Source organism: Phaseolus vulgaris, chromosome 1 (genome assembly GCF_000499845.2).
Source record: "Phaseolus vulgaris cultivar G19833 chromosome 1, P. vulgaris v2.0, whole genome shotgun sequence".
In the NCBI taxonomy this organism is placed as follows: domain Eukaryota; kingdom Viridiplantae; phylum Streptophyta; class Magnoliopsida; order Fabales; family Fabaceae; genus Phaseolus; species Phaseolus vulgaris.
The window spans coordinates 13,520,755-13,572,106 of record NC_023759.2 but is presented as its reverse complement, the minus strand read 5'-3'; the positions used below and the strand labels follow the sequence as shown (position 1 = coordinate 13,572,106).

General features: G+C 33.1%; 3 protein-coding genes across 3 annotated transcripts; 1 reads left to right on the top strand and 2 right to left on the bottom strand.

Annotated features, from left to right (window-relative positions):
* Nucleotides 1-20,696: 20,696 nt before the first annotated feature.
* Nucleotides 20,697-24,499, bottom strand: LOC137813634 (zinc finger protein CONSTANS-LIKE 15-like). The gene is made up of 4 exons (XM_068615985.1): nucleotides 23,630-24,499; nucleotides 22,453-22,593; nucleotides 21,290-21,549; nucleotides 20,697-20,978 (listed from the first exon to the last, which is right to left on the bottom strand). The coding sequence occupies exons 1-4, from the start codon at nucleotides 24,236-24,238 to the stop codon at nucleotides 20,879-20,881; spliced, it is 1,110 nt and encodes a 369-aa protein (XP_068472086.1). The 5' UTR covers nucleotides 24,239-24,499; the 3' UTR covers nucleotides 20,697-20,878.
* Nucleotides 24,500-28,965: 4,466 nt separating this feature from the next.
* On the bottom strand, nucleotides 28,966-33,467 carry LOC137815545 (uncharacterized). Its single transcript, XM_068618661.1, has 6 exons — nucleotides 33,074-33,467; nucleotides 30,398-32,746; nucleotides 29,957-30,129; nucleotides 29,663-29,869; nucleotides 29,333-29,593; nucleotides 28,966-29,232 (listed from the first exon to the last, which is right to left on the bottom strand). The coding sequence occupies exons 1-6, from the start codon at nucleotides 33,465-33,467 to the stop codon at nucleotides 28,966-28,968; spliced, it is 3,651 nt and encodes a 1,216-aa protein (XP_068474762.1).
* Nucleotides 33,468-42,951: 9,484 nt separating this feature from the next.
* LOC137813633 (uncharacterized) lies at nucleotides 42,952-45,532 on the top strand. The gene is made up of 5 exons (XM_068615984.1): nucleotides 42,952-43,300; nucleotides 44,306-44,404; nucleotides 44,507-44,615; nucleotides 44,699-44,899; nucleotides 45,206-45,532. The coding sequence occupies exons 1-4, from the start codon at nucleotides 43,119-43,121 to the stop codon at nucleotides 44,789-44,791; spliced, it is 483 nt and encodes a 160-aa protein (XP_068472085.1). The 5' UTR covers nucleotides 42,952-43,118; the 3' UTR covers nucleotides 44,792-44,899; nucleotides 45,206-45,532.
* The last annotated feature ends 5,820 nt before the right edge of the window (nucleotides 45,533-51,352 follow it).

Here is a 51,352-nt window from a genome sequence, read left to right as displayed (position 1 = left end):
CTTTTTGAGTTGTCTTACCAGCACTTGGGTCGAGCTCATGGCCCGCCCTTTGGGTCTAGGTTGGCCCAAAAATCAAGTTGACCAAACAAAAGTGCTTGGACCGAGGTCCCGAGCACTCTTGTCCAGTACATATGTAATTGTTTACTCTTTTCTATAATTACTTGACATTTATACAATTTTTATTTGATAATCTATTTTAATATTTATACAATTGTTATTTGATAATCTATTTTAATATTTATACAATTTTTTCCTTGATATTTGATATTGAAGAAAAAAGAATGTGTGTCCTTTTATATTAAATCATTGATATTTTCATGTCTCTTAAGTTATGATTTTTTATTTTTTATAAAAAATATTTAATTGACAGTTGAGATAGTAAAGGAATAGGTACTATTGGGAACCCACTAAAGTTCACAAAGATGGCAAGTTCACTTCAAGCTTCATAGGTGCAACACAAGATTTAAATAAACTAAGCTTCCAAGATTGGTGTTCATGGTTGGTCTTAGGTTCTTTCTAGGTTGAATATGGTTTGGCTGGCCATGGGAAGGTTGTGAAATCTTTCTAAATTGATCTAGGTTATTTCTTGTTTCAAGTTAAGTTTAGGATAGGTTCTTAAAAGATTATTGGGGAAATAATAAGGTGTAACGATTATGGAAATTATTGGTTAGAAGGGTGGTGGATCTTGGTTATCTTTCTTGGACTTTTTGGTTACCTAATGGAAGGGAATTTTGGTTACCTATTAAGAAAGAGATAGAACAAGGTTTTATGAATTTTGGAGGTGATTTGGTTGGTTAAGGTTAAAAGGTTGTGACCTACATAACTAGGAGAAGGTGGGTGATGTTTCTTAGTTTTCTTGGAGAACCACAAGGGGGGTGCTAGTGGTATGGGAAGGTTGGTCGTGTGGTTTCCTTAGGGTTTATAGTGGTTATTGGTAAGCTTGATTGATGGAGTGACTAAAGATGTAAGCTTAGCAAGAAGACATAAAGAACAAGAAATGGAATGCAAAAGATAGATGATATGCATAAGATATGAATGGAAAAGGGATAAGGTATAGTAGTGAATACTTTATCAAGTGTATACAACCCAAAGGTTGGTTATGATCTTTGGTGGGTCTCTTGAAACTCTTTGTGGTGCTTCAAGAAGGTAAGAGAAGTATATGTCACTTAGACAAGTCAATTAAGAAAATAACACTCTCACTCAAAAGGTCACAAGGCTTTGGAAAGCTTATATGAGTTGTATTTCTCAAATGTGTATTCTATAGGTTCATAAAGGTTCCTATTACTAAGGTCCTGGTTGAGAGCATCAAAACCTTATTTATAAATATGAGATTTGAATTCCTACTTCAGGTGTTAAAACATCTCCTTGTTCCTATTCTACCCTAAAATAAATTATTTTATAAATTATATATTATTGCATGATTTTTTTCAAGTTAGTTTTGTCATGGGAAAATTTCTATTAATATTTTTAAACTTTTCTTCTAAAGTAATATTTTTAGGATCACATTCGCTATGAATGTGAATACATTATACTTGTTACTACCTAATGAAGATGAGACACAAATTTTATAAAATTATATAATCAAATTCATACACATCTCATTTCTAAACTGCAACACACATTTTTTTTTATCATGTATTTATGATATTATGCTCATTTACAATATTTTGTCCAGTTTTCGCATAAGATAAATATTAAACATGAATTTTCTTTTTCTTTCTAACAACCACACATATATTTAAGAGTTTAATGATGCTATAAAATATATTAACCAATAAAAAAAAATGTTCTTATGAATATTTAAAATAATTACTGTGAAAATGAATAATTTTAATATATATATATAGAATTTTTATGTTAATCCCGAATAACTTATTTTCTTCATAATTTAATGTATATTATAGATGCATAAAAAATGATATTTTAATCAGTTGAAAAAAATAAATTTATATTTTACAAAAAGATGTGCACTACAAGCATGCAAAGTGTTTCACATTAATTCCTTGTTATCGACAAAGTCATTCCTTTTGGTCCATGAGAAACCTTTGCTTCAAAATACTGAATTAGTTACTTTGAGAGGGGGAGATAATTGTTTACGCAATGCTCTCGACTCAAGTCATGTTAAAATTAAATGATATAATAAATAATTTTGTAATTGTATGAAGATATGCACAATTTAATTAATTTTATATTTATGAGTATATTAAACTATTGCTGTAAGTTAATTTTATATAAAAGATAAATAAAATAAAAAAATAGTTTTTAAAATAATTTCTAATTTAATTATTATAATAACTAATTATTTTTGTCTTTAAAAGTTTCATGATTTTTTTTAGTGTTATCTTTTAATATATATATATATAGGCTATAGATTAATGTGTTTTTGTATATATATAATTATTCATGTATTAGAGTTAGTATTAGAGTTAGTGGAGTGAGGAATATGGTTTTGGAGACATTTGAATTTAACAGATAAATGTAGTTAATATCGCCAAAACTATCAAAATACGCTTTGGTATAACAAAGAAAAAGATTTTGGTGGAGATTCAAAGCTTTTCCTATTATGTAGATTTTACGCCAGTGCACAGTTTTCGAGGTCACAGACAATCGGCGAAAAATCATCATTTTTATTTCCTTTTCAACGTCGGAATAATATTAAATTGAGTGGTCCTTCAATTTAATTCAATTGGTTTATGAATAGAGATTAGCAGCAATTTTTTTCCCAAAATTAAAGATGCAAGCAAACCGCTATACTTAAACAAATATATACATCAAACTAGACTAGCCCACCGCTTCAAATATTTTTTAGATACATGCATGGAAGATTGCCAGCAAATATCTCTTCCCAATCCAATTCTCACATTATATATATATATATATATATGAATGTATATGTATATGAATATATATGTATATTGTATATGTAAAAGTAATGTTTGGTTGTGTTCCCAAATAACCAAAACACGAAGTCCTTCCACTGTTCTTAGTTCTTTTTTATTCTTTCAATTTTATTTTCTTCTATATTTCGTCTTTTATAGAGTTTGATTATATTTTGTCATTGTTCATGAACCAAGGATCATATCTGTTTGAATTAGATTTTCAAATAGAATTTCTAGAGTTTTGAAGTAATCCAACTATTGGTTTGGAGACAAATTTTTCGAGGTAATTGAAAATTATATTTGAGTTGTTGGAAAGGTTAAAAAAATTTTGGTATAAATTGAGAATTTAGTTTGAAAATTTTGTATGTCATCAAGTGAGCGAGGAGAGACAATCACCCTTAAGAACTTTATGCTTCTAAGATTATGCAATGTATTGATGGACCTCTCTTGAGTGAGAGAGAAACCTCCACAATGATCCTTCAATTTAGTATTGAGATTATCTAAGAAGTGTCATGAGGTAAAGACATGTCTTATCAATAAGCTCCCAAGACTCTACAAAAAAAGACATGAATGTAAAGGAGTATAGATAAAAGATGGAGTTATAATTAATGAGTATTAAGAATAAGGAAGAACAAAGCACCACTATATATAGGTTCACAAATAGGTTGCGCCTTGAGATAAGAGATAGAGTTAAGCTTCTACCTTATAGAGATTTGAATGATTTGGTACAACTTTGTATCAAGGTAGAACAACAAATTTTATGAAAATCCTCTATCAGGAAAGAACGTGTTCACTCTAGTTCTTATCTCAAAAGAGATTAAACACATGAGGAAACTTACTTGAGAGATGAACAAATAATATAACCTCCTAAGAACCAAGAGAAAGTGAGAGAAAAAAAAAGTCTTATACCTACACATGTACTAGTGAGATCAAATGTTTCAAGTGCCTAGGTAGAGGTCACAAGTCTTGTGAATACCCCAAAAAGTGGACCATGATCTTGTGAGGCCAAGATTGGTATAGTAGTCAAGATGAGGCTAGCTCTCATTCTTCCTCTATGGAAGAAGAAAAGCCCAACCAATATGATTTCCATGTTGAGGCTACTTAGCCTTGTACTGGAAAACTTCTTGTTAGGAGATTCATCCGCAATCAACCTAGTATGTTAAAGAAAAAACATTTTTTAAACAAAAATGTCAAATTTCTAACATGTTTTGTTATTTCACTGTGGATAGTCAGTAATGCTACAACTATTGCAGTACTAGGTTAATTTAATGTTGCATCTCATTCCATTTTCCTATCCAAAAACTTATAAACTTCAAATCAAGATGGTAATATGGATGAGTCAACAAGTGAAAGTGAAGTTTTCCATAGTGTTGAACAAGATGCTTTGATGTCTCCAAATCTATGTGGAAAGATTGAAGACTCTGCTGATGTGTGTGTGTGTGTTGTCTAGTAGTTTTTAACTTGTTAATTCACTCTTTAAAATGATCCAAACTCATTTGAATCCTTATCTCTTTTGAAAGAAATATTTTCTTAAAGCTGAGAAATTTTTATTCATTTGTTTTTCAAATCAACTAGTTGAAAAAGCTGTTACTCAAGGGTTTGAGGCTAAGGCAAGTTTTTCAACTTGTTGAATTGTCGAAACAACCTGTTGTTTGAAACTTAGTGTTTTTCAAAATGATTTGGAAAAGTTGTGCTTATTTTGTCTTTGTTGTCAAACAGAAACAACCGGTTATTTCGATAAAACAATTGTTTTTATGAAAACCTTAACAAAAAAATTATTTCAATTGATTGTTTTGGAAAATAACTTGTTGTTTTCATAATAGAATTATGTTAAGTGTTTAAAATTGTTTTAAATACTTCCAACTACTTCTGGTTTTTTATCTAACAACTTTGACCACTTGATTGAGGTTATATAAAGGTTGTTTAACATTCTTTTGAACTGACTAAGAAATAGAGATTGCTTAAAAACATTTTTCAAGAATTCAAAAGCTTTGGATCATCTCAAGTGTGTGGACTATAGCTTTGTATACCCAGATGTATTCTATTATCTTGTATAGGGCAGTTTCAGAAGCGTTTATGGAAACTTTGGTGTTGTCAAAGAGTGGTGTGTGTTCTTGAGGGGTTCAAGATCATCACTCTTGGTGTGTGTTTTGTAATATAAGTTTGATTACATAGTGAATTCTCAGTGGTTAGTTGAGGACTGGATGTAGCTTTTGGTTAAGAGTGAACCAGTATTAACCTCTTGTGTGATTCTCTCTATCTCTTCTCTTATAAACTATTTTAACTTGGTTTTATATTCTGCTGGTATAAACAACCGGTTGTTTCGTGAAAACAACAGGTTGATTTTATGAAAAGAACCTTAAAACTGAAATTTTATTGAGTTGAACAGAAAATCAATTGGTTGATTTTTCAAAGTTTTTCACTCTACTTCTTGCGAAAATCTTGTGAAATCAATTCAACACCCCCCCCCCCTCCTCTTGTTTAGGCCACTAATTCTAACATAGGACATTATAAAAATAATGTTTTATGTAATCTAATCCTTATGAAAGTTTGTCCTATTTTGTTAGGATGATTGTGACAACTCAATAATAAAGTTATTCATGATGATCGTACTAACAAAATCACTTTCACTTTCACATTCTCAAGTGTTGAAGGACCAAGTACAAACCCATCTAAAAATCGGAAAAGAAATAAAAGAGATTGAGAAAGAAAATAGTCTTGCTATCCTACGACAAAAAGGTTAAGATGATAATACATAAACAAGAAAATTTTAAGAGATAAGAAAGGTTAAAGAAAGAAAAGAAAAATCTTTTTCAAAATATTTCAAATAAACCTTGTGTTGAGTTGCCTAAATAATACATGCAACCCAAAGAAACATGGAAACACTATAAGGGAGAAATATAGAAAATCAAGTCAAAAATAAATAAAAACACTTGTAATAACATGTACATATGTCTTAACATTGATACAAGGTGAATGAACTTTAAGAGTCAATTCTTTTTCAATTATACCATTGAAGGAATTTTCTTTCTTGGGATGCTTATAGATATGCAACTTTCCTTATTTTTGTTTGGTGTTTATTATAGGACGGTATTCAACCCTATAGGGAAGCAAGAACCATGAACACCAAAATATTGTTGTCACTGAGACAATGAAAATTTGGGATAGATCCTTCTCAAGAGGGAAAGGATGATGAAAAATCATCAACCACAACATTTACAAAATAAAAATACGGAAGACTTAGAGCCCCAACCAAAAGCATGGATGAAGATTAGGCCTCCATCAACCCTTATTGGGTCTAAGATCATCTTTGAAGAGGTAAACTATAATGTGTAATAAATTGTACAAGGTAGGAATAAACATACTTGTAATTGGGCCATCTAGTTTAGGACATTTGGATCTTGTATTTGGGCCTAGTAGACTACGTACTTGTACTTGTATTTAGGCATTGTAGTGTAGGTGGGTAGACTAGGGTTAGAGTCTTGCTAGGCGTTCAATTGGACTCACTTAAGCCCATGAGAAACCATATGACATATATCATCTAGAAGAGGTGTATGCTTTCTTCATTTTGAGCACATCTTCAAATGTGAAAATCATGAGTAGACAAGTATTATTTAATCCACTCTTTGTGTCGCCTTTTTAGGAGCACATGAGTGATTGAAATTTGAATTCTCCTCATTTTTCCTCTTCCTTTTAGGCGTCCACCACTCTTATAAATAGCATTCTCCTTTCTTTGTATTTTTAACTTGGGATGATTATTGATATAATACAAAATTTGCGTCTCGAACTTGTTCTTGGGCTCTTGAGGCTAGTATCCAAAAACTTAGAAACCGAATATTTTTCTTGAGAATTGGTCGAACCTATCTCATAGCATACACTCTTCCACCACTTCTCGTCATTAGATCACCTTCTCCATCAAACTTCCACCACCTTCCATCAAAGTTCTATTGATTGAAAGCTTCTCTCCTTGTCCTTCTCCATCAATATATCTAATCTCACACAAATCATATATGATCACACGTAAATAAGTCATTATAAAAAATTGAACACATTTATATTTAGTTATCTATTTAAATATTGAGAAATTTATTATCTAAATTAAAAACAATGACATTAATAAAATTTAATTAAATAAAAAATATATATCATGGCCATAATTATTGGTTAAAATAGATGAATAAACTAATCAAAATTTAATCTAGTTTACAGCTAATCAATTAAATATTTAATTGATTGAATTTATAGTTAATTAAACGATATTTAATGAAAATTTGAGTTGAGTCATGATACTACTATATATAAAATGTTTAATGTCACAATTATAACACCAAAAATAGTTGAGAAACTTTTACTCAAAGTTAAAAGGTTGTCAAAATTCTCATCTATTATCGACTAACCTTTAATCCTTTTCCAAGATTCTTCAAAATTATAGTTAAGTATAAACACCATATTTTTTATGTTTGGTGGTTAAGAAATGATACAACCCAAATAGCTACGAACATGACCAAGGAAGCAAAAGACAAAGCACATGATGAACAGTTATCTAAACGACCAATTCATAACCTCACCAAGGATCACATGGACCTCACCAGAGGAGCTGAGCATAAACCATCACACCAACTATTCTTCCTTTTGGTCTTCTTATAAGATACAAATATGTTGTAAATAATTTTGGCTCTCTTTAGGGGTCGAAATAGCAAATATAGGCTAGAATAAGATACCTTTAGCATAATAGGGGGTGTGGGTAGCATTTTAGCTTGTTCCTAACCCTTTTGGAATGCATTTTGACCTAGTTTCTAGAAGGACGAGCCTAGGATGCGGGTTTGACTTAATCAAATCCTAAGGCTGCCCATTTTTTCCCTTTTCCCATCCTACCCCTTTAGCTTGTTCTCCAAGACTCCTTCACCTATAAATAGAAGGCTTACCTAGTGTATTTTACAAGTTGAAATTAATAGAAGAAAAGTTATTTTGCATAAATTGTGTGAGGTGTTAGTGAGGTTAGAATTCCTCTTAGCATTTAGGTTTTATCTTGTGAGTATTGAGAGCTCTCAAGTGGCGGCTATCTTCACTTATTTAGGAGGTCAATCGCACTCCAAGTGGCGTGTTCCACTTCTCAAATCCATCACATAAGCTTTCTCTTTCCTTCATCTATTCTTCCATTGTCATTCCATTTTTACTCTTTGTATCATGTTCTTGTTTGGTTTTCTTTGTTTCCATTCGGTAATTCTATTTTGGTTTCTTTTCCTTGTTCTTTAATTTCGCACCTTCTAGCATCATTTTCACCTTATAATTGTCTTTTCCTTTTGCCTTTGTGAAATGAACCTTCACATCTACTTAACCACTTGGTTAAGTTAATGTCCAGTGGGAATTTTCCTAAGGTTTTCACTCTAAGAAAGTGTCACACCATAAAATGAACAATCCTAAAATGAACTCACATCAAGAAAGACTAGCCAAATTTTGAAAAATGTCATGGATAATCATTTAATTTATTATGCCTTATGTGATATATATATATATATATAAAAGATAATCATTGTTAAAGTTTTTAAAAGATTAAAATTGTATACACTTGAACTTTATATCCTAATCTATTTGTTTGTTGTTTTGTGCAAGGTCCACTTATACAACAAGTAAAAAAGAAGAGGAGTTGTTAGGAACGGATGTGATGGTGTGTGCCTTCATTCCAAATTGATTTCTTGAGTTGTTGATTGATTGGATGGAAGTTTGATGGAAGAAATGGAACAAGGATGGCTCCAATGGAGTTATGGATTCCTTGAAGGTGCATGAGGAGTAGAGAAAGTGATTGGTTGGGCCATATCACTTTGAAAGGTGAAGGAGAAGACCAAAGGTGTCTAACCTATAGAGGTTTAGACAAGAGAGTGAAAAAGCTAACAACTTGGCAGCATAACACTCATAAAATTGATCTTATTAATTTGTGAGCCAAGCACCTCAATTTATAAGAGAGAGAGTTGAACATTTTGGAGCCAAAATTTGAAAATTCAAAACAAAACTCCTCAATGAGAAGGTGCCATGTGGACCCATGCTTTCCATGTTTAGCTCACACCTTCCATGCTAAATCATCTCCACTCCTAGGTTGCCATGTGGACGTCCATGTGCTCCATGCCAAGGTAATTTTCATCCTCTAATATACCCTAGACATTTTAACCTTACTATTGGCCCAAATACAAGCCCAAAAATCTATGCTACTTGGCCCAAATATTTGGTCCAATTATTTTATACTACTAGGCCCAATACATGGCCTATAAAATCCTAAAAAACTTTATACAATTTATTTAAGCTAAATCTTGGCCCAAAAATAATGTCAACCGAAACTCAGTCTTCTTGTTTTCTTCAGACCAAAGCTCTAGTTTATGTTTTCATGAGTTGGAGGTCTTCTTGGATATTTTGTACATTCCTTCACCCTAGATTTGTTCTCTTGATTGGACCTAAAAAAATAAACAAAATCCCAATTAGATCCATATTTGCAAATAAATCCATAAATAACCTTTAGGTCTTCATCCTCCTTATTATGTTGTTGTATGTGGCTGGGGGCTTTGCCATCAAGATGTATAACGATAAATGTACTTCAGTGTAAGAATGGTATACATAAATAGTTATGGGTAAAACATAAATGGTTATGACTAAATAACAGTACAATACTATTTTGTTTTTAAAGTAGTTACATAGAAAGTATGACAGGTACAAATCTCTTTTTCCTACTTCATATGTTATTGGTCTCCTAATTGGTGTTATTTAGACTTAAATTTCTTTTTGTGTCTATTTTTTAATTCTACCTTGAGTCATTTGTTGTGTTAATTGACATGTGTTGACATTAGATTTTATATTGCTCAACACTGAAATTGTGGCAGCTAAAGAAAAGCAACTTAGTATTTCATTATTTTACTTTTTTTTATTATGTTTTGTTTTCTAAATAATTGGAACGTTTTCAAAACAAATAGGACATGAAATGCAATAATAAATATAATGTATTTCAAGGTGTACATTTGATATTAAAAAAATTTAAATGCTTCAATAGATTTTGTTAGGAAATTTTACCAAAATGGTGTAGTTTTTTTTTTAGATTTACGTAAATGGGCAGATTCAGAAAAAATTACAGGAATGAGCATTTTTTGGTCAAAGTTACCAATGGTGTAGGCAACATAAATTAAATTCATTAACCCCTCTACTTTTCTTTTTTTAATTAAAGTTTCCAACCTGATTGAATACTGGATTGACAACTTCAGTTTAAATAAAATTGAATACTGGATTGACAACTTCAGTTTAAATAAAATTGAATACTGGATTGGCAACTTCAATGTATTTTATCTCAAATGAAATTTCCAATTATGTTGGCAAGTTTAGCTGATTTTTTTAAATAATTAATATTTTTTAAAATTAAAAGATGTATATAATAATAATTTAAAAATTATTTAAATTTACATGAAGTGAATAAAAATAAGAATATTGAGAAAATTTGTATTTTTATAGATAATTAATATTAAAAAATTAAACTAAATTTTGTTTTCACAAAAAACAAAGTTACCTAAAATTAAGTTGGATTTAAAATAGGTTGTGTAATAAATGTAAAATATTTAGTACTTTTTAAATATTATTAAAATTAAAAATATTTTTGTTGTTTTTAAAAATTTGAAATTATGTTTGTGAAATAACGTTTATAGTTGATAAAATTATAAATAAAAAGGGTAGCGTTTAAATAATATTTATAAAATGATATTATACATTATTAGAAAATAGAAATATAGGAAAAGTTGTCATCTATGAGAAGATGTGCCACATGGTGGTCTTCTTCGTTGTCTTCGTGGTCGTCCTTGTGGCTGTTGTTCGGACCGAAGGGTAGGAGGGGGCGGAGGTGGAATGTCATCATCAGTGCCTTCAATTTCATTGTCATCACTCTGATTTGCGGACACTTGTGAAGGCATTGTTGGTCGACAATACTGCATATATGACATTGGATTGTAGGCAGATGGGGGGTCATGGTAGAGGTTGCAAAAGGATTTGACGGGCCAACAAACAATTGTTGTTGAGATGGAAATGTTGAGTGGTTGAAAGGTGGTTGATGGAATGACATGTGAGATTGATCCCTATATCCGAACAACTGGGTCGGTTGAACACCTGGTGGACGAAAAGATTGTTGTTCAAATGATTGAACTTGAGAAGAAGACCCGACATGATGTTGATAGTGTGGTTGTGTAGTCTCATGTGGCATATCATACTGTTTTGAAAATATGTGTTAATTTTGGATGAGTGAATGAAGAATAATAAATAATTTTGTAATTGAACTTACATCATCATTAGACGATGACGGTATAGGCGTGATGTAGCGGATAATATGGTTGATGTACCATTGCATGTATGTTGAGTTGTCATGCAAATGGCCATTTCCGTTAAACTGATTTCCGTGAATTAGATGATTATGACAGTCATTCCACATAGTTATCCATGTGGCATGATATTGTGGCCAGTATCGATCAGTTTGTCCTCTCATATCCTCTTTGTGAAGTTGATCAAGGTTGAATGGATCACTTGGAATGCTCTGTCGAAATCCAAATTGACGCATAACCCTATCAACCTAATGAAATTCAACAGTTGCAAAACATATGAGAGGAACTACAGCCCGTGCAGTTGGGGAAACCTCAATAGTGATCAAGCGCCTAACGTATTCCACTCGATATGGAGTCCAAAGAAATTGTAAATAAATGTTTGAAACATCAGTAATATGAAATATTTAGTTAAAATGATATGTTAGTTTATATATTTGTCACAACCTCTTTAGCTTTAATGCCATCAAATATTGCTCGTATTTGTGGAACAGTGGTTCCTCCTATGTGCGTCCTATGCATCCTCCGAGTCCACCTAACGTAAGCAAAGAAATATTAAGAACTTTGTTTTCTTATCTCGAAAATTAATACAAAAATAACATACCTTTTACCGAGTGGGAAACCAACTCCTTGTTGAACTTCTTCATCGGTCAATGGTTGAAGTTGTGGAGAAATGCATGTTAGGCGTTCTCATGCCCAACACTGTAAAAGCAGCGTGCAACCTCCAATATTATCTTGATTAAAGTCTATTCCGTGATCGAGCGCACGATACAGAGAAGCCAATACAGTTGACCCGCAACTGTAATTCCTTACGTTGTTCAAGTCAGCCAACAATAATAGATACATTAAATGTACCTTACTACCTGAAGAATCAGGCATCAATAGACTTCCAATAAGTGTTAATATGTGGGCTCGAGCATGTTGAGCAATAACATCATCGGTTGCATTATGTGGCAGTTCCTGAAAAATGTTGTTAAGCCAAGACAACTTAATTGCATTTCCTTTTACCGCTGTTGAGGGTGGTATAAATCCGAGCAACTGGTCAAAGAAAGATACTAAATCACCACTAGTAATCCCGGTGACAACCTGTCCATCAATAGGTAAACCCAATATTAATTCCACATCTTCCAAAGTAACAGTTGTTTCACAGAGAGGAAAGTGAAAGGTATGAGTATTTGTTTTCCATCTTTCCACTAATGTTGTAATTAGTACATGGTTGAAGTCAATGTGCTTAAATTTTAACAAATGTCCAAAACCAGAATGATTAATTAACCGTTTGACTCGTTGGTCAAGTATATCCTCATGCTTTAGTACCCAACTTGAATGTCTTCTGGGTCTCAATAATCTTTCATTACCTTCTCATACGTATTTAGTAACATGTTTCTCTTGGAGTCGCAATATAGACATATTCGCGGGAAGACGATGAGATGCCATAAAATTCTAATAAAATGATTCCTGAAAATACAACCAATTTTTAGAGTACCTTTATAGATAATTCCTATTAAAATGATATTATCAATTAACATTAATTTTCTTAAATTAAAGATAACGAAAAGATATTTACACATACTAATTAAAAAGTACTGAGTATAACATATTATAAAAATATTGATTGAAAGTAATATATTATGTACAAACAATAAAAATATAAGAAAAATAAAATAAAAATATATTTTTTAGCAATTGTTTATCAATATTTAATATCAATTAATTATATTAACTTGCCTTTTTTTATAAGTTGATAATGATTAAATTTCATGTTTTAAAGTATCATTTTTAAATTCCTTTAACAGAGTATAAGTATTAAATATTGTTTGTGTGTGGATAACTATTAAAATATAAGTATTCAAAGTGGTAAAATATAATTAAATTTAATGAAAAATTAATGGTTATCTGTATATTTTACTCTCTCAGTTTTCTTTAATTTTTTGTTTGTTTTAACTCTCCAATAAAAGATTAACAGATTTTGTTTCTTTTTGCTTTTGCACTTTCGTTTTTGGTCTATACTGAAGAAGAAACCGTGAACTGAATAGACAGGCAGTGGTCTTTCGCTAACAAACAACAGTGCATGTTCTTTTCTCCTCACCTTCCATGCAATTCTAACATAACACTCATGATAAGTCTTCCGCGACTTCATTCACTTTTGTTCCCTCTCACCACAAACCATGGCTATCACCACCTCCTTAACACTCTTCTTCTTCATTCTACACTTCTTCGTACATCTCCAGGCCGTACACTTCTGATGTTACAGTATGGTTGATGTTTTAAAGGCTAGAACCAAAGGAAAGGGTAAAATATAACCTATATTACATGTACCTTTTTTGTGATTTAATTCATTCAACCATATTCTTTTCTACGCATGGATAACATGTGGAGAATAGCATGGATAACACTTTTGCCCATTGGCTCTTTCTCTGCTCCATCAGAGATTCTTATTCTATTTCTTATTATTTATAAAATACTTCTACTGATTGACTATAATGAAGACATTGTATGAAAATAAAAAATATTAGTTGAGTTTTGTTAATGTTTTTAAAACAAATTTCAAGTAGTTAACTTTGTTTATAAATTTAAAGATATTAGTACATTAGAACTAAATTATTATAACTAAATTCTTTTACACGTAATTTTCCCTCATATATATAGAACTAAATTTTAGTCAAAACCAAGATATAATTTTCTTCTGGAATGAACAAGGGTTCATGAGTAATGCCACCATGTAATACAAAAATATATACAGATCCATCCACAGAAAATACAAAAACAATTTATGAGAGCTAAAATATACTGATAATTTTTGTTAGCATGTGCTTGCTACTACAATTAATTAAATAATTAAAATATTAGAGAGAACTTACCTTTGTGATTGAATGCCACCCTTAAGCACTCTGGAACAATGGCAAAGATGGATAGTGTTTTGAATTCAAACTTCATTTTCAAAAAGAATCTCTGCCATGAAAAACGAATCTCTGCCATGAAAACTATAGCCATGACGTAAAGTTGGACACAAAATAAAGTATTGTTTGGTGGTGCACGAAATTGCAAATGAAGTTGTCAATGGTGTGTGAACTTTTTTCATTTGGTGCCTATCCAAAGTTGCCAACCATGAAGGCAACTTTTAATATAAGTTGTCAATGGTGAATGCAACTTCTTTCAAAGTTGTCAATGGTGAAGTCATCTTCTTTGTTATGAAATTAGAAAAAATAAAAATAAACCAAGTGTAGCATGGAGTGATGGTTTTCTGTCACAATTACATGAGGACTTGACTTATGAATAAAAAATATTGTAATCATACAGAACATTTGTTATATAATGGAACAACAATGCAACTCTCTAGCCTTGCATTCCTTCTTTGTTCTACACTTTTTCTTCTCTTAATTTCTGCATCCAAGTAAAAAAAATTGAGGACAAGGTTTGTGAGATATATTATTTTCTCCTTCTAGTATAAAGTTCAAAGAAAGTTGTAAAGGTAATGTAAATTTTCCGTAACATTCTTGTTTATCATTTTTTTTTTAAATGCAGATGGACACGTGGAATGTCGGTGGAACGTCACTAAGTCAGCATGAAGAACCAATAATTACAGACATCGTGGACGACATAAGTGAAGATGGAGATAACTACGACTTTGATTTGGATGATGAAGATCAGTTCAACAGATCTTCACAATATATTTCGTCTGGCAGTCAATCCGGACATAACATCAATTGTGAACTCAATGAACACATGTCTTTCATGTCAAAGGAGGCGACATTGAATGCCATAAAACGATACCACATAGACAACGGTTACAAATTTTTTGTCGTGGAATCAAAGCCATACAGATATGTGGCTCGGTGCATACATCATGATGTAGGGTGCGAATGGAGATTATGTGCATCTTTTAGTAAAATCCGAAGTCAATGGGAGATAAAAAAAATTGATGCACAACATACTTGTTTGTCAACAAATCTTACGGCAGACCATGTTAATTTGGATTCAACCCATATTGCGTCCATGGTGTTGACTTCAGTCAAAGTAAACCCTTCCGTCCCAATTAAAAGCTTAATTGCATAAATAAAAAATCTGCATGGCTATACTATCACGTATAGAAAAGCTTGGTTGGGAAAACAGAAAGCTTTTGCTTTGGCATTTGGCGATTGGGAACAGTCCTACAATGATCTTCCTAGATGGTTGGAAGTAGTAAAAGAAAGCAATCCAGGGACAATTGTACAGTATATTACTTCTCCTTGTATGGTTGATGGTGTTCAAGACAATTCTTGTTTTTTTTTTTTTATCAGCAATGAATAAATAAAATTAAAGGGGATACTTCAGGGGTATCCCAACCCATATACAGTAACCAGAAGTGGACTTCCTATATCATCCACAAGCGAAACTCTCCTTTATGGTTGGAGCAGAACAACCTTAAAGTGAGAAAAACCTACCCAAAAAAATAACCAACATCGGAAAGACAATTCTTGTTACACGTTGGATCGGGTGTTTTGGTCTTTCAAGCCTTGTATCAATGGTTTCAATTTTTGCAAGTCCATTGTACAAGTTAATGGGACATTTCTAACCGGAAGATACCATGGAACATTGTTGACCGCAACCGCTCAAGATGGGAATCGAAACATATTTCCATTAGCGTTTGCGATTGTTGAAGGCGAGACTCGGGAGGCTTTAATTTGGTTCTTCCAATTATTACGACAATATGTGACACCTCAGCCGAATTTGTGCATGATTTCTGATAGAGGAACTGGTATAATTTCAGCATTACAATCCGAAGAAGTTGGATGGGAAGGAGACAGCCTCATTTTTTGTGTATTGCATACGCCATATCGCATCGAATTTCAACAAAAAGTTCAAAAATGTTGAGCTAAAACGGCAATTGATTAACATGGGTAATGACATTCCTTACCTTCTCTCACAGATAATTATGACATTTTACCATTTAACTAATTTCATTTACTTCTTTATGACAACTTATGAAATGAAACAACCCATAGTACAGACAAAGTTATCAGTTATGCGATCTGATTTCAAGCAAGCATTTTCCTAGATAGATCGCATACCATTAGAGAAATGGACTCAAGCATATGATGGGGGAAAGAGGTATGGTCATATGACCACAAATCTAGCGGAATGCATTAACTTCGTGCTTAAGGGAGCTCGTTCTTTTTGGTTAAGGCAACTTTTGAAAAAATAAAAACATGGTTTGTTGAACGAGTCTATCGTTATTATTCAGAAGATATCACAACCTTACTTAGAAAAATTCAACAAGATTCGTCTATGTGTTTTGTGGAAAAGTTTAATGCAGAAAATTCTGAATTTGATGTCCAAGAATTAGCCATCCCCCAACATGGTCGGCGATCTCAATCATATACAGTTAGATTAAATGATTGGTGGTGTGATTTTGACCACTTCCAAACTCTTCGACTTCCCTGTCGTCATGTTATTGTCGTTTGTTCCTCTTGTCATTTACAAATGACGATATTCATTGATCAAGTTTACAACCTCCACACGATTAGAAAGGCATATCAAGTTGAATTCCACCCCGTTCGAAACGAGGATTATTGGTCTACTTATACCGGGCCAAATTTCATACCAGAACCCCACATGCGACGTAAAAACTCGGGACGACCAATTACAACTTGTTTGCATAATGAAATGGATCAATCAATTCAGAACAAGACAAAAAAATGTTCTTACTGTCGCAATGAAGGTCACAACAGAGGAAATTGTCCATTTAGACAGTAGAGTCATCCTTTGTAATGTTATTCTCATCAAATATTTTAATATCATCTTCTTTTAATGACTTATATTGAATAATTTATTTTATTTTTAATACACTTATTTTACATAAATACATGTATATTATTACTTTTTACATATTATATAATTTATACTTTCATATATTATATAATCTAAAAATTTATACATAAATTATATCACATTTTTATAAGTGTATTTTTAACTTTAACAATATTTAAAAAATACTAAATATTTTTAATTTATCAAACAAATCATTTTTAATCCAATTTATTTAAAATTATTGTAAAAAATATTCATTTTAATTATTCAACTTTATATATCATTTTCTTAAATAAAAAAAATTAAATTTTGGTATTATTTATAAAATACTTTTTTAATTATATATTTTTATTTTTAAAAATATTAATTATCATTTGTTTAAAAAAATAAAATCAAGTGAACTTGGCAATTGAATTGACAACTTTAATTGAGATAAAATACATTGAAGTTGTCAATCCAGTGTTTAATTTTATTTAAACTGAAGTTGTCAATCCGGTTTGAAATTTTAATTAAAAGAAGAAAAGTAGGAGGGTTAAGGAATTTAATTTATGTTGCCTACACCATTGGCAACTTTGACCAAAAAATGCTCATTCTTGTAATATTTTTTGAATCTGCCCATTTACGTAAATCTCAAAAAAAACTACACGATTTTGGTAAAATTTCCGATGTTGTTATTTATTGGTGAGATATTTAAACTTTTGTTCTATACAATTCCTTTAAGATAGGGTAAGCTATGCTCTAAGTGATACTTTGCTGCCTTATTTCAAAAGCTATTTATTTAAGAGTGTAATGTGTTCAAATGAGATAGCTAGAACTTTTCACTTCTTCATTCCTACATATATGTATATATGTTTATAGTTTTTTATAATGTTGAGTGTTATCATATTAACAACTGTTGACTACATCTTTTCATGGTCAACATTAAAACACATTATTCTCTTTTATCATCTCTCATTCTATTTTTTTAATATTTAGAAGTTGTGTCAAATTTAATATTTAATCATTTTAATTGTGATTCTCAAATATAAATTTTATTCATTGTAACTTTTTAAATTTGTTATTATATGTAGGAATTGATTTATCAGTCATGTTGCTTTTACAGGTCTAATTACATATATCAAAACAATGTAATTTTGTAAATATTTTTTATTGTTATTTAAAAACTAAAAATATAGTTGTATTTCTATAAAAAAAAAAAAAAAAAGTCTTATGCATTGCACGGGTTAGTAGTATACGTAAATGGTTATGGGTAAAACAAAAATACAATCTACTTTACTATAAGTCTACCCAAGTTAGTTTTGTAAAATGCTGTTGATTTAGGTTTTGAGGCTTATGAACAAACTTATTTACTAACAAAAAAATTAAAAGTATTTTTATTTAATAGTTAAATTGTACTTTCCCTTTATAGGAACTAAATCCATATTAAAAGTTGCATTAACTACTTTTAGAGTGAAAAAAAAAACATTTTTAGGTTTGTCAACTGCTATTTTAGTCAACCATAAGTAAAATAATTTAAAGAAACAAAATTGATAGATATGTGGATCATTTTATGGATTAACTTGTGTTAACAAATTTGTTTTTCAATACTTGAATAATTGAAAATGTCAACACTTTGCACAAGCATGATGTTAAAAGCAAAATGTTTCAATAGTACACATAATAAGTGCAAACTGCAGGATCCAGGCAAATGTTTTGTTCCAATGGTGGCTATTAGTGTTTGCTCTCATACTAGCCATTGATCTACCATTGCAAAGATCCACCATCATAAGTTTTTTGCAAGCAATACATTCAATGGTTTAAAAATTTGGTTCTTGGAACAAATTTGTGGTTGAATTAATTAAATCATCATGTTGTACTGAGTTTTCTCTACCTTGTACTTGACAATACTTTGCATGAATTCTCCTATAGGGAAATTCTTTTTGCACCTCCATGCCTTATTCGTCACTTTTATAGAAGAAGAGAAATGATAACTGTATCCTCTTCTTCATCGAGCACCCATTTTCCCCTTCTCAATCGTACATTGTCTAAGAAATTTAATGTATTTTGAATTCTAGAATTTAGAATACAAATGTATTATGCATTCTAGAATTTGGAATACAATGTATTTTATATTTGAATTTGGAAAAAATGTATTATGGATTTTACAATTTATAATACAAACCAAAATTTATATTTTGAATGTGGAATCCATAATTTAAATTTGTATTTGAAATTGTACAATTTAAAATATAAATTTTGTATTTCAAATTCTTGTCAAATTTTTTATTTTGGATTGTAGAATTTAAAATTTGAAATTTGCATTCAAATTGTAAAATTCAAATGAACTATTTCAGTATTTTTTTTTAAATATGGAGTGTCAAAAGAAACTATAAAGATGCAGGGAGAATTTGCCCATCCTCTATTATTCCTCGAAGCTTTGTTGCAAGCCCAAGGTCATCCGAAACCACCCTTACAGTTAAATTTATAGGGATGTTTCTTCGTACACCTCAACAAATTTCTCCCTGCATCCCATTATTTTTGAAAAATACAGTTTTACCACTTTTAAAAATAACTTTCAGATTACTCTTTCCAAAATATTTCTAAAACACATTTTGTGAATTTCAAATTTACCAATTCCAGAAGTCAAAAGATATTTATTCCATAATAGTTTTTTTTTTCTTCTAGATTTCCTATTTCAGAAACATTACGAAACACCCCTATTCAGAATCACCCAAAACTATGAAAGGTAATTTGGGTATTTCAAATAATGTAGGATGCAAGAAAAAACAAATAAACGAGATAAACTACAATTTATGCTTTTATAGTATTCTACTTAGTTAAACTCCTTTTTTCTTAAAGTGAAAATTAATAACAAAAAAGTGATTAATTGGAGCGTGATTTTAATTATTATAACATTTTCAGTATAATCCTAACTCCTGGGAGCTAATTAATATCAAAAAATTATGAAATTGGTTGGAAAATAAAAAAATTACACCGGCTTAAGTGCTGTGTTTGCTTTTTCTCTTTTGGGAAAATCAAGAGCTGAATTGTTTAAAATATTGAAATTTGTTTAAGAAACCGAATTTTTTCAATAAATACTTTTTTGTACTTTTAGTGTTTGTTCATCTAAGCATTTATTTGACTCTTGATTTAATAACAATTTGTTAAAAATATCATTTTTTTTATTAAAGAAACTTTTTTATAGATTAATATAGAATACCTCGTACGAATATCTAAACAAGAGCTTTCAATTTTATTTAGATCCACGACTTAATAATATTTGTTATAAATAGAAGTCCTGAGTTTTAATATCTGTGGTCCATACCGAAAAAGGAAAAAACAAAACATGTTTCTAGAAAGTTCGAATAGAATAGTATAGGTAAGAGGTTGCAATCGCATAAGTGTTGAAAAGTGAGATTTTCAAATTCATGTTTTTTCTAAGCTGCATTAAGGAAATAGACGTGGGAGAACAGATTATTATGTGAGATTTCCACCTGACCTAATTTCGTGGAAAGATACTTCAATCACTTAACAAATTAAGAAATGTGTTAATTTTAACCGGACTAATTCGTGTGTTAATTAAGAAATATTGAGAAATGTGTTGAATGATACTTCAATCACTCAACAAATTTTAACAGGACTAATTCATGTTGGTGTGTCCCTTATATATCACTCTCTTATGTGACAATCTCACGAAATATATATTCCCACATAACGGAACAAATAAAAATTGAAATAAATCATCTACCAAAAATGATTCAAATCAACCAACCAATCAATGCTCAGCTGAGGGAGTTCATGAAAACTAGAATATATCCATATTTCTGATAGTGCAACTTATGTATATACACACAAGAGCATTGAACTCCGATGAGATTTCTGAAAAGGCACTCATCACGCTTGAATCTCATTTGCCTTCACAAATCTCCCTCTCACCCTCTTTCTAGTATCAGCCCTGGCCTTTCTTGATTCATAGCGAATGTGCTTATCATACCTGTGCAGAGTATGATGCAGCAACTTTTAAATAAAGATCAAACTAATACCATCTTTCTCAAAATTAAATCAACTGCATATATAGGTTTCTGAACATATGCTCACTTGCATTTGCTACTTGTGTCAAAATTTAAAGAGTTTAATTTTTATCATTGTAAGAACCTTTTACACATTGTGAATTAAATATGAATCATGGTACGTATGGCTTTTAAACTAATTATGAAAGTCAACAAAATTAACATGTATACCAATTTGTAATTAGACGATAAAAAAATGCATACACTATTTCCTTCATATAAAAAGGAAATATACCTTCGAGATTTCTTCTTCTCTTTGTAGCGTAACATGGCATCACCTCTATTCTTAGCCAACTCTTCCAAGCTAACCCTGGCTTGTAAGGTGCTAACATTTGCATTCCCACCCACTAGATTCTCCATGACTACCACGTTGTTGGTGGCACTATACGGTATGGATTCTAACAATTTGGACTCTGTTGATAACCCACCTCTAGCTTCCTTGTTGCTTTCTTCTTTCTTCTTTGCGTGGCTTGATGATGACTGATCCGATTGGTTCTGCAATTTTTGTAAGGATCAACAGTTTATTATTTACTGGTTCTCCACAGATTAAAAGGTTAAACTAAGCAAGAAATAGAAATATCTGACAAACAATGAATGAGAAAGGCCAAATCATAATGGGACTTTACTGCAATCATTGCGTAACAGTTCATAACACAATAAATTGTAGAAAGCACCCATGTGAAACATGGAAATAGTGGTTGTTACATACTATCATATACTCTACGCATCATCTGGCACTTGGGAATGAGAAGTATGATGATTCCATCTGCGGATTTTAAATGATATGGATGCAGCTGTTAAAGTTTAAATACAGACAAATAAAGTTGGAAGACTCTGCATCTTTAGCAATTAAATCTTTCCGTCGTCTATTGTCCCTCCCCATGTGAAGTCTGTACACTAAATCAAAAGCAATGAAGGCCCACAGTTTTGTCAGTACGTTCAGAGTTCAAAGCTACTAACCCACTTCTACTGCAACTTTTTTTCAACATTGATTTCTTTCAAAAAAAGAAATCCACAGGTTCACTATAATTAAGGTGTGTCAGAACCTCACATATTTCTCAAAATGATTGGAAGACAAAGAACCCTATATAGCATTTGCATACTCCATCAACCTCCTTAGATAGCCCAATCAACTGCATCACCCATTCAAAATCATTTCATCACACTCCCATAAACAGTTGCAATCCAATGACTCTCACACTACAATAACAGCAGATTATAACTTCTTGAATTGAACAAGCCTGTAATTTGTAAACTGCATGTCTTAAATCAGAAAGCTCATTAATCTATGCGAGCAAATTTTATAATCTGGTGTCAAACTCCATTAACTTGCAATACATCAAGCTTAAAAGCACACATGGCAAAATTGAAAATCATTCAGCACAAGTAATGGCTTACATTTCTTGATAGAATATCATCACCAGTCGAGTAATTCATATTGTGCACATCCTGAAATGATTTTGGAACTTCTAGACCATCAAATGTCACCACTCTTGGTTCATCACAACCTCTTGATTTCTGTAATTGAAAATCCCACACCTGCATATAAGAATAAAAAAATAAGCACTAATTATGGCATAAGTTTCACGTCCAAGCCAACTCTTCCATATTTAAAATTTAAACGTGCGGATTTTGATTGAACCAGTTCACCATAATTCAACTGCACAGTGTTACATAAAACGGACATAACTACCGGGCAAAGATAAGAACTCGAAGACTTTTTTAAAGTGTGCCTAATCTGCTTATTTAGCAAAAAACAACATTTTTTTTTTTCAGATTGCTGAAACAAAACAATTATTTTATCTGAGAAATAGTTCGCAAACAGGAATGATGTCAATGTGAAAAGGAAACTGCTTGTACCCACTTAGATTTCCTCAATCATGTGAAAAGAAAACAAAAGATAGTTACCAAAATGACAATGCAAGATGGCATACAGACAATCAACCTTCTACCTCTAACTAGAAGCCAGTAATTATGCCACATTGCAATTGTGTAATCAAATTTGCAAAAAAAAAACAATATATATATATATAATCACAAAATTAAGCTATTAATTGAATTAAAAAAGTAACCATGTTTCCCATCCTAATATTTATTAGAATTCAAATTGAAACTAAAAGACCATTAAGTAATATGAAACAACTACGTCTCAAGTCACCCATAACTCATTGGTTCCTTAAAAATGGCTTCAAATTCTGTTTCGTGATGGAAATTAGTCACCAGCAAGTCGAAAATTTTAATTTATTATTGTAAATATATTCTAAATATCAACCATTATCCAAAGACTACCTTTTAAGAAGTTTAAAAAAACCATTTTGTTCTCATCAAGATCAATCATAACTGTTTCTTCATGGACATGCTCTACCGTATCCCAAAGCTGAGATGAAGCATAACTATGCACTCTTTCATTATATCTAATAAAAAAAATCCCTTATAAAATTCCGTAGCTAATAGTGAATGACTCTCACTTGAGTAAAATTGAAACTCCCTTGTGTTCAATGCACTCTGTATGTATAATGTGTTTGAATATACATTTTCTTTTCATTCAGTAAAATTTGGAAGGTAAAATGGAAACCTGAGGAGACTGATAGTTGGGATCAAAACTCCAGTGAAGATCTCCTGCTTGGCCTCCGTAACCGTTATCGTTACTTTTGGCGGCGTCAAATTCAGATTGGGAATCGGGCATCCCGAGCAAGGACGTGAACGGCGTCTGCTGCAGCAACATCTCATCGACGACGTCGTTTTCGGAGTCGAACCTGAATTCCCCGGTCTCAGCGCACAGAAACTCGTTCTCGTTCCTCCTGCGCGCGACTTCGAGGACCTGCTCGTAGACCTCGTCGCGGCAGTTGGAGTGGCGGGGCCGCAAATCGAGGCCGAGGGCGGAGGCCATCTCGGGGAGGGAGGGGCAGCCAGAGAAGCCGTGGAGGCGGTGGCGGTGGTGGAGGGAAGCGGGGGCGTTGGCGTGAGCGTCGAGGTCGCAGGTGTGACAGAGGAGGAGATTGTGGGCGGAGCAGCGGACGGTGGCGGCGGTGTCGCAGTTGGCGCAAATCTGGAAGCGGACGTGCTTGAGGGAGAGGGCGTTAGCGGTGTGGACGTGGTGGTCGCAGAGGAGACAGAGTTTGGCGGAGTCGGGTCGGCAGAAGAGTAAGGCGGGTTTGGAGTGGCAGTAATCGCAGGGCAACATGGTTGGTTAGTTAGAGAGAAGGGTTGTTGTTTTGGTTTGTGTTAGCGAAGGGAGGAGGAGCACATGATAAGCATGGGGAAGGTGGAGACGCAATCTCAAGTGAGGGATGGTGGGGACACCGAGGAGGTGGAATGGAAAGATATTTGATCACTTTTTATGTGTGATGTGTTAGTGTGACTGTTGAGTGTTGAGTGTTGAGTGCGAGTCTAAGTGAGTGTGTTTCATGCATGTGCGTGCGCCACCTCTTTTTGCACCTCCTTTCCTCTGCAAACTTCCCTCTTTCCATTACCTTTTGTTTCCGATAACATCTGGCTCGGGCGCCCGTTCCTCTTCTTCCGCACTGGGCCGGCCCATTCCACTTCATCTTCCTCCTCCTTCATTTCCTTCGCTTTAAATATTAAAACCACATCTATTTTTATTTTATTCAACATTTTACAACAAAAAGTTGTTAAATAAAGATCTTTTTTCATAAATTATTTATTCATTTATACTTGTTTACACATCCATAAATAAAATATGGTTAAAAAATATCATACACACTTTTTAATATATTTTCAGAAATATAAATATATTTCAATTTTTATAAATCAACCTTAAAATAGTCCTAAGATTCATGCATGATCGTTAGTTACTGACTGACTTTAAACATTAACATGATATTTAAGTATACAACTAAAAGCAGCATAGTATGATTCTTAGGCTTCTAACTACAATATTTAGAATTGAGTTGTTCATAATAAAACTAGGTATATTATATAAGTTTTAGTTAATTCTACATTATTTTATGTTTAAAATTTGACTTTTCTCAACTGATTTCAAGTATCACAAGTAGATATTCTTATGATTTTTTTCAAAGATTTTGAGTAGTTTTTATTAAATCTCTCCGTTAATGATCATATTTCCTTTTAATAGATTAGATTCTCAAGAGAGAGTTGTTACAAGAGATAAACTATAAGAGGGGGTTTGAGATGAGGGGTTTGAATTTCATCCCAAAACTTCAATGTCCCAAATGTCAAGTATTTAGATTTATTGGGTAATGAAAAAGAGAAGGAAGATGAACACCCTTGAGGTGCAGTTTGCAGTCCGGCACGGGTCTAAATGATTTTATTTTTTTTGCAGTGTAAGGTTATTGTGACCCGTTTTATCTGTTCTTTCGTTATCTTTTTCATTTACTCTTTTGTCTTTCATTTTTATTTGGTCCTCATGTCTTTGGTAGAAAGGGGTTTTAAGATAACCTTGTGCCCTTGGAAGTTAAAAGTTGTTGGTCAGGCCATCACGTAGAACTTGTCTATCATATTGCCAATGCCTTCCTAAAAGAATATGTGTTGCTTCCATTGGCACAACATCACATAAAACCTCATCTTGATACTTTCCAATAGCAAAAGTTATGAGGAGTTGTTTATTTACCATGATTTCTCCTTCGACACTAAACCATTGAAGTTTATAGGGCTTTGTATGAGAGATAGTGGGTAATCGAAGCTTCTCCACTACTCTTGTACTTGCCACATTAGCACAACTACCCACGTTTATTATCATGGAACATAACTTGTTCTTGATAAGGCAGAGGGTGTGGAAAATATTTTCTCTTTGTGTGTCATCCAAATGTTTTGGAATTGTTCCCAGCATTCACCTTATCACCAATAAGTCACCTTCATAAGGAAATTCACATTCATTTTCACAAGGGGATTTTAAAGCGGTAGGGGAATTAGAGTGAGAAGATTGATCATTATGGTCACTTACGACTATCCTCCCCTTAACCATCATGATTCGTTTTGTTGGAAAGTTGGCAGCTATGTGACCAAAACCTAAGCATTTAGGTTGTGTTTGGATTAGGGAGAGGATTTAAGGGAGTGGATTTGTAGTGATTTAAGAGGAAAGTGTAAAGAAAGTGAGGTTGTTTGGATTATGGTATATTATAGTGGATTTGTGAGGAAAGTTTATTGAAGTTTGTGAGTGATATGATGGTTGTAAGAGAGTTTTTATTTTGTTTTTAAATGTGTAAAATGTAAGTTTACAAATTTACCATTTTTCTAAAAAATATTTAAATAATAACATATGAGATATTTTTTGTGTCAATTTTAGTTAATTAAAATTTTATAAATAAATATAAAAAATATTTTCATAAAATCAAATCAAATCAAAATTAAAATTAATTTTTATTATTGTTAATATTATTATTTAATAAATTTATTTTAATTATTATTAAGTATGTAATTTATATTTATTTTTATTGTTTATAATTTATTATTATTAATATATATATATATTATTATTTTATATGTATAAAAGGTCAAGGGTAATTTTGACTTTTTCGTAATATTATGTAAAACTTTTTTGGTTTCTTTGTTTTTCTTCGCTGCAGATAGAAGATTGCTTTTACTACTTTCTCACAAGTCATTGTTTTTCTTTCCTCACAAATGAACAGATAACAAATGCACATTTTGATCGCTTTTCAATCCGAGTGAATAAGCATTAAAGTATTTAGTACTTGAGGTTTTGGTTGGCGATTTTGTCCTAGAAGGAGAAGGATGTTCATTTTGTGGGGGGGATTATTTAGAGGAGTTAGAAGGATTATCTTGCACTAGTAGAAAAAGGTAGATTAACGACGGTTAAAATCAACATTTAAAGACGGTTCCAGAACCGTCGTTAAAAGATATAGGGTTTTCACGACGTTAAAACTCCTACTTATAACGACGGTTCCCCCCAACCGTCGTTATAAGTGGTTTCTTGATTTCGAAGACTTTTAAAGACGGTTCCTCTAAGAATCGTCGTTATAACTATGCTTTTTTTAAAGACGGTTCCAAGTGGAACCGTTGTTATATGTATAGATTAAAAAAAAATTATTTTTAAAAAATCTCAAACAACCTGCATAAAGTTTTCAATTCCAGAAAATAAAAACATTTAAAAAATCTCAAACAGCCTACATAAAGTTTTCAATTCCAGAAAATAAAAACATGTCAAATCATAATTTAAATATAAAAATTTCATACAACAAATTATGACATTTACAAAAAAGTTTGGTAATATATGAAAAAATTTGTCATTGTAATGATTTATCTATACTAGAGTGTTATACATGGTTACAAAATACTTTGACCATGTTGTTCTCACATACTCCAATGCTTCTAAATCTAGCGGGTGTTGGTCGTTGAAGAACTGTGACATTTGAAATATTTTGAATTAGTGCATAAATAATAAATCTCAAATTTTAAAGTGTTTATTGTATTGAGGTATTACCTTATCCCAACCTTTCTTAATTTCAGCTTGCAAAATAGTCAACATCCACTGCATAACATAATAACCGCACTCATAATTTTCAGGTTGCCTGTTGGACTGCATGTGAAAATAAATGTATTAAATGAATGAGTGAAACACATTAAATTAAGTAAACAAATATACTTTAAATACCTTAAGGTACATCCAAGTGAGTTTTTGTGCGTTTGAAGTTCTCCTCCCACACAACATATTATATCCAGAGTAAGCACTAAAATAATAAGATTTCATGTTAGAATAACTTTATATAATATATAAGTAATAATAAATGTTAAATGAAACTGTCGTACCTATCTATAATGTTTTTAAAATAGGCAGGAGGTTTTTTATGCAAGGAGCAAAACCATGCAGCGGTATGATCTTGAACAGATATGATCAATAGTTGTCAATGACGCCTGTATAACAAATAAGTTAATTAGTTTCTCTTATTTCAATAATTTATTAAAACTTATTTAATAAATAAGAACTTACTCATGGATGTACGGAGCAAAATAAATGTGTTTTCCACCATTCTTTAAGGCAGTGGTGATGTATGTTTGTGTTTCCGACTTCTTGTTTCCAATTGATTGAGTGATTTGAGGGTCTAAAAACCCATATATATTGTGTTTCCCCTCATCAAAGCATAATCCAGAAAGATACCTAAATTTCAATAAGTTAGTACTAATATATTTAATAAATCAAAAGTATAAAGATTTTAAAATTTGAACTTACATCATCCATAATTGCAGAACTGTTATGTTAATCTCTTGATCTCCGGATGCAAGGTCCAACAAATCAGACATGTGAACGTACAACGGTAGATTATTATGCCTTCCAAATACATTGACATCCCATGGAACCTCTAAGACGGTTGTATCTAAAGTTGTAGCAACTTCCACCAATGCCGCCAGAGGATCATCAATGGAGACTACTTTCTTCTTTCCCAGAGGCAGATTTGTCTTAGGTTCCTGCTACTCATCAAAACAAAAAAATACTTAAATTAGTTAGAATGTAAATATATCTGATATATAATTCTATTAGTATTAGTGCAAATATATACCATAGAGTCTATAGGTCTGACGAGATGTCTAGGCCAGGCAACGAAAGTATGTAATGCCTCTGCCACAATTGTCACCTCTGATGTCGGCACAGGAACTGCAAGATCACCATAAAGGACCTTCTCCACCGTGACCTTCATGAAATTAGAAGGAAGAGGCACATTGTGTAACATTGTGACCCCTTCATAACACTTACCCAAGGCAACGAATCGGGTCAAAGAATTACACTTAACATATAATTCGCATTGGCTAGTTGAGCCAAAGTCATCCCCTGATAGATCAACTGCCGAACAACTCCCTTTAGTGCTGACTTTCTTAATAGGAGGCGGAGGTGGTTCATCTTCTACCATAGTAGGTGGTTGCTGTGAGTGACCTAAACCCTCCCACCGCTTTTTGAACTCCATTTCCATTCGCGCACTAAACTCCTCCATGAAGCTTTCTTTGCTCTTGAGTTACCTCAGCCTTTAACTGCTCACGTAGTTGTAGTAAATACTCTTGGCTAGGTTCATTGGACAATTGTTCCTTGTTGTGTGATGGAGGTCCAAAGTATGACCGAATCCCAACCCCATATCCAGCTACACAAACACGTCCAGGGTGTTCAGGTCGTTCGAGAGCAACATTAAGAATATCATTGCGACCACATGGTTTAAAAGTCCCCTGTGTTGATTGCTCATTAAGAGAATCCTAAAACAAATGAAAAGAAATTGACAAACTTCAAAACATTGAATTTAAAATAACACATAGAATTTAAAATAATACATTGAAAAGAAATTGTCAAACTTACAATGCGTTCAACTGTTTGTTTTGTAGACTTAGAACTCCATGTCCCTAATGTGTTTATACGGGCACCCTTCCACATCTCATGTTGGAGTGGTGGGGATGGAGGTCTTAAAGAATCTACACTATTCATTTCCTCAATGGAAGTAGAACGTGCTTTAATATTTTCTTCAAGCATCTTCTGCTCTAGCAACTTATAACCACCACGAGACAATAAGTGTGGGGTATCATTATGTGCCTGATTGGCTTTTGCTTTGTTCCGAACCTCCTATCATAACACTCAAAATTTAGTAATACGTTAATATAAACTATATTGAAATATAAAAGTGATACTAACCTGCCATTTTTCAGTTTGTCGAATATTGACAAACTGCTGCCAAGTTTCTTCATCAATGGATGCATATTTTGCACAAGGATTTTCTTTTTTCCTTTTCCCATATATATAATTTGTTGTCAATTTTGATTTGAACTGACGAAACTTGACTCCCACATCTGAAAGAACCTTCGCTTTCAAGGTTTCCACATTCGGGATGTTGTAATGCGTCTACATTGTTTGAAAGAATTAGTTCATAAAAAAAAAACAAAGTATAAAAAGAACTTTAGATTGAGCACAGTAAAAACATTTACATACCAGAATATCTTGCCAAATCATGTTTTTCTCGTGGTCAGTCACGTGATCCCAGGACTGAGTTAAGATAGAGATCCTTTCACGAGATAGTACTCCGAGATAACTCCTATATTTCTTTGCATGTTGCCCAGTGGGCACACCAGTGTGGATATCAATAGACAAAGGTATTTTGTCATCTTTATTTATCCTCTTAAACATATTCTTTAATCTTGTAGGTCCTCTACCAGTTTTTGAATGGGAAACTTTATCATCTGCCATGTTCCTGTTATAAAAAAAATATGATAAGCATCAAGAATATGAAATATATTGTAAAACTAAACATGAATCACATGTACATACAAATATATATTCCTTCATCATGATCATTTCGAGTTGCATGTACAACATCAGCAACATCCTCATACTCTTTATTGATGGTCGTTCTTGTAAGTGATTCAATCTCACAAATGTCATTGTTTGTATCTTCTGGGTCATTATGTTGTTTTTTTCCATGTAGCACAACAGACCAGTGGTCAGACGTAGGATCTTGGATATAGCAAACTTGGGAAGCTTGATGTGCCATTATAAATGGTTCGTCATGATAACCTATCTTTCGAAAGTCAACCAAAGTCATTCCTGATTCATCAACTTTGACACCAGTCTTATTGTCAACCCACTTGCATTTGAAAACAGGTACAGTAAACTTGGTATAATTAACTTCCCAAATCTCTACTATGACACCATAATAAGGCATTGATCCCACAACATGATTTTGATCCTTTGCAGTTGAAAACTGCATAGACTCTGCCTCCAAGGTGACTCCGCTATTTTGCACTGTACTCCTATCATCTCGAGACTTTGTGTAAAACAAACAACCATTTACTTCATAGCCAGAACAACATAAAACATCAAATTTGAGACCGTTTGCAAGCCATGTTAATGTTTCAGATGCTGATGGATCATTCATTATTTGTTGCTTAAACCATGACATGAAAGTTTTGTTATGCTCAATTAACACCCATTTTTCTGATTGTCTTGGATTTTTATATTTGACAATGTCTTTGTGTGTATCTAAGTATGGTAACACCTCATCAGTGTTATTCAAGATATACAAGTGTGCTTGCAGAACCTCTTCTCTAGATTTGCTTATGACATGTACACCTCTTGAAGATTTACTTATGAATCTATGAGAGTGCCAACCTTTTTCAGGAACTCCTATACATTTGGCTTTTGACATGTACTCGGAACAAAACTCAATAGATTCTTCTGAAATGTATCTTTCAATAATGGAAGCTTCTGGACGACATTGATTCTTCACATATCCCTTCAAAATCTTCATGTATCGTTCAACTGGATACATCCATCGCATATAAACTGGCCCACACAATCTGATTTCTCTTACAAGATGAACAACCAAGCGTACCATAATATCAAAAAAAGATGGAGGAAAAAACATCTCGAGTTGACACAAGATAACAATTATTTCTTCTTCAAGTTCATCCAACTTCTGAGAGTCAATCTCTTTACTACATATCGAATTGAAAAATGAACATAGTCGAGTGATTGTATGCCTAACATTTTTGGCCAAGATTCCACGAATAGCCACCGGTAGTAATTGTTGCATTAGAACGTGACAATCATGTGACTTTAAGCCAATTAGATTCAAATCATTCATAGATACAAGACTCTTCACATTTGAAGAGTAGCCTTGTGGTACCTTAACACCTTTAAGACATTCACAAAAACTTGTTTTCTCTTTCTTTGACAAAGTGTAACACGCTGCAGGCAAGTATGTACGTTTACCAACTTCTCTCGGTGTCAATTCCTCTCGTATATTCATCTCAATCAAATCCAGACGTGCATTCACACCATCCTTTGTTTTGCCTTTAATGTTCAGAAGTGTTCCTATTAGACTGTCACACACATTCTTTTCTATGTGCATTACATCTAGACAATGTCTGACATCTAACTTACACCAATACGGAAGATCAAAAAAGATTGATCTCTTCTTCCAGATTTCATTCACAGTTTGCTTCTTCTTCATTTTTCCAAAAGTCACATTAACATTTTTTATCTTTTCATAAATTTCAACACCACTTAAGGGAGTGGGACAAATGTCATGTTCTTGGTATCCGTTAAAAGCTTTTTTCAATCTACGATACGGATGATATTTCTTTAGAAATCTACGATGCCCAAGATACACGGTTTTTCTTCCATGTTTCAACTGCTCATAAGATGTCTTGTCTTGACATATTGGACATGCTCTATGGCCTTTCACACTATAACCTGACAAGTTCCCATATGCAGGGAAGTCATTAATAGTACAAAACAACATCGCATGCAATCGGAAAGATTCATTCTTAAACGCGCCAAACACATCAACCCCTTCATTCCACAATAATTTCAAATCTTCAATCAATGGATTAAGATAAACATCTATGTCATTTCCAGGTTGTTTTGGACCAGAGATCATCATAGATAACATCATGTATTTGCGCTTCATACATAAAGCAGGAGGTAAGTTGTAAATTACTAACAAAACGGGCCATGAACTATGATTACTACTTAAATTTCCAAAGGGGTTCATTCCATCAGTTGCCAATCCAAGTCTTAAGTTTCTTGATTCTTTTCCAAATTCAAGAAATTCTTTATCAATATTCTTCCACTGCAAAGAATCAGCAGGATGACGAAGTAATCCATCACATTTTCTATTATCTGCATGCCACCTAAGGTTTTTAGCGTCATCTGCATTTGCAAACAAACGCTTAAGCCTTGGAATTATTGGAAGATACCAAACAACCTTAGCAGGAGGACCTTCCTTTGTCAATTCATCAATTTCATCATTCTGGCCAACCTTAACCTTATAACGTGACAAACCACACCTGGGACATTTTCTTAAATCTTCATACTCATTTCTGTATAAAATACAATCATTAGGACATGAATGTATTTTTCTATACTCCATACCCATTGGACAAAGTATTTTTTTCGCCTCATAATTTCGATTGGGCAAGGTATTTCCTTCTGGAAGCATGTCCTTAAGCAATTGAAGCAATTCTGTAAAACTTTTGTCGGTCCATCCATTCATTGCCTTCAAATTCATCAACGTTAACACTGCTGATAATCGTGTGAAGTTAATTGAACCATGATACAAAGGAGTCTCTGCATCATTAGACATATTTTCAAAAACTGCATTAGCAAATGATTCTGCTCCCACATCACGAATCATGTCTTCTAATCTATCATCCATTGAGAAATGAACTTCCTCCAAACCTTCGTGCACACTTGGCAAGTCTAACAATTCACCATGCCACGTCCATGTTGTATAACTTTTCACAAATCCATCACACAAAAGATGTTCTCTAATTTCAGAAACAGTCAATATCCTTCCATTTAAACAATTGAGACAAGGACACCTTATCCTTACTCCATTCTTATAACTAACAGCATTTTTTTCTGCGAATTGTATGAACTCTTCCACCCCTTTTTCGTAAGTATCACTTATTCGTGGTGTATTAATCCAACTCCGATCCATAGAACTGCTAAACTAAGAACCAGTGGGGACTCAGAACCAATGCATTCAATATGTAATCATTAAAAAATAAATCAAAATTGCCGAACGTCGGACACCTCCGGACTCCGAACCAATGCATTCAATATCTCAAAACACTATATAATCATTAAAAGTTAAATCACAATTGCCGAAGGTCGGACACCTTCGGACTCAGAATCAATTCGTTCGATATATAGAATCAATACATAAATCAATGCAATACTAACCTCAAAAGAAGCGCAATCGCGGTCGGAGGATAGTCAGGATTATCGGCCGGTAGCGAAAGCGGAACGTGATCGAGGGTTCGGCCAATCGTTCGCGCAGCCGCGCGGTTCGGTCGCAGGGTGGCGCTGCCGTCGGTGTCGGGGGGTCTGTCGTAGGGGCGCGCGACGGTCGGTGCTGCGGGGTCGGGCGAGCGGGGGTCGCGGCGGGGGGTTCGGCGCGCGGGGGTCGCGGCGCGGAGGGTTCTGCGCGGAGGGGTCGCGCGGCAGGAAGTCAGTCGCGGCGCGGGGGGTCGTTCGCTTTCGCGGTGGGCTCGGCGGTTCGGTGGAGCGGCGCTCGAGTCGGTCGCTTCGAAGGTTCGGTGGCGCGGTGTCGGACGTTCGGTCTGATGGTCGCTTGGGTCGGTCGCGGCGGATAGTTCTGGAAGTTGCATGGTGTCAGCGAATAAGAGTGGAACCAGGGTTTTGAAGAAGAATGAAAATTAAGAGGCAAAGTTTGAAAATTAAATGGCACTTTTAAAGACGGTTCGAAGTGAACCGTCGTTAAATGCTGAAGGCTGCGAATTTTAAAGACGGTTCATCATGAACCGTCGTGGAAAGTGAAGTTTTAACGACGGTTCTAGGAATGACCGTCGTTAAAAGTGAAAAAAAAAACGTAAAAATTACGAAGTTGCTACCGCGTCACTTTTTACGATGGTTCTTTTCAAACCGTCTTTAAAAGCTGTCGTTAATGAAATATTTTGTACTAGTGTTGTTTTGAAAGTTGATTTTTACCCTTCCAAGTTGAGTATAGAAGCCATCATTATGAGTATTTTTGAAAGATGTTTTCTTTAAAAGTTGTGATTCAACCTTGATGGCTAGGTGAACCATTTTTTCCAAAGAGGTATACTCATTAAGTTCTACAACATTTTGAATCTCTCTTCTTAATCCACTTACAAAACGAACAACCTTTGACTCTTCATTTTCATGCATATTAATTTTTGTCAAAGTTACTTCCAAATCTTTAAAGTATTCATCTACACGCCTAGGTCCTTGTTGAAGTCGTTAGAGCTTCAACAAGAGTTTCTTCCTATAATGACGAGGAACAAATCACGCATGCATTCCTTTAAATCGCACCAAGAGACCACGACTGGCCTTTTGTTCAAACCCATGTCCATTACAACCTGATGTCACTGATGCATGGCATAGTCTACGAATTCTAGGGAAGCTAACTTAAATTTTTTGTCGTCATTGACCTCATACACATTAAAAATTTGTTCTACTTTAGCTTCCCATCCTATATACAAATTGGGGTCACTTCCCCCGCTAAAGCTAGGTAGTTTTACAAACGAAAAGAAAAGGTTATGGTGGTTGGTGTTTATAGCGCCTCTCTTCAAAGTGATGCACTCTCCAATCTTGGTCGTCTTCTTGACTCCCATAGTGCATGTAGTTTCTAGTAGCTCTGAACGGCTCCCAATTCCTTTCTCAATTTTGTCTCACGTGTGCCTTTTGAGGTGTTTGTGGCTTGGAAGATTCACCTGAAAAGAAATTAGCCATAATTGTGCACAAGGAAACAAACAATTAGTGAAAAAATAAGTTAAAGTCTCACTCTCATGTATCACTCAAGAAAGATTTGCACTCAAAAGGGTCTACACTTGTATCAACACCTCAAGTGAAAGATGACAAAGCTCTTACACTTGTTCACCAACGTACCCCAAAAGAAAACTTAAGAAACAAAGAAAGACAAGCGAGAAAAGCTTTAAAACAAAGAAAGTGAAACCAAAAGGAATTAAGGTGAACACAAAACTTTGAACAAGACAAACAAGAAAAAGACGAAAAAGACGCAAGAAAACTTACTTAAACTTTAATTATGAAGATTTGAAAGATTTTGGAAATTGAGAAAGCAAGTGGGATTAAACTCCACAATTACGAAAACAATTTGTCATATAGTTAGAACCCCTTTTTGTTAGTGAAATTTGGAAAGTAAATGCACTTGAAACATTTTGTGTTGTTTTTACTTCTTCTTTTTTTTCATTTTTTTTTTTTGTCCTGAATAGACTGATTCAAATTTTCAGATGACTTTATGCATGCAGATGGGATTCACTTTTCAATTTTCAAAAAAAAAATAAGATACTTGGATTCAAGTTATATGAACGCTTGTAATCTATATTTGAAATTAAATCAACTGTTACTTTAACAACTTCTAATTTGGTTTTAGTTCTACACAATTAAAATAAAAATAAGCAGAAAAGATGAAAGACTCCTAGAACACTAAGAACATCAGACACAAGCATATAACTTGAGGGAAGGCACCCTTTATATAGGAAGGAGTGACATTGAGGGAAATATGAGTGAGAGGTAGAAAAGGAAGGGGAGAGGGGCTACCTAGAGTGTTGATCATGGTCAAAACCATCTCTTAGGCATAGCTTCTAGAAGTTAGGGCTACATTCTATGTCCCTTTCTTCAAATCTCATTGTACCATTCAGTTCATAGAAAGTGAATAAATGAGTATAAGGATCCTTATGATCCATTACTATGACTAATGGTTACTGAATAAGCTAAAAAAATGTTGGCATTATCTTTCGTGATCTTGTTAGAGCGGGCATGACTATGCTTGAAAAATATTTTGGTCCCTATTGAATAACATAGTTGTCCAAAGTTCTTCTTGAAGGATAAACAACCATTAAACCTTCATTGTTTCTATTTTTAGTCATATCTTCAATTTGGGGTGTGTGAGATTGAGAGTTAGGTGAGGTAGGATATGATCCTTTTTTTCGAATCTCTTTCGTTTTATTTGAGCTTTATTCTTTCAGATCTTACAATTTTTCAATATCATTCTCAAATAAAAGATTTTCTAAAAAGGACTCGCCTCTTGTTAGCATGCAAGTGTAATAAAGAAACATTTTTCAAAACTGAAAACAAAAATTAAAGTAAAAAAATCTAAAAGAGTTAGTGGTAGCAAAAAAAAATATTTTAATAAAATAAAATCTAGATCTACAGTTAGATGTTAGTTATTCACAAAATTTACAATAAACACTTCTTCAAAATAAAAGATAAAAATACTTGATAACAATTAATTTCTCGACAACAATACCATAAAACTTGGTGATGAGTCTATATAATTATATTTCTTGTTCAATCAAATTCCCTTTTTTTACTAAGCAAGCGAACCAAGTCAACTATAGTATAGTCAAAAGATTGTCGAATTCACGTAAGATTAAAACTACCATAGGATACTAGCATAAACACAGACGTTGTCACACCTAGTGTATCCACATTTTTTTAAATATTTTTATATAATAATATTATATTATAAGTTTAATATTACATTTATATGATAAAAATATTATAATAATATATGAAAAAAATAGAACTAATTAAAAAACCTAAATTTTTCAATAATATATAGATCTATAATTTTAACAAATTTTATATAATAAAAAGAATATTACAATTAATATATGATAAGAAAATATAACTAATTCAAATAACTAACTTTTATCGTGATACATAATTATATGATTTTAAGAAATTTTATATGATAAAAAATATTACAATAATATTTGATAAGAAACTATAACTAATTTGTGCAGTAATATAAGGTTTTAACCAATAAAGTTATATGGATTTTAACAAATTTTACATGATAATAAATATTACAATAATATATGATAAGTGGTGATTGATCGACTGAGTCAAAAAACACCTCAAGTCACGTAATAAATGACAGTAATGACAGTTACAATAACACTTAATATGGGAGAAATATATCTGACAAATCAGCTAAATATTGATTAACCGAAAGATGGTACAAATATTCTTCACATATTTTAACATACCGATATACCTCCCTATTAATCAGGGATCACGATGCACATCAGTGAATAACTGATATCCAACCCATCACAACAAGGACTCATAACCAACACTATAAATAAACCCTTTGTGGAGGTGTAAGGTACGATTTAATCAATTACTAATATACACTCTTTACACAGAGTACTTACTTAATCGTCGGAGTGCCTTCTTCAGGTCATTCCCGACAGAGCATCAGCATTTGTGGAAGGACTTGAAGGAAGGAACCATAGGATCACCGACATGTCAGCAATTTTACAACCGGTCTCAGGTACTATCTAGGCCCTTTGCCTATACAAGTACAATTGGCGTCCACCGTAGTGTCAAAATAGTAATCAATTTCAACATCAACTCCAAACTAGCATGGAGGATATGCGTAAAAAAGGCATGGATGATCAGTAGAGGAACGAAAAAGAGGTGCGCCTTCTCAAGAAGCAGAATAAAGAGTTAAAGCAGCAACTCAATGGACCCGAACGAGAAGAGCAGTCTCGAACGCAGACACATCAGAGCTCCAGGCGAACTGAGCGGTCCCACCCGGCCGATGATGATGAGGATCTAAAGGACATCCTCACATAGTACTTGAGACTGATCGTACAATTTTTGACGTGTCAGTGATCCTCTGGTTCCTACCTTCAAGTCTCCTTCCACAAATGTTAATGCTCGGTCGGGGGCTAACCTGAATAGGACACTCCGACGATGAAGTAAGTCCTTTGTGTAAAGAGTGTATATTGGCAATTGATTAAACTGTATCTTACACCTCTGCAGAGGGTTTATTTATAGTGTTGGTTATGGGCCCTTGTTGTGATAGGTCGGATATTAGTTATTCACTTATGTGCATCGTGATCCCTAATTAATAGGGAGATATATTGGTATATAATTATGTTAGAATATCTAAAGAAAAATTGTACCATCTTTCAGTTAATCAGTATTTCACTGATTTGTTAGAGATATTTACCACATATTTCGGGATATGAATGTGACTCATCAAGTGTTATTGTAACTATCGTTACTATCATTTATTGTGTGACTTGAGATGTTATTTGACTCGGTCGGTCGGTCACTAGGGCTGAGACGAGCTCATCCGATTTCGACCAGTACACTTGCCCCTCAAGCTCGAAGAAATTAATTTCTAAAAAGTCATGAAATGACCGTTGGAGTTCCCAAAGTGAGACATGACTGTTAGGTACATTAAATATTGTCAGAGATGTGATTAACACTTTTTCGAAGTGTCATCTGTTCAAACCAAATAATCTAACAGTTGTTGATATGTATCAGTTCATATGCCATACAATGTGTGCACTTACATGGGAATTGATCCAATGGTCTGAGAGGTGAGTTGTTGTATTCTCTCTCCTCTTTACTTTCTGTAAGATAGCAAAGTTTGTGAACTTTGATAAGTTTACTGTCTTACCTGATGTTTCTATAGTGCTTTGAGCGTGATCTGAGTGTTAAGTATCAAGCAATTCCCTGTCAAAAATCTTGACGAATTGAGGAACCGAGCAACTAAGTTCATGTAGATAGAGGAATTGACCAACTTTTGCAGAAACGTTTGATCCGAGAATGGAGGAGATAAAGGGAAGGAGAAAGACAGAGGAAATCGATTTACCTCTGGTCGGTTAGACAGGTTTGGAGAAAATAGAGGACATCGGTTTCTTAGTTACACCCCATTAAACGTTGCAAGGGGAAAAATTTTGGACGAGGCACTACAGGCCGAGTTGATCCCTGTTGAACATGGGAGCTTTGATGTGTCAAATCCACATGAAGCCTGAAGCTGTGCTGCTTTTTGGTTTGGGTTTAGATTAGCTTGTTTAAAATCTTTGTTAAGATCAGTTCTTAATCCTACACAAAGCTTGATCAAACAGTTTTAAAGAAACTTAGTGTTTTTCCAAGCAAAGGGAAAATAACTGGTTGATTCATCAAGATAATCGGTCGTTTGTCACTTAGCTGGCTTAAGGTTTTGAAATTGCTTTTTGAATTAGTTATGCAACTGCTTGACTCATTCAATCGGTTAAATCGTGGTTTCAACTGGTTAAATATGTGTTTTCATAACATATTTTTGAAAACTTGTTTTAACTGATTCAGCTGATTAAATCTGCCTTAAACGACTACATTTCAAGTGCTATAAATATAGCCTTTCTTTCAAAGCAAAATACACAAGAAAATACAAGTTTTGATACAGATTTGAGATCAAAGAAAGAGATTTGTTTTTGAAAGGATTTTTTCAAAGTTAAAGATTGTTATTTCTGGTGCTGTATTTTTTGCTTTGTGTTTTGGCAAACTGACTTCCTTATCAATTATTTCTCAAAGTAATTTCATTCTTGGCTTAAAAGTTTGCGAAAACCCTCTTTAAACCATTCACCCCCCTCTAGTTTAAAGCCATCTATTCTTACAGATGGGTCCTGCAACAGTAGATCATGCGGTGCAGAAGTGGTGCTCGAAAGACCAGGTGACGTTCTTCTCAAGCAAGCATTGAAATTGGAATCCAAAACATCAAACAATCAGACTGGTTATGAAGCCATTATAGTCAGTCTCAATCTATTCCTAGATTTGGAGGTTAAAAAGCTTATTTGCAGCAGTGACTCCCAACTTGTCGGTCAGCTCAAGGGGGAATTCAAAGTCAAGGAATCGTTTCTCCGAAGATACTATCATTTTGTTCATAATTTGATTGCCAAAGACAATGAGACGGCATACCGCCCGGTTTCTTCTTATTGACTAGGATCTCTATCGCTGAGGATATACTCGGTCGCTCTTAAAATGTATCTCTCCCGACCAAATTGATTATGTCATGCAAGAGATACACGAGGGGGTATGTGGTACTCACTCGAGGGCAAGAACAATGGTCGGTTAAGTATTAAGGGCAAGTTATTATTGGTCGACTGTGCAGGGCGATTGTACAAATTTTGTTCGACAATGTGTCAAGTGTCAGGAATACGATAGTTTATCTCATCAAAAGCCCGAGAACATTCACTACATTCTCTCCCATTACCATTTGTGAAATGGGGAATAGATATTATCGGACCCTTTACTCCAGGTAAGGGGCAGTGTAAATTTCTTCTAGTCGGAATAGACTACTTCACCAAGTGGATAGAGGTCGAACCCTTGACAACCATCACAATATTGTGTGTTGTTTTGGGATTGGTCATTAGCCAACAATTCATTAAGTGAGGGCTGACTAAATTTTATAAAGAAATTGATATTAAGCATATCACAAGTTCAGTAGATCACCTCAAACTAACGGACAATCCGAAGCTATGATAAGAAAATAGAACTATTTAAAAAGAAAAACTAACTTTTACAATTCTATGAATTTTAACAAATTTTATATGATAAAAAAATATTACAGTGATATATGATAAGAAAATATAAATAATTCAAAAAAAAACTAACTTTTATAGTAATACATGGTTCTATGATTTTTTTTAAAAAAATACATAATTAAAAGATATTACAATTAATATATGATAAAAAAATATAACTAATTCAAATAAGTAACTTTTACCGTAATACATAATTATATGACTTTAACAAATTTTATATGATAAAAAAATATTATAATAATATATTGTAAGAAAATTTAAATAATTTTTACAATAATATAAAATTTTAACCCACATAATTTTATGGATTTTAACAAATTTTTAATGATAAAAAATATTACAACAAATATATGATAAGAAAATAAGACTAATTGTAATAATGGACAGAAGGTAAGTGCTACGTGTCACCCTGCCATTTGACAGTCTGTCGTCATGGAGCTGTGGGTGGATCCTACTTTCGTTTGAGAAAAAATGCAGTTAATCTTTAAACATAAGTTGAAACTCGAAAATATTTTAGTTATTTGTTAATTTTAGAATAAATAAAAATATAAATAATTCAAATAAATAAATTTTACCATAATACATAGTTCTATGGTTTAAAAAAAAATCCATAATTAAAAAATATTATAATTAATATATGATAAAAAAATATAAATAATTCAAATAAATAACTTTTACCGTAATACATAATTATATTAAGTCCTATAAAGTTTTAATCACCATAATTCTATGAATTTTAACAAATTTTATATGATAAAAAGTATTACAATATAATATATGATAAGAAAATATAAATAATTCCAAAAAACTAACTTTTACAATAATATAAGGTTTTAACAACATATAATATGATAAAATAATTACAATAATATATGATAAGAAAATAAAACTAATTAATTATTGACGAAAGCTAAATGCAACGTGTCACCGTGACACTTGACACTGTGCCGTCATGAGGTTTGGATGGATCCAACTTTTATTTGAGAAAAAATGCAATTAATCTTCAAACAGAAGTTGACTAAACAGAAGTTGCAATTAAGAGATTTTACTTAATTTTTAATTTTGGAATAAATAAAAAAATTGGAATTATAATTTCATGTTCTTTTCAAATTTAGTTTTTGGTCCAATAGTTCCAAAATGGTACGCGTTTCAGTGGTGCATTCTTCCTACAACTATTAATAATAAGGAAGACGATAATTTAACTTAATAACAAATAAAATAATTTAGTTAAAAATTTAATATAAAATGAATTTTTATCAAAGAATAGGATTTCAGATATATATCTTATGAGACATTTGATTTATGTAATTATCCTGTTTCATGACTTTTGAACAATTAAAATATAAAGTATAACAACTCCACTTATTGTTACATCATGGGGGATTAGACTGATATATTAAATCGATACTCATTTTTGTATGAATAATTGTTATTTTTAAGGATAAAATTAAAAATAATGTGTACATAAAAAAGAAGAACCATCTTTATATATTTTTATAGATAATTATTGAAATAAAAATATACTAATAAATTATAAAGGATAAAATTGAAAAACTAAATGTATAAAAAAAAATCCTTTATATATTGTTATAGATATATTATAAAAATAGTATTAAAAATTATCAACCATTATTTTTTTAAAAATATGTTATTTAGATATTTTAAAATAAAGAAAATTATTCAATTATTTATTTTATTAAATAAATAAATTACTTTTTAATTAATACAGCATAAAATTGTCCAATTTAAAGGTGATAATTTTATTGTAGGTAGTTTTTTATTATAAGTAATTATTTTAATTTTAAAAAAATTACTTAAAAGATAGGATGATACTATTTATATCCACATAATCTCTTCATTAATGTTATAGATATGTTGTTTTATTTTATTCAAATTTATTGGTTGTTATGATAAAAAATATATTTTTCAAGAATTTAAATCAAAGTAGAAATAGATAATATATTGGTACTTAACACTGATTCAAGTTACTACAATAATTTAATATAATGTATATATTTAAAAATATATATATTTATTAGAAATTTTAGGTTTAATTTGATAAAGATAAAAGATACAAATATTAAAAAAGGAAGAGATTAAATCCAAAGCAACCCTAGAATTCCAAAGCCCATTTGCCTTGCCCAGATCAGAAAACACAACGAAACCACATAAAATAAGATTCCCACGTTGTCTTCTCTTCCCATCTCTCTGTCTTCGTTCCTCATTGACTCTATCTCCCTCTCTAATCATCTACTGTGCCAATGGCGGATCCAATCTCGAGGACTCTGATCGCGTTTGCGCTCTTAGCTTCTTTGTTGCTGTCTTCACACGCTTCCTCTGACGTTCCCTTCATCGTCTCTCACAAGAAGGCCTCCCTCAACAGACTCAAGTCTGGTGCCGAAAGGGTCTCTGTCACCATCGACATCTACAACCAAGGAACCTCGTACGCTCCGATCTACCACCCATTTTCCTTTTTTCCAATTTTTAATTTTCATTCTGTGGGATCCCAATTACCCTTTTCATGCATGTCCTCGTTAATGCCTGGACTAGAGTTTAGGGAATTCTAATTTCGTGAGTATTTTTATGATCGTGTTTGTGCTACTTGGCTGCTGATGGATGTTTGTAAAGATTAAATATTTAAGCTGGATCTTGGGTTTGCGGTAGGGGAAATTAAGAAGGGTAATTTTTTTATCAGTTTCGAAGAAGCTTTGTGTGATTGAAGTTAGAGACCTTTTATTTATAAGCAATTTTTAAGCATATGGGGCACGCCACTTTTGCTTGTATGAGTTGGTAAGTGGAAACAAGAGTGATTTTGCTCTTATGGTTTTGATCTGATTGATGAGGAAATGGAGAGTTCCTCTACACTTTGATGATGCTTAATTTGATGTGAAAAATTGGTATTTGGTGGTTTGATTAGGATTTTGAGGGTATTCAGTGTTGTTACCTGTAATTTGATTAGTGGGTGTTCACAAAATTAGGGGAACTGCATGTTGTATTGCTTAGGATAGATACACCCGGCACCTTTCAATTCAGTCAAACAATGAGAATGGACACTGAAATAATGATGAGAATGAACGCTAAAATGTGTAATCAAACACGGTTAGTTTGCTGCCTTGACGTGAATTTTCTTCGATGTCTGTCGTGGACAATGGTAGGTTAGTAGAAAATGGTGTCAATCGATAAGATGGGCCTCTGTGTGCTGTCACTCCTGTTGTATCGTGGGTTTTAATTTCCAGTCTTGTAATCTGAGTTCCTCTGTTTATCTCTATAACATGAGAGTTTAGCATGTTTATTTCCTTGTTATAAATTGCAATTCCTTGTCCACATGTTGAGTTGCTGAATTTACGATTCTGTTACTAAAAAATGAACAATATATTTCATGGTATCTATTCGTAAACTATGTTTTCTACTGAATTTTACTAATCTGTTTCATTCTGCTGTTTCAAAGGACGGCATATGATGTAAGTTTAAGCGACGATAGCTGGCCAAGTGATGCTTTTGAAGTTATTACCGGCAAGACTTCAAAGTCATGGGAAAGGCTTGATGCGTGAGTTTCCTATGTTTTTCTGTAACTTCTTTTATTACTTGTGATTTTCCCATACTGTTTTTTTTTTCATATCCTCTTACAAATGAAATACACCCTTTTCAGTGGTGGCATCCTTTCTCACACATTTGAGTTGGAGGCAAAATCAAAGGGATTATTTGCTGGTGAACCAGCTGTGATAAAGTTCCGTGTTCCCACAAAGGCTGCTTTGCAGGTTAATATCTGTTGTAATTGTTGTCTATCTCTAGTTTTTTTGTGAGAAACCTTTTTCTTATTATAATACATTTTTGTTATTAGGAGGCATATTCAACTCCCATATTGCCTTTGGATGTTCTTGCTGATAGACCTCCGGAGAAGAAGTTTGAATGGGTATGTTTCCTGTATGCTTGAACTTCACAGTTTCATGAATCAATATCAATTGCTTCTGTTGACTGATGTGTGTTACCTTCTGTTTTCGTGTATTCTGACCTGGTTGGACGGACGATATCTCAGGCTAAGGTATGAACAATTATCTTAATGCCTCTATATTTGCAATTCAAAACTATGCAAAGGACATTTTGGTAGTTGATTTTGCTTGTTACTGGTGGGGCATGATTACATAGAGCATAAAGTTTATGTGTTTGGCTTTTTGCTTAGTTGTGCATTTTTCTCCCTGGATAGATGTCTTATTCCTCAAGAAAAGAATGCAGTCTTTGATATATTTTCAATGAAATTCAGTGCAACCAGTTTGTTGAAATGATAAATGTGTGATTCATCTAGAAAATAATGCAATCTTAATTAATGTGAAACTGTTATTGTCCACAGAGGTTGCTGGCGAAGTATGGATCTCTAATCTCAGTGGTGTCCATCATTGTGCTGTTTGTATACTTGGTGGCTAGTCCATCAAAATCGAGCACAAAAGGAAGCAAGAAGAAGCGTTAATGATTGGGAAATTACAGAGTTTGGAGGCTAGATCATGATATTCTGACTGTGGTCAGTTTTTAGCTGGTTGTTGGACTTTTTTGAATGAATGGTTAAATGAGTTAGTGAGAGAACAATTTAATTTCTTGACGGCATAGCCTAAACAGATTTTTTTGGTTCTCACTGAACGGAATGTACTTTTAGCTAGCAATGAAGTACTTAATTACCTCATCTCCCACCTATTTTGGTTTTAACTTTATTCTCATCACCTTTTTAACTTCCATTTTCATTCCTCTACCAAATCATACCATGCCCATGCTCAACTGGGATCTTTATACTTTCTCTCACCGTTTCCACCTATTACTGCTCAAGTTTGGTTTTTGCTATTTGCAGAGGGTTTACATGTCTTCTGATTTCACAACTTAGTTAAAATCTTGTATTTTTCCTATACTTGCAAACTGTACAGTAGATCTTGATGGAAGAAAATTTGAAATAAACATTTTGTGTTGCAAATGCTATTTCATGCAAATCATCCTGATTGTGGAACACGAGTTTTTCATTCACTACTTTTTTCCAGCACTCTGCATTTCACAAAGTAGGCTTAAAACTTATATTCAATCCAAAGATATACTCATATTTGGTAGATAAATGTAAGTAGAATTGTTAATTATGATTTTACAACGGCTCAGAAACTTATTTTGGCATTGCAGAAAAATATTTCGTATCATCTTTTCGCCAATTAGAATATCGTATCGCCATAAGAACATAAAAAGTTACCTTTATGATGAGTTTTGATAGGATTAAGAACTTTAAAGAAAGGCATCATACTAGCCAAACTTAAGAACTTAAAAGAAAGGCATCACACTAGCCAAACATTATGCTCTTTTTTAAGTTTTTATATAAAATATGAAAATCTTTTTATCTTAATGCCTCTATATTTGCAGTTCAAAGAAAGGCATCACACTACCCTTCCTTTCTCTTATCGTGCCCTGTAAATACTCAAACCATATGATTTATTACTCATTGTTGAAACTTGAGAAATAAAAAAAGGTTTTCACAAAGAGGTTTAAATTTTTCAAAAAGGAAATTTACAAAAATTAAAAGTACTGCTTAACTACCAAGTATTTCCTAACCAGAGTGTTCTTAGATAATCTTCACAAAAGACCATTTAAGTAACTTCCAAAATAGTTTTTGAAAAAGCTACTAAATGTGTGTCGGTAAAGATGCAAATGAACATAGTAAAGCAAAGAAATGTTTAAAATATACTAACAATAAAGAAATTTTTCTTAATACCACATTAGCCTAAACATGTTTAATTTAAATTTTGAATTTTACTCCACACACTAAGATCATGCAATTGCATGCTATAAACAGGTGCCCTTACCTCCTGTAATTCATAACATATTTTGAGTAAAGAAACTTTGCGTGAGTGATTTTCTGAGTGTCTAAAATTCTCCGAGTCTTATCTTGGCAAGATGCTTCAAGTGGCGACTCTCTTCATCACTTATCTTGGAATTCTTCTCCTCCAAGTGGCGTGACCTCCTCCATGAATGACTACAACCATAAAAGTTTACATTTTTTCTTCTCTAATTCCATGTCTTTCATTTTCGCCAATTCTACTCTATTTTGAGTTCTTATTTTTCGCTTGCATATTTTTCTTTGTGAGTCTTTTTCCTTTGCTCTTTGAATAGAACCTTCCCACTTACTTAGCCACTTGGTTAAGTTCATGTCCAGTGGTAATCCTCATTGAGTCATAACAATAAATGCTAATCCAATTCTTAATCCAAGTGAAACCTCTAAAAATATGTGTAATTCTCAAATCAACTCATGTCAGTTCCTTAGATTCGTCCTAATGGAGGATCATCCAAGCCATCATACACAAGAATAAAAGACAAATGAATTATCTGTATCAATAATAGAATAAATTTGTATAGGATTTGTATTTTAAATTTCCTTAGAGTATTTTATAAATGAAACGAGTATACTCTAAAAACCCTAACTTGTCACACAAGTAAGGGCTTCTAGAGCACGTTAGAAGAGTATACCCGACCTTCTTAAGCCAATGTACTCACCATAGTTAAGTTTACTAAACTAGTTATGGTAGCTCAAGGAGTAAGTTACCTTCATCTATAAATACCCTAAATTTCACTCATGTATTCAAATTTGCAAATATTGAATGAAAAACTTTGAATTTGAGATTCATTCTCTCCTAAATCTCCTTTTTCTAGAGAGCCTCCAAGGTCTACTAAACCCTAGAAAGTTGTTCAAACCTCTTTCTACTTCCTAGCACCAAAACTACTCCATTTTCTCACCAAAACCTCTCATTCTCGGTGCAAACTCCTCTCCATTTCATTGCCACTCCATTCAACTTCTACAATCCATCACCTTCGATTGCATCACTTTTCGTATTAACGATCAAGCTAATGCGAGTGGGGTTGTCGAGGACGTATTTCTTTTGGTTGACCCTATTGTTGGGGCTGCCAAGTTGGATGTTCCTCCAGCTCGGGCTATCGACTTTGATTATTGGGTTGATGTTGTTGTCCGAGAGCATTCTTCTAGGTTTGATAGTATCGCTTCCTTAAAATCTTTTATTGCTAGTATAGATATGTTGGATGCGGAGGCACCAGACAGGCTTGTTTCCCTCCGTAGGTGTTTTACCTTCTGACGTTGTATGTTTAGGTCCAAACCTAGTCTTAGGTGATTATTTTTTCTTTTATTTCTTTTTAATAAATGATGTCCACGTTCGCTTCCCCTTAGATGAGTTTACATTGGCGAGCTATGCGTCGTGAATGTGGCGCCAACGCATTTACACTCGAATAGCTGGGCTTACAAAGATTTTCGGCTTTTGTGCTTGTCGTTGCATTTGAGGTCGACACCGCAAGTTTTTCTTCAGATGTATAGTGCGAGGTTGGGTAATTAAGTAGGGTGGTTGTCCTTGATTAGTCAGATGAGATCGTGCTTGCTTGCTCCCTTTACTTCTTCTTATAAGAATTTTAAAGAGAGTTTCTTTAACGTCATGGTCGGGAAGGAGGGTCCCCACTTTTTTATGACGGTGATACTCCGTAATTTCCCTTATATTGGACTCGCAAACCGAAACGTTTCCGTGTGTGGTCAATGTCGTCGTTAACCCGGGAAGACTTGGAAACCTTGTCAATATTGAACAAGCTTCCCCGCAAAATCCCACTTGGCAGTTGTTGCGGTTTACCTATCGTCGATGCAGCTTTGTGATCTTGAGGGAATCCTTCCTTGTTCATTTGCTTTCGTCCTTATTGTTTGATGTTTGTTTGACTTATACCTTTTGCAACTATCATGGTCTCCGTTACTCTGAAAGAGGGCAAACTTTTCTATAAGGAATTGTTGAAACAATGACAAGCTATTGTCGGGAAGGCTCAATCGATTCAAGTTGATGCCTTGAAGCCTTTACGATCCGTTCCTGTCAGCGAAGCCCATCCCCCTCTTAATCCTAACTCTAAGAAAGTATGCTGAGAGAAGGATCACAAGAAGTCGTCTCGTCACTGATGGAAGAGGCCCCAGCACCAACCCTTTGAGAGGCCACCAAAATGCTACATTGAGGCAACCACTAGAGTCATAGTCAAAGAGGGGTCAAGAGGACACATTTTACATGTCATAAACTCTAGTGTGTAATAGCTTTTTACTTTCTAGTCAAAGTAGCATAGGAATTTTCTTTGTAAAAATTGTTTGACTTGTAATTAGGGTAAATTTTGGCTCCTAAAAACCAATCTAAGTTAGAGTAGGGTTTCTAGAAACTCCTAAACTAACTTAGGCCGGTCACTTTAGGCCTTTAGGCAACCTAAGAGACACACCATGTCACGCTTTCCATGTGTGCTCTCTTTTAGGCGCCAACTTCATTTCATTTGATGTACATTTTCCTTTCATTTGGCTTTTCATTTCCGGCCTCCTAATCCTATATAAGGAGAGCTTGGGGTGCTGAAATTGTAAGATTATTTTGAGTAATGAAATGCTGCCAAAATGTGTCATTCTTACTCCTTGCCTAAACTCTCTTAGGATTTAGGCCTTTAATCTTCCAAACCGCCACCTCCAAAGAGAGTAGGCCTCACCTCTCTCACTTTCATACTTCTCATGCACCTCCAAGGCTACCATTACTCCTAGGAGAGCCTTGTCCACCAACAATCCATGGATGCTTATGCTAATTCCACATCAAAAACGCAAAGATGAAGACCTCAAGCTATCATTTGGTATCTAGAGCTATGGTCTTCAAGAGATAAGTGTTTCTTTTCTTTTTTATGTTTGAGTTCTTCTTATTTTCGTGTTGTTCATCTCTTGTTCATGTTGTCTTGTTGTTTTTACATTTTTAATTTGATTTAGATGTTGTTCTAAGCATTTCAATCGGAACAAATTGTTCAAATTGTTCTTGAGCTTCTTATTTTCATTTTCTGTGTAGGAATCTATGTTGAATTGAGTTGCTGTTTTTGTTTTAGATTTATTTGAGTTCTTATTTCAATTCTGTTTGGTTCATATGTTGTATTTTGTATTCTTTTATTTTCTGAATCTATATGTTTTTTCTAGTCATGTAATTCCAAGAATGTCAACAAATCTTAGTAGTACTTTTCTTGATTCATTTGTTTCTTGTTTTGATTTGAGTTCAAATTGAAATCTGATTTGATTTTCTCCTTTGGTGCATTTTTCCTTTTAGTTTGAGTTCATATTTGTATGTTAGATCCATACAAATTCATATAACATTCACTCCATTGTGTTTTTGAAGTTTTTCATTCTGTTTTTAATTCCAGAATTAGGACTCCTCTGTTTTTACAAATTTTGTACTGCCTGTTTTGTGTTATGAAATTTAAATACGTTTAAAAAAAATTCTGAGATTCTGGATTTCAGTGGTTTGATGTGTTAGAAAAAGAAGAAAAAAAGAATTAGTTGAAAAGACAAGATAGAAAAAAAATGATAAATCATACAAAAAAAAGTGTGCATTCTGGCGCTAAAATTGACGGTAGTTGGATAGGAATTTTGAAAATTTTATCACAATTAATTGGTGCATGTTTTTGGTGTGATTCCAGCGCCAAAAGTTTGCTTAGACATTGAATCGTTTGTGTTTAAATTTTCAAAAGCAAATTCAAAATAGTCAGCTCAACATAAATATTTTAAGTCACACTTTCTGAACCTTAATTTTCCAGTAGTGTTGTTTTGGTTTAGTGCCTTTCTTTAGGTTCCTTTTGTGTGCCAACCTTTGTTGAGTGCCTGTTTTTTTATTTTGCTTGTCCAATATCATTCTAAACTCTTTTTAGTTGTTTCATATCATTAAATCCAATTGTTGTGGTACTGTTTTTAAAATTTAATTTGTTTCTTGCTTTCTTTTCTTGACCTCTAAATTGTTGGTGGATGAATTTCAATTGGTGCTTGTTAAGTAGAAATTGACTTTGTGGTGAGTCTAGCTCTACTTAGTAGGTACTGTTTTGGAGAATTTAATTGCTTAAATCATAAGAGGTTAAGGCAAGGAGCAGCAGCAAACACAAATACCAAAAACATACACTTTGAAGGACACAACAAAGAAGAGCAAGTACAAGCCAAAGGAGTGCATAATTTAGAAAGCTGAAATTAAATTTGTGCAATTCTATTTCTTTGAGTTGTAATTACATTTAACCTTTGTTTAATTAGTGGATTAATCACGTATAGACGGTGAGTGTGTCTTCAAAGGCTCAAAGTGTCTAAGAAGCCTCACCCAGGAAATGTCTAGTTTAAAGCTTTGTAGATTAGAAATTTTAATTGTGTTTAGCTAGTTTGTTTTACGTCAATTTCTTGTTTAGCTTTGCTTAATTGCTTATGTTAACTACTTGCTTATGCTTTGATTAATTGCTTTGTTTGTTAAATAGCTTTGCATTGTTTTCCTTTGCATAAAATTTGACTTTTCATTCTTCATTGTGTTCTAAGTAATTTACTTAGAAAAAGAATTGTGTGAAGTTTTTGAGAGATAGTTTTTGGCTAAGGCAAGACTTGGTACTTAAGAAGTCCTAGTGACTCACCTCTCTTTCCTGGAAAGCTACCTTCACTACTTCCCTTTTCTTT

Bases quoted from the DNA above. Each gene is read 5' to 3' on its own strand.
- LOC137815545 (XM_068618661.1), bottom strand. From the start codon at position 33,467: ATGGATCGGAGTTGGATTAATACACCACGAATAAGTGATACTTACGAA. The intron at 29,870-29,956 runs GTATGTAAATGT...CAAACAATGTAG, and splicing joins TGATTTGGCAAGATATTCTG to ACGCATTACAACATCCCGAA. The intron at 29,233-29,332 runs GTAAGTTTGACA...CATTTGTTTTAG, and splicing joins AACAAACAGTTGAACGCATT to GATTCTCTTAATGAGCAATC.
- LOC137813633 (XM_068615984.1), top strand. From the start codon at position 43,119: ATGGCGGATCCAATCTCGAGGACTCTGATCGCGTTTGCGCTCTTAGCT. The intron at 44,405-44,506 runs GTGAGTTTCCTA...CACCCTTTTCAG, and splicing joins TCATGGGAAAGGCTTGATGC to TGGTGGCATCCTTTCTCACA. The intron at 44,616-44,698 runs GTTAATATCTGT...TTTTGTTATTAG, and splicing joins CCACAAAGGCTGCTTTGCAG to GAGGCATATTCAACTCCCAT.
- LOC137813634 (XM_068615985.1), bottom strand. From the start codon at position 24,238: ATGTTGCCCTGCGATTACTGCCACTCCAAACCCGCCTTACTCTTCTGC. The intron at 22,594-23,629 runs GTTTCCATTTTA...TCTTATATGCAG, and splicing joins CCAACTATCAGTCTCCTCAG to GTGTGGGATTTTCAATTACA. The intron at 21,550-22,452 runs GTAAGCCATTAC...CAAAAATTGCAG, and splicing joins ATGATATTCTATCAAGAAAT to AACCAATCGGATCAGTCATC.